This window comes from Nesoenas mayeri (genome assembly GCF_963082525.1).
Source record: "Nesoenas mayeri genome assembly, chromosome: 2".
In the NCBI taxonomy this organism is placed as follows: Eukaryota; Metazoa; Chordata; class Aves; order Columbiformes; family Columbidae; genus Nesoenas; species Nesoenas mayeri.
Window position 1 is genome coordinate 103343903 of NC_137543.1, and position 72089 is coordinate 103415991.

Consider the following 72089-nt stretch of genomic DNA (forward strand, 5'->3'; position numbering starts at 1 on the left):
CTTTTTCTTTTATAAAATTTCTTTTCCTTTTTCTTTTTTCCTTTTCCCCTCCCCATCATTTCCTCTTTTCATGCCATTATTTTCTTTGCACATGCAAAAATATGTGCACAAAATCAGATTACAGCAGCATTACTGAGATTACAAAGTTAGGCAATGTCAGACTTAGAAGTACTATACAAAACTGATTTGTGTGTTTGTGTATGTGTACTATGATACAGTCAATAAATATATCACTGAGTTCCACTGTTTATGTTGGGTATCTGCCATTACATGGACAGAAGTTGCTCACTCATAGAATAGTACTTTTCTGGCCACCTGGGGCCAAAATCTCTGCCTTATTTACTGCACATCAGTTCTTCAGAGCAGGGTTTGAAGTATTTCACTATCTCACTTTTTTTTTTTTTAAAGCACATCTTAAATTCAGAAATATCTTCTGTTACATACTTAGCCAACTGGTATTGAAATTAGTGACCACATCAGGTAAATTTGATTTATATGTCCTTGACTCCTTCCAGTTCCTTTGGTAGATGCTGAAGCAGAATATCATTTTTCAAAGAATCTAAAAAATTATATAATGTTCTTCTCTTCATACACTGCTCTAAATAATTATATTTATAACTTTGAAATTCCTATACTCAAGTCTTTGTCATTTTATAGCTGACTTGTGTTTAGCATTGTTCCAGCCCTCAATGGACAAAAAAATACCTGCTTATCTCAAGACTGGCATATTAACAATAGATAAGGAAATTCTTGACACTGTGACAAGCTGATAATATGCAAACTTCTTTTTGTTTTTCCTGTAAGGACTATAAAAGGCACATATAAATGGTTTTTGTTTGCTTGTCTCAAACAGGGCCACTCCTGGCTCTATAGAGAAGGTAGTTTTTAACAGGAGAAGAGCAATTAAATAGTCTGGACATGCATAAATTCACGGGTCCAGATGGGATGCATCCGCGGGTGCTGAGGGAGCTGGCTGAAGTAATTGCTGGACCACTCTCCATCATCTTTGCCAAGTCTTGGGAAATGGGAGAGGTGACTGAGGATTGGAGGAAAGCAAATGTCACTCCAGTCTTCAAAAAGGGCAGGAGGGAGGACCTGGGTAATTACAGACCAGTCAGCCTCACCTCTGTCCCTGGGAAAGTAATGGAACAGCCATGTGAATGGTGCCATCTCAAGGCATATCAAGGATAAGAGGGTTATTAGGGGCAGTCAGCATGTCTTTACCAAGGGTAAGTCATTCTTAACCAACCTCATAGCCTTTTATGAGAATGTAACAAGGTGGATGGATGATGGCAGAGTGGTGGATGTGGTCTACCTTGACTTCAGTAAAGCCTTTGACACAGTCTCCCACAGCATCCTCACAGCTAAGTTGAGGAGGTGTGGTCTGGACAATAGAGTAGTGAGGTGGGTTACAAACTGGCTTAAGGAGAGAACCCAGAGAGTGGTAGTCAATGGTGCAGAGTCTAGCTGGAGGCCAGTATCTAGTGGAGTGCCTCAGGGGTCAGTACTGGGGCCAATATTATTCAATATATTCATTAACGATTTAGACGAGGGAATAGAGTGTACTATCAGCAAGTTTGCTGATGACACTAAGCTGGGAGGAGTGGCTGACACGCCAGAAGGCTGTGCTACCATCCAGCGGGACCTGGACAGACTGGAGTGTTGGGTGGGGAATAACCTGATGAAATTTAACAAGGGAAAGTGTAGAGTCCGGCATCTGGGCAGGAACAACCCCAGGTTCCAGTATAGGTTGGGAAATTACATATTAGAGAGCAGTGTAGGGGAAAGGGACCTGGGGGTTGTGGTGGACAACAGGATGACCATGAGCCAGCACTGTGCCCTTGTGGCCAGGAAGGCCAATGGCATCCTGGGGTGTATTACAAGGGGGTTGGTTAGTAGATCAAGAGAGGTCCTTCTTCCCCTGTACTCTGCCCTGGTATTTACTATTTACCTACCTCTCACACCATGATTCAGTCCAATAGCAATATTTGAGTCTGGGGTCTTCTTGTTGCTCATTGGATACTTTTAATTGACCTCAGACAGCCCCTTGTTCCCAGTTCCCCCTGCTGAGGTCCCTTCCAATCCCAAACATACTGTGATACTGTGTAATACTGTGAAGAGTGTTTTTTTTCCCTCTTTAATTCTCAAAAATTGCAGAAAATTTTCAGGAAAGTTTAGTCTGAGGGGATATAAAATATAAAAATTATCATCCCAAAATTTCAAACCTCTGTAAAAATTAAAGGCAAGGTATAAATTGCAATTTGAAGTATCAGCAGTCTTGCCACTTAAGCCACGGTGTTAAACTACATCAGCATAATGAATGTACTATTTACGAGGGAGATGGTGATAGCTGTATCCTGACTAACACAGGATGAAAGAACTCTTTACTGTTAAGAGGTAATTATCTAAGTGTATTAACAAGTGTTTGTTTTGTTTTATATATATATATATAAAATGAAGTGTGTTCAAGATAAACTGGAAAAGTCTGAGAAGTAGGCTTAGCAATTGTACAACAGAGAAAGGAGTTGAAAGAAGTTGGCAAAGCCTGAAACAGAGAACAAAGTTTCTGAACACATATCACTCAGTAGTGTTATCAGACTAATTGCTATGTTTTCATGGATATAACCCATATGTTAAAATCAAACATTTTTTTCATCAATGGTAAGCAAGATTATAAATATGCATGATATATACACAAGGGAGTTCACTCAAGACTCTCTTGCACAGGAGCACTCCCATATGTCCTGATCTTTACTCCTCTAAATCCACCATTTGTCTTCAGCTGTCCTTTGCCTCCACTTCACCAGTCTGCTATGATTGCCAGCGAGGCATCTCCAATCACAGCTGCCTCCTCCAGGAGGCATACATGTCATATGGGTCATATATGTGTGATTATGTGTCTTCAAGAAATGAAAATCTTATAAGTCTTTCCAACCACCAGCAACATCTGGTACCTGACAGAGGATAAAAAATTATCCACTAATCCATTAGGCCATTTACTCAGTAGGACTTTGTAAGTGTGAAAAGAACTTAAATTGCGTGCAAAGTTAAGGAACTATAGTCACAGCAAAAGTAAATATTACATAGGTTTTTTGTGCAAATTAGTGCAATAACTTATGGATTTAAAGTAAGGGAGGCAGCCTTTTGTCATTATTTTTTGAAATAGATGTGTATGAAGTCTAGATCTGCTAGTGATTATCTTATGACAGTAATGTCTTTGTATGTGGTATGTAATATGAACAAAGAATATTTCTGTGCCAGTGACAAGCCAAGGTTTTTGGTTTTTTTTTTTTAATTAAACAACACACTCCAATATCATGTCTGTGCTTTAAATTACTGTAGTAATTAATATTAAATTAAAAATTCATTTACTGCAAATACAAGCTTTTGTAATCATGTTTCAGGACACAAAAAACCATGAGACAAATTAGAGAAGTCTTTTACTTTTTTTTTTTACTTAGCCTGTCCCAGTTCCTGATTTTCACTCATGTGGATGTGTCAGCACTAGTTACCTACAGTTGCAAGTGCCTCTTACTGAAAATGAAATAAGGGTTCCCCACGGGGTAACTCAGCACATCATTCTATATTCCTCTTCAAGTAAAGAGTAGTCAAATAATAAAATGGGAACAAGCAAAAAGAATTAATTTTTTAATAAAGGTACAAACTGGATTCTTCTTTAAATAATTTTAACTATTTATTGCTTAAGCTGACATAGCTGTAACATAACACCTGAATTAAAATATAAGTTGTATCAGGCGGGTCTTTTCTCCTTTTCAAAATATTTACATTCACATATTTACAGATATGGCCTGTGCAAAGATATTTTCATAGCTTGAGTAGCTGCAGCTGTTCATCTTGATTGTTTTCCTGCAACGTGTGAAAAGAGTGGTCACTGCAAAACCCAGTCTGCCACCCCTTACTGCTTAATACTCTAGGCTGTTCTCCTTGTTCTTTTGTTCTTTCAGCAGCATGCAGGACTGAGGCTAATGGCAACTCTCATCTTCTCAGATGGCAACAATCTTCTTTCACTGCTGTCTGGTTTCCACGTCTCATTAACAGATCCCAAGGGCACTGTAGTCTTGGCAGTGTTATGAAAGTGACTTTTTATGCCATGAATTATTTAAGCTATGACTTGCTTGTTATAATCCTGAATGTTGACACCCGTGTTCCTGCCCCGATAATTAAATCTACCTTGTTAGGGTTGCAGGGAAAACTGCCATTTAAACTGTAATGTGGTCAAAAAGTTAGATTTGTCCAGGCATGTGCGCATAGCTGAGATGTCCTCAGATGCTGATGCATGGCCCAGAATCCCCAAAGGGCGTAGCTGGAAAGGATGTGTCTCAAAGCATATGTATCTACAGAGGTGGTCAAGAAATTTGTTAGACCACACACCAAAGCCTTGTTTTCTTATGAATGGTGAAAGCACTTAGTAACTAACAGCTTTGACCACTCCAGGCACAGTTTGAAAGTTTGGCTGGACTAAATTAATCTTTTATTTTCTCTAGAGATGGTGCCTTACAATGAGATATATTTACAAGCGGCAGTGGTAAAAGCAAGTATTTCATTATCCTCAGTGCTTGTTTCGTAACCATATCCATATAGGATAGAGAATAAGTATTTGCTACTTAGAAATTTCCTATTTGTTTATTTCTTGATATAATACTCGTGAGTCCCAGTTGTGACATTAGAAAACATGCTTGGTAGCTGTAAGGGTGACAAAGTGTTAAAACAGGTTACCTAGAGCAGATGTTAAACTTTAATCAATTAAGCATTTCAAGAACTGCTTAGGTAATCATCTCTCCAAAATGACATTGGTGTAGTGATGAGTCATGATGTCTGGAGATAGACTAGGCAAATTCCTAAAGTCCCTTCCGACCCTGTTTCGAATGAATTTTCAGGTTGGTGTGCAGGACTCCCTGGAAAACAAAGGGATATTAAAGTACAATAACATCAGACCAATGGAAGAGGAAAGACTATGTTATGCTAGAGTCAGTGATGTTATAGAATCTGGCACACAGTATGGGTGTTGTTTGTTTGGGTTTTTTTTAGTAAAATGTTATTACATTGTTTCATTTGTGTTCAGGTTTTATAGTTTTTCAGCCAGTGTCCCTGAATGAAAGAGCGATGCATTGAGGAAAGTAGGTGAAAACTGACTATTGCAGGAATAATGATTACCAAGTAATATTTCCAAACAATACACCTTATACTTCTTCATTTTGTTTTAACTCCTCAAACAGCAGCGGCGCCTGCTTGCCCTTGAACAAGCACCTAGTGGCACACACTGTGACAGAGCCAGAATTACCCTAACAAAGACTGATAAGTCTGGTGGAGTCGATCTTATAAATCATGGACAGAACAAACCTGAGGATCCTTCTTTCTTTGCTCAGAGCTGATGCATTTTACTGTCTTTCAGTAAATAACTTTGACCATGCATCATCTCAGAACAACAGACTGCAGGGGCAAGAAGGCTTTTGCCATTACCTGATGATCACTTCATGCTTCAAAGAACAGAAGCTGACATAGCTCACAATTGTTTTCCCTTTGAAGTCTAATTTAAGTATAAATATTGTTTTCGTTCCTCCTTGATAAGGCATTTGCTTCAACAGAGCTGTATGCTCTCCTTATCTTCCTGCATTGCCTTCCCTACCTAGGAGCAAAGAGGTCTGACATCAGCAGAGTGGTTTGGATAGAAAATCAAAGCAGGGCATCTTCTGGGATGCTCACTGAGGTACAAGCATTCCTATTACTGTGCTGCAAAGCCCCTATTTGACATAATCTGACACCATCACTGTGCAATGTCAGAGCTATGGGAAGTGGTAGGCCTAGAGGGCAGTATCAAGAACTGAGGCAACTAAACGGAAACAGAGCAAGTGTTTTTACATTAATACCTGTGGAGGTAAAATTAATAGGCACACAGAGTACGCAACACAACAGTTTTCCCTGAAAAGCTTCAGGGGTTAATACAAGCACTGCTGCACTGGCAGTGGATTGTCCCCAGAATAACATACTTCCCTTTTCACTGACTGTTTGCTCTAAAAACCCAAACCTTGCTGGTTGCTCTGTGCCTCCAGAAAGGCCTTGCAAATTGCAGCATCAAGTGGAAGTAATAAAGCAGAATATTTTCTTTGTGAGAAGGTACCCTGAGTACACAGCCTATCATCACTACTCAGCTTTCGAAACAGGGGTGACATGGTGGGAGAGTGTCAGGAAAAGGTCTGGATGTTATCAATCATCATCTGTCCTGGTTCAGCAGTGGCAGGAGAAGAGCAGGACAGACGTTACCCTTGGGAGATACCCTGAGTGACTGTGTGGCAGTGAGGAAGCAGGGCTCTCCAGAGCAAAAAGGAGGCTCTAAAGGGAAGTACAAAGAGCAAGTTGATGCCTACTCAGAAACGTTCCCTCCCTTTAAAATATTTTGTAAAATATAGTAACTCTGTTTTATTTTATTGTAGCTTGTACTTTTCTGCATTGCAACTCCATTCCATTCAGTATTACAGACAGTGCTAAATTATCTCCAGGTCAATAAGTAAAATCAGGTACGATTCTGGACTGAATGGTGTAAAAAAGCAGGCTCTGCTTTGAAATAGTAATCCCTCTTTCTTACACTGCCAGCTACATGGCGTATTCACAGTTAGCAGCAAAAACATGTTACATGTGTTTTTACCTCTCAGTAGCACAAAACCACAGTGGTTGTGGCAGAGTTTGCTGGAGCCTCTTCCATGGCTATTGCATCTCATTTAGATGTGAGCAATTCTATTTTGAAACTCAAATATAAATAAGGGAAAAGCTGGTCCTGCAGAACTTATATTTCAAAAGCATTGCACAGTCTCACTTACGGGTAATGACAGGGCTGACAGTTAAAATAGGTCCTTTTTTTGTGGTTTGAGCATGTGCACTAAGGAATCATGAGAAAAAAGAGTGTGCAATGACAACCTGGTGTTCAAGCAAAGCTGAGCTCCTAAATTGCCTTGAAACTATGAAGTATACACAACATGAAGTTTGATCCATCTACTTTGGAATGTCACAGCATCACAATGAAGCATAGCATCTGTCTCATTTTTATGAGATAGATTCAGAATGTAAATTCACTAGTCCTCTTTTTCATCAGTATCACTGTCTGCATTTATAAATATATTTATAAATGCCACAGTAGACAGTGGAATTCATGCCTGACTGATTGTCGTGGGGGAGTTATTTAGGATTCTGCTGGGGGGGGCAGGGTAGGAACTGAGTGCATCTGCCACACTGGTGCACACAGTAGACCATTTAACAACCTCCCTTTGCTTTCCACATCCTTGATTATTACACGAGACCTGTGAGGCATAGTATTTGGAAGTGCTAGGCCTCAATTTAATAGGTATTCTTGTTTTGTTTCATTCTTTCCATAAACAGATGGCAATGAACATTAATAGAAAACAGCAGCTTGTCTAAAGTGCGTTGGATTAGAGTTATCCACAAAATTTACAGTATCTGGAATTTAGGATTCGATGATCTCAGTAGACACATATTGATAAATCTAGTACTTCGTCGGATCACCCTGGCAAAAAAAAGAAAGAAGCAGTTATTTATCTCCCTATTGAGAAGACTGAAGACAGAAATCTGCAAAACAAAGGCTCAAATTTGAATTCCAGGTCACCTACTAACTGCTATGGAATAGCAAAATTAGTCACCTCTCCAGCATTAATCTAAGAGGTATCATGGGACGGGCATGACATAAAGCATGTTATTTAGAAATCTGAATATAGTTTAAGTACTCAGTTTAAAAAACATAAATGTCAGCCCTCTCAAGGAGGAGGATGATTATAAAGATAGCCTTAAATGCACATCTTCTTGCATTTGCACTGGAAAAAAAATAACAATGACTGTGATTAAACTCTTAGAGCCTCCACATTCTGAACCTTTAAAAATAACCCAGTAGTACAGCTGTTTCCACAAGTGTTTGCTTCCTCCTTCCCTCCTCTTTTTTTTTTTTTTCCCCAGAAATGCTTCTTTCACATGGAGATGGACTGGGGGCACAGCAGACAAAATCTGTTTCCCTCCCAGTCCAGCTCAAGTGCAGGGTGAATTCACTGGAGCCAAAGTAACTTGAGAAGCTCTCGGGGCTGCTCACAGCAGACAGCAGCAGGAGGGAAAAAAGGCTATGCTCTTGGGGTCTGTTAATTATTAAAGTGCTTGCTTACAAGCTCAGCTCCTTCAATGACTGTTGCTATGAGCTGTTTGCACAAGCTGTGTAGGTTAGTCTCTGATGGAAATATGTAGAAGTTCAAATAAAGTTGCATATAAAATGACCACCTAAGTGCAAAATAATGGTTAACTGGCCCAGCTTCTGTCACATTTCACAGAAAACAGGGGGTGACACACTTTTAATGTCAAGGTCCCTATACTTTGCTGATCTTGTCATATCTGGTGAACTGAAGGTGCCCACGGAGCCTGGCAGTTTCATCTGTTTAATGACAGGGTCTGTTTTAGTTTAGTGTTTTAAGTTGTGATAAAGGGGGAAAAAAAAGGCGCATGACCCAAAGGCAAAGAACTTAAGATTTTGAAATCCTGACTCTGAAACTTTATTTTTCCTCTTTTCGTGAGCTACACATTTAACCAGCTATTATTATCCTTAAAATAAAACTAGTACAAACATAATGGGAAAGTGTTCTAGTATGTAAAACTTTATTTGTGTTATGAAAGGGATGTAAGAGTCAAGTTATGGACTTGGATCCCCTGAAATACATGTGTAGCTGATGCAGTTTCTCTCCAGTTAATAATGCAGCTGAGAATAATGTTTTGTTCTATGAAAGACCTGCTGTAAGAGTTGTTTCTGAAGGGTAATGAAGATAACGTCATGTACTGGTAACTATTTGCTTCCAGGTGAGGACACTGTACTGTAGATTGATCCAAGAAAAAAGGGTAAAACCAGTCCTGTAATGACTCAGCTACAACAGCTAGTTTGTTTTTCTGTTACTGAAAAATATTTTTTTCTTACTTTAATTGAATCAACCTTTTCAAAAAATAACAAAAATTGCTTATAACAATCTGCAATCTCATTCTGAGAGTAAGCTATTTCTGCAAACCCACAGGGGTTGTGACATAGTCAAGAGTAATGATTTTTCTACCTGTAGACCCTTTGCCTAGTCTCTTTAAGGAATATGTAATATTTTTATACTGTAATTGTCTTCTTCTGAATTTAGAAATAGCTAGCAATTAATATAAACTATGTGCTTGGAAGATGCACAGTGCTTCAGTAGGACTCATAAGCTTGAAATCAAGTATTTGTGTAAGTATTTCACAGGCTGAGCACATTAGATTATTTTTTTTCCCCCAATATGACAGGACACTTGAAATAACCTATTTTATTTTGCAGCAGCTTTTCTTTGAAACATATTTGACATCAGAAGGCAAAGGGAGGAGAGAAATTAGAGGACAGAGCTGTAGTAATTACTCATTTGAGATTCAGTGTGGATCAGCAGCTCCCTGAAGCAAGGACTGGCTTTGATGTGTTTATATAGTGCCTTAAACAAAGGAGCTCTGCTCTCTGAGGAGGCCTCAAAGATCCACTTTAATACAACCAGCAGAAAGTTACCATGGTTTCTTATTAGACTATACCATGGTATTATCCATTCTGAAGATGAGAAATATTTTAAATGGTGTGGAAGTTTGACTGAGCAGAACACCACCCACAGCTAATTTACTGGAGGAGAGTAGTGTGTTAAACAAATGGTGTGGGAACATAAGTTTTCGAGCCAAGATGCTTTTGGGTGCTGCATGGGGCAAAATGGTGCTGGTATCAGTGCACCATAAACACATTTGTCGAACTCTGGCTGTTCTCCAAATAGCTCACTGTTAAAGAATCATACTGCGTACATACCTTTATTTTTAGAGGTAAGTGGTTTTTGACTTCTAGCATTTTCTCTCCACAGTTTTCTTTGGTTTGCCAGGTTTTTTGATTACTTTCAGATCATACTGTCATAGTAACTTAATGCAGAAATGTCTGTTATGTTCTCCGCACACTGCATGGTATTTCGTATGCCACCACTTTTTGACACCACGTCAAGATGATCTTTACTTCATCATGGGGACTGAAGTAAAAGGGAGATTTTAAAGCTACACCTATTTAAATGGCCGCTGTGTCTTTCTTTGGGACTCCTGGCTTCCAGAAGATGCCTGGACACCCCCTTTTTCAGAATCAAAGCAATATTTTCTGACAACATTGAGCTGAAGGGCTGGAGTTAGTACACTTGCAGTTAGGCTCCTTCTATCTTCTGTGCCCTTCTCAGGCTTCCTGCACAATTCCTGTCTGTGGCACACACCAGTAAACAACCTAGGGCAATTTGAGATGTTTAAGCTTTTTGCTGTCCTCCTCCTTCAAGTGTCCAGGGGCAGTGCTTTCTGATTGAGGTTCTTGGCGCTGTACACTACAGTCTGCGGGGCCATACTTCAAAGGCCCCAAGCCAGGGGTGTGTGCCTTGCAGCACGTGGCCATGGTGAGGGCATGTGAATGGTTCACCTACTGAACGGTGTCCTGTAACATCAAAAAACTTCTCAAAATGTTCTGGTTCATCTGCACTATACCTTTGCTTGTTGTGATAAAAGTAGGTATTTTCATTACCTGAGTGAGTGGAAATCCACCACTTACCTACAAAGCAAAACAGGCAAGAGAAAGTGTAGGAGTCAGGAAACAATAGCACAGCTTGCAAATTCTTTATGTAGACACAGTGGGTCCCTTCCAACTCAGGACATTCTATGATTCTATGATGCACAAAGAAGCAAGGAGGATTTGGATAGAGGTGTGTCTGTAGCTAAAGTGGTAGCTTGGAGCAGAGCAGCAACTGAACTTGTGCTATGTTTGTGTTACAGCCTGGAAGCATCAACAACATCCAGGAGTAGTGTGTCCCCACTGCACCAGGGAGGGCAAGCCTCTGCAGACGTCATCCTAAATGAACAGTTGTTGGGCTTCTTGCTTTCAGAGAAAGGACGCATGAGAAAGAGTTAAGAACAATGTCTGCTTTTCTGTTTGCCTGTATTTAAGGTCAGATTTTAGAACTAGAGAACTTCTTACTGTAGATTTTTTTTTTCTTTTAGCTCAGTATTTTTAACAAGGAATGGCAAAAGTAATGTCAGAAATATTCAGTCTAGTATCAAGACTATTTACAACCACTTAATATATTTTAATGCACAAAGCCTGCATAAATTTTGTCATGAAATCAAACAGCATCATAGCAGTACAGCTATGCATATTCTTCAGTATTTTCATGATGACAGCCTAACAATCCATTGCATACAGCCAATCAAAATATTTTAACAGAAAGGATCTAACACAAAATCTGGCCACTTTCCAGGAAGGGAGTGGGGAATGTATACCAGCTGTTTCTGTATTAGTTTCTACTGCTCTGGATTTGGTTATAGTGTATAAATACTACTATACCTCTATTATCCTGATGTGCTAATTGTCTTAAATTATCAATTGGTATAATAATTATTAGTATACTAATAATACTAATAAGTATGCTAATTAACTGATTCTACATTTAGAGGCAGAATGACACAATCATACTTTGTCTGAAAGGTGGAGCAAATGACGCTCTGAGGTCTCCGCTTTGTTTCAGATTGTGTTTTGATAAGCAAGTGCTTTAGGCAGCTGGGTGACTCTCACCCCCTGGGCCTCCCAGCTGCCTTGTAGGAGAGATGGAGCTTTATTACACTGACTTGTTTCCTGTTTGTTTAGCAAATGGTGCAAGATCTGCTTTAAAGTGTGTGTACACTTATGTAATCTGTCTGTTTAGCAGGCTAAATCAGATCCGATACTTAATATATGCTTTCAAAATGTACAAAAGCATGTAGAGAAATATCTGTAGGTAGTCTCCATCCTGCCATCTATAGCCGAAAGTTTGGTGAAGTAAAATGGAATGCAGTTTGAAGTTAATGATATATGTTGTGTGTTGTATATGTTAACTACAAGTCATATTAATATTTATTTCTTCTTGTATTCTACATCTAGCTTGAGTCATCTTCACTCACCTGTACGGAAAAACATAATCTTGTGAGCAATTAACTAATGATGGCATAATCTTATAATAAACTCAGGGCTAATGTAGACTTGAACATATGATGAAAGAGGGATTAAGATTTTGCTGGTTTAGTCCTTTAACTAAATTACTTTTGCCTGAAATTGTCCTGCTGACTGGATTTTAAAAACACATCATCTGATATGATAAAGCTCCGGCTTTCCTTCCCTCACAGAATCACAGAATGGTTAGGGTCGGAAGGGACCTCTGGAGATCATCTAGTCCAATCCACCTGCTAAAGCAGGTACATCTAAAGCAGATTTGCACAGGTATGTGTCCAGGCGGATCTTGAAGGAGACTCCACAACCTCACTGGGCAGCCTGTTCCAGTGTTCTATTACCCTCAAAATAGTTTCTCCTCATATTCAGATGGAACCTCCTATGCTTCAGTCTGTGCCTGTTGCCCCTCATCCTATCGTTGGGCACCACTGAAAAGAGTCTGGTCCCATCCTCTTGACATCCACCCTTGAGATATTTATAAACATTGATAAGATCCCCTCTCAGTCTTCTCTTCTCCAGGCTGAATAGACCCAGCTTTCTCAGTCTCCTCTCATAAGGAAGGTGTTCCATACCCCTAATCACCAGTAGCCTGCCACTGGACTCCCTCCAGTAATTCCTTGTCCTTCTTAAACTGAGAAGCCCAGAACTGGATGCAATACTTCAGATGCACCCTCACCAGGGCAGAGGTGAAGGATAATCTCCCTTGACCTGCTGGTCACCCTTTTCCTAATGCATTCCAGGACACCCTTGGCTTTCTTGGCCATAAGGACACATTGTTGACTCAAGGTCAACCTGTTGTGGATGAGAACTCCCAAGTCCTTCCTTGCAATGCTACTTTCCAGAAGGTCAACCCCTAACCTGTACAGATACCTGGGATTATTCCTCCCCAAGTGCAGGACTCTACACTTGCCCTTGTTAAACTTCATCAGGTTCTTCTCTGCCCAGTCCTCCAGCCTGTCCAGGTCTCGCTGGATGGCAGCACAGCCTTCTGGTGTGTCAGCCCTTCCTCCCAGTTTGGTATCATCAGCAAACTTACTGAGGATGCACTCAGTCTCTTCATCCAGGTCATTTATGAATAGGTTGAACCGGACTGGGCACAACATTGACCCCTGGAGAACCCCACTAACTACAGGCCCCCAACCAGATTCTGCACCATTGATCACAACCCTCTGAGCTTTGCCATCCATCCAGTTCATGATCCATCTCACCATGCATTCATCCAGCCCACACTGCCTGAACTTGCCTATGAGGAGGTTGTGAGAGACCATGTCAAAAGCCTTGCTGAAGTCAAAGCAGACAACATCCACTGCTCTTCCCTCATCTACCCAGCCAGTCATACCATCATAGAAGGCTATCAGGTTAGTCAAACATTATTACCTTTTGGGGAACCCATGCTAACTACTCCTGATAACCTTATTTTCCTCCACATGCTTGGAGATGACATCCAGAATAAGTTGTTTCATCACCTTTCCAGGGGTGGAGGTAAAGCTGACTGGCCTGTAGTTTCCTTGGTCATCCTTCTTGCCCTTTTTGAAGACTGGAGTGACATTAGCTTTCTTCCAGTCCTCAGGCACCTCTCCTGTTGTCCAAGACCTTTCAAAGATGATGGAGAGTGGCTTAGCAATAACATCTGCCAACTCTCTCAGCACTCATGGTTGCATCCCATCAGGGCCCATGGATTTGTGGATGTCCAGTTTGTTTAAATGATCTCTAACCTGATCCTCCTCAACCAAAGGAAGGTCTTCCTTTTGCCAGATTTTCTCTCCTATCTCTAGGGTCTGAGATTCCTGAGGGCTGGTCTTAGCAGTAAAGATGGAAGCGAAGAAGGCATTCAGTAGCTCTGACTTCTTTGTATCATCTGTCACCAGGACACCCACCTCATTCAGCAGTGGACCTACATTTTCCCTAACCTTCCTTTTGCTGCTGCTGTACTTGAAGAAGCCCTTCTTCTTGTCCTTAACATCTCTGGCCAGATTTAATGCCAAGTGGAGCTTGGCCTTCCTCACAACATTCCTGCATACTCTAACAGCCACCTTATATTCCTTCCAGGTGGTCTGTCCCTTTTTCCACATTACATGAACACCCTTCTTCCACCTGAAATTTGACATGAGCTCTTTACTCATCCATGCTGTCCTCTTACTCCCTTTACTTGATTTCTTCCTCATAGGAATGCATTGGTCTTGAGCTTGGAGGAATCATAGAATGTCAGGGATTGGAAGGGACCTCATAAGATCATCTAGTCCAATCCCCCCGCCAGAGCAGGATCACCTAGATGAGTTTACACAGAAAGGCGTCCAGGCGGGTTTTGAATGTCTCCGGAGAAGGACACTCCACAACCTCCCTGGAAAAGTTTGAACATTAACCAACTCTCTTGGATGCCCCTACCTTCTAGAGCCCTATCCCATGGGATTCTTCCGAGCAGGACCTTGAAGAGGCCAAAGTTTGCCCTGCTGAAGTCCATGGTTTTAGTCCTACTTATTGTCCCACTTTCTCCATGCAGGATCCTGAACTCCATCTCATGGGTGACACAGCCAAAGTTGCCCCCAACCATGACATCTCCAACCAGTTCTTCTTTGTTTGTCAGGACAAGGTCCAGCAGCACACCTCTCCTTGTTGGCTCCTCCACCATCTGTGTCAAAAATTTGTCACCAATGATCTGTAGGAACCTCGTGGACTGTGCGTGCTTAGCTGTGTTGCCCACCCAGCAGATGTCAGGGTGATTGAAGTCTCCCGTGAGAACCAGGGTACATAATTGTGAGGCTACTTCCAGCTGTCTGTAGAAAGCTTCATCACCTTCCTCTTCCTGATCAGGTGGCCTGTAGTAAACACCCACAATAGTGCCCCCCTTGTTAGCTTGTCCCTTGATTTTTACCCACAAGGACTGTGGGGAACTATAGTGGGTCCTTGGATTCCCTGACAGAGGGTTTGGGAACAGAGATTGACCTTGAAAATAAGAAGGGAGTAAAAGAGTATCCAGAGATATTAAGGTGTACCCGTGAGAAAGAAGGGAGTAAAAGAGTACCATTGACGACAGCAAAATTAGCCAATGATACGTTACTATTGCATCCTATAACCAATAGCAAAAAGACACATGAGGTGGTAAAGACTATATAAAAAGGTGTTTGTGGCAATAAATGGAGACTGCTGTTGGTACATAAGAAGAACTTTGTCTATGTCATTTGTCTGTCTCAACTGTGACAAAGGACTCAACTCGTTCATCATCCCCCCCTAGGCAGAGTTCAAGACAGCTGGCCTGTATCTCCTAAAAAGTACATAGCCTTCCATTACTACATTCCAGTCATGTGAACTGTCCCACCACCTCTCCGTAACAGCAATGAGATCATGGCCCTGTGAATGCACATAGATCTCTAATTCTTCCTATTTATTCCTCATGCTATGTGCATTGGTGCATATACACTTCAGGGAAGTACTCAGGCATGCAGGTTTCTCACGAGTTTCTCATGTTCTGCAGCCTGAGAAACAGCATGATCATGTTATTGCAAAGATAAAGCTGGAGGAAGGCCATGGAAGATGAGTGCTAGGGTTAGGGTTAGTGTTAGGGTCTAGGTTTGGGTTAGATTTAGGGTTTGGGTTAGGTTTAGGGTTACAGTTAGGGTTAGATTTTGTGTTAGAGTTAGGGTCTTTTACCCTAACACTGCTCTCTAAATGTCTGTCTCATTGGTGATCCCCAAGAAGACTCTCTGAAATTACTGCATTACAAGTAACAGATTACAGTAAAAGAAGTATGCATTTTACATACATAAGCAAGCAAAATTCTCAGAATTAAGAATTGAAGCTGTTAGAAAACTGATAGTGTGTGATTGCTGCATAGAATCTTTCCTCATTTTGGCATTTTTGCACCAGCTGAATTTAGTATAAGACTTTGCATATTAGCTATGTACACAATTGTTGCTAGTGCTGGAAATTACTGCTTATATGGACAGACTTTTTATGTGGTTGTATGGGGGGATCTAAACTTAGCAGTCATTAAACACTTGTCAAGTACTAGAACAGTCTGCACAGAGAAGTGATTGAGTCACCATCCCCGAAGGTATTTAAAAGACGTGTAGATATGGTGCTTAGGGACATGGTTCAGTGTTGTACTTGGCAGTGGAGGTTAATGGTTGGACTTCATGATATTAAGGGTCTTTTCCAACCTAAATGATTCTATGAAACGGAAATGAGAATCACAGAAACAATACAGCATCTGTATGTTGATGCATATAGATAGGTGAAACAACCTGAATTTCAGTGAGAAAAAGAATTGTGGAAATAGGCAAGTTTGGAAAGGTAGAAAACTGCTAGGACATTGTTGAAAGTCTGCATCGAGAATCTTGGTCTATTCTCTAGATGTAAATAATCTTTCCTGCCCTCACCCCTCTGCCTCCAGGGAGCAGTACAGGTTCTTACAAATGCAGAACTTTTCCATGTCCTTACTTCACACAAAATAAGTAAGCAATTGTCTGACAGACCATTCATGCCAAATGGTTTGTGAAAAGGAGCAAGTTACATATCTAATGCAAAAAATATACATACTAAATAACTAATTATATAATACATAAACAATTTAATAACAATTAAATTAAAAAAAAAATTATGTAAAATTAAATGCTTAGTTGCACTTTGAAGACAAATTTAGAAAATACAAACCCATACATATGAGAGGTATTTAGAATTCACATTTATTATGGGTGTTCAAAATTTGCCTGCCAGTTTTTTCTGGGCTCACTTTGAATGTATGAGACTGAACAGAAACCATTGACTCCAACACATTTTCTTTTTGGAGTGTAAGTATTTGATTCTGAACCTGTCTCAAGTGTAAGGGCTTACTAGGTACTCAAACTTGCACAGAAAAATGAGGTGAAAAATGAGGTAAAAAATACCTCTGTGCTTTTGAAGAGTTACCAAACTATCCCTTTTCTGTTTTGACTACTTCTCATGTTTCTGTTCCAGCTTGTGGTCTGTCTTATGATTCCATGTCTGGCTGTGAATGAATTAAACCTGTCAATATCCTTTTGACTTCTTACTAATCAAGAGGCTCACTTTCCACAGCCATCTCTTTCCCCCACTGACTTTCCTGATGATCTTCAGACTCCTACAGGGGCATCTCTCAGGCTGACCACCATGAAGAGGTGAGCAGCTCCATAATTAGCTGCTCCTCCCAAAGTAATGTTCCCTGAGCCAGCAGCAAATGGCAATTTCTAGCAGGTGAATTGTTGCTGTTAGTTATTTTTCTCTCCTTCACATGTGCAAACACTTCCATTCCCACTTGAGTAGGAAAAAGTCCATTTTAACCCTCTCTTTTTTTTACTTTGGGAAATAAAGTTAGCTGTATTACAATCATAGAATCATTTTGGTTGGAAAAGACCTTTAAGATCATTGAGTCCAACCATTTAGCTGACACTGTCACTAAACCATGTCTCTAAGAACCATTTGCATCCATTTTTCACATACAGAATTGGGAAGAGAACTGTTTGCACTTGTTTGGAAGACATCAAGACATTATGTAGCAGGAGTTAACAAGGGGGTCCAATGTCGCTGCTGGTTTCAGAAGGTCATTTTTGGTTTCTTAATTCTGAAAAGGGTAAAGACTACTTTCATTATGGTATTGAGGGTGCTGTCTGTACCCATGTGTGTTTGATGTGATAGCCAGTATCCAAGCCAGGAATCTACATTGGAAACTCTGGTTACTGTCACTTTATCAAAGCTCTGTGTTCACTTTCAGGGCAAAACTTCACAGGAAAATAGCTTACTTTCCCCAGAAACAGAAAATATTTGCCAGTCTACACTGACATTCAGAATTTTCACATTTCAGCAGAACAGATGAATTAGGATATTATGAATGCCCACGGCATTGAGTGTGCAACTGCTTTTATGTTTTTGAGGGTTACAACCCAAATTTCCAGATGACCATATATACCAAGTATATACTCTCAAAACCAATCCTTTCTGTCTTCAATGATGGAAACAGCTCCTGCAGAGATGGGATTTATTCTCATCCACTTGAGTTACAATGGTGTCTTGGTTTTGTTCTTTCTCTCTCTCTTTCTTTCTCTTACTTTCATCTATCTATCTGTTTATTTTAAGGTAGCTTCTGCAAGGTAGTTTTCTTGTCTTAAATCTGTGTGTTCCTTATGGCACATTTTAACAAAGGGAAGCATTAAGCTTAAATGAACATCTCCAGGTCTCCAGGTAGCCTAGCAAAGGAATATGATTAGTAATATCTTTCACCTAACTGTATGCAGATAAATGTCTGAAGTGAAAGCAAATTCAGAATTGGTTGGACAGAGCCTGGCAGTGCAGTGAGAGAGAAAATGTAAAAAGATAATATCTTGTGAACTTTGTTTAAAAAATGAGATAAAGTAAAAGATATACTTAACAGGTTGGATCTACCTTATGGAGTAAAATACAGAGCATGCCAGAGGTGAAAGAAAGGGCTTTGTTACCCTCTGCAGAAGCTTTGCAGAGATGTAGAGAGCACCTAAGAGCAAAACGTGTTAAGGGAGATATTTTCTCTGAGACCCAAGGACTCTCTGCTTTTTTAACTCTTGAATAATGAATCTGATTTTTTTCACTGTCTTGCTTCAATGCTGTGAAAGTTGTCAAGATCAGCTGATATGATCCTTTCCACTGAGGGTGCATTAGTTTGGGGTCCCAGTCTCTGCGGAATGGCCTGTCTCCTGGTTTGAAGTTGTGAGCCAGTATTTCAAGTCAAGTTGGCCTCGAGGTCACAGCAAGCCACTGCAGATCCTGTAGAGTTTTAATCAAGGATATAAGGTAGAGGTTGAGGTCAAAACCCTCTTTTACATGCATGTCTCTTGGGACATATGGTATTTGCTAAGGTCGTCCATACAGCAGTTCATAGGGGTTATCTTGAATGTTGCCTCTAGGTTGGATTCTTATTCTAAGTATGGGTATTGGGAGGGCTTTGCACCCAGGTCAGAACTATCCTGAAAAAGGATCATCTAGGACAAGGAGGTATTTATACTCTTTTCTAGGCAATTCTTTGAAATCAGTCTGCCAGAGCTCTCCGGGTGTATTTTCAGATTTTATAGCTCCCATTACTACTTTGTTGACAGCATTTGGGTCATTGCTTTTACAAATGCTTCACTGTTGTTCTACTGTTTACACAATCAGTGCCATTTTAGGTCCTATGATGAACTTTTGTAAATGTTTTAACAGTTTTTCTGTACTCCAAGGAGTGGCCTCCTGCTCTCGTTTTATTATTTCCCATAGGATGGACTCAGGAACTACAACTTGCCCATCCTCTAGGTTCAAAATTTGCACCTAGTATTTCAATCAACTGACAGTCTTCAGCCCTATATTCTGGTTTTTCTTTTGGCAGAGCTATTTCTTGAAGGGGTACTAGGGCTAAGACTTTTTTCTCTAGGGTGCCTTTTTCTGCAGCTTCTTCAGCTACTTGGTCAGCTAAATGATTTCATAATTCAAGTTCAGTCTTAGATGCTTGGTGAGCTCTGCAATGCATAACAGTGACCTGTGGGTTTCTGGACTCCTCCAAGTAGTGCTAAAATTCGTTTGGTATGCTAGATTGCTGTCCCTCGAGCTATCAGTAATCCTTTCTTTCCAAATAGCTCCATGTGCATGAACTACTCCAAAGGCATATTTTGAGTCAGTCCAAATGTTCATGCATTTTCCTTCACTCAATTCCAGTGCTTGAGTGAGTACTATTAATTCTGCCTTTTGGGCTGATACATCTGAGGGCAGGGCACTCAATTAAATTACCTTATCCTGGGTGGTCACTGCATACCCTGGTAGATGTTTTTCATTTTGGACAAAGCTGCTTCCATCAGTATACAGCTCCCAGTCTGGATTTTCTAAGGGAATATCCCTTAAATCTGGTCTGCTAGAGTATACTTCTCCTATCGTTTGTAGACAACAATGTTCAGAAGCCCCTTCCACATAAACATAGCAGAGTTAACAATCAAGGTAGTTCTCAGTGTTGTGTTGTTCTGTTCTAACAGAACCACCTGGTATATGAGCATTCGACTTGGGGTCAGCCAGTGAACTCCTCTCTGTTCAAGAACAGTGAGTACCACATGTGGAACATAGACAACTATATTTTGTCCCAAAGTTAATTTGCGAGGTTCTTGAACCAAGAGGACAGTGGCTGACACTGCCCTCAGACAGCCAGGCCAGCCCTGGCTCACGTTGTCAAGTTGCTTGGAAAAGTAGTCCACAGCCCTTCTCTGGTCCCCTAAAAACTTTGCCAGTAGCCCCACTGCTATAGTTTGTTTTTCATATGTGAATAACTCAAAAGGATGAGAGGGATCTGGCAGTCCCAGTGCTGAAACTCACATAAGTGCTCACTTAAGCTGTCTAAATGTGGCTCGTGAGCCATCAATCCAGATTATAATATCTTTTGGGGCCACCTTTAAGAGTTTGTAGAGAGGTTTCAATAACAAGCCCTAGTTGCTTATCCATAAGCGACACCACCCGACCATTTCGAGAAACGCACATAGCTCTCTTACCGCCTATGGCTGCGGAAGTTGCATATCGTTTCCTTGCGTTTCTGTCCCAGCCTCCTTTGACCTTTAAGGATTTCAAATCCCAGGTAGGTAAGGGTGGTTTTGACTACTTGGGCCTTTTTCTTGGACACTGGATATCTGCTCTGTCCTGGAAAGTTCAATAGAGCTACAGTTTGATCCCAGAATTGTTTCTCCATCTCCATGGCAGTTAGGATATCATCTACATACTGCAGCAAGGCTCCAACAGGATTTTGGTTCCTCCATTCTTCTAGTTCCTTAGTTAACTGATTCCCCAAAATTGTGGGGCTATTCTTAAAGCCCCGCAGGAGGACTGTCCATGTCAATTGAGTTTTTCTGCCTGTATTCGGGTTTTCCCATTGGAAAGTAAACAATTCTTGGCTCTCACTGCTCAAGGGGATACAGAAAAAGGCATCTTTCAAATCTAATACTATGAACCATTGCAGGTTCTCACTTAAGGTGATTAGCAGAGTGTATGGATTCGCCACTACTGGGTGTATATCTGCTACTATTTTGTTAGTGGCTCTGAGATCCTTCACCAAGCTATAATCTTTCCTGTTTGCCTTTTTAACTGGTAAAATGGGAATATTAAATTTAGATTCACATTCCTTCAATAGGGCATATTTTATAAACTTTTCTATAATGGGGAGTAGCCCTCTTCGGCTCTCTAGCTTCAAAGGATGTTGGTTTTGTCTTACCAGTCCTGTGCCAGGCTTTAATCTGATTCTCACAGGTTCAGCTCTCTTTGATCATCCTGGTACTTTTCCAGCTCATACTATTGGAATGACTGCATTCTCAAGTGCTGTTGGCAGAGGATCCTTGTCTGGATGGAGAGACTGCAACATAAAAATAGAGGCTTCCACATATTTAGGTTCTGGAATAACAACTTGTATCTTTCAATTTTTAAGCTTAATTTCAGCATTTAATTTTTCTAATAAGTCCCTTCCAAGGAGGGTCTTGGGAGCATCAGGTAAACAGAGAAACTGATGGGTCATCCATTTTTTCCCTAGCTTGAATTCAATTAGGTTAAAGAAAGATCATGTTTCATGATTCCCTGTGGCACCAATAATTGTTGCAGAAACATTACTTATTTTTCCCTGCACAGTGTTTAACACAGAATAACTAGCTCCTGTGTCAACTAAGAATTCTGTTTCCCTGCTCAGAGAACACCTCAACTATAACTAGAGGTTCTACTTGGGAAGAGTCCTCCAGTTCCCTTCAGTCATTGTTTGAGATGGCCATAGCGGGGTTTGGAGGCCCTTTGGCTTTAGTTGAAGACAGTCCATCTTCCAGTGGCCCTCCTTTTTACAATAGGCACACTGGTTAAGACCTAGTTCCCCAGGAGGGTTGAAGGGAGGCTGTCCATGTCTTCAGCCCCTTCCTGGGGGCACCATTCCTTTAGAGATTCCTTCCATCACTGCAACGATGCTTTGCTTGGTTACTTCTCACTGGTGTTCTCTATTCCTATAAGGACTCCAAGCTACATCTAAGAACTTTCCAAGATCATATTGGTCTTGTCCTTTAAGTTTCTGTAATTTTCTCCTGATGTCTTAAAATTAGAGTAGGAAATAAAAAAAAAAAACCTTGATCCTTCCACCATCTGCCAGAAAGTAGAAAAGGCAGTGTGCTTTATTTCTGAAGTACCCCTGAAAATATTATCAACTGATTTTGTGCTTTTTCTTCTTTAAATGTAATTTATACAGAGAAGCAACTTGGATTCCCATTTCCTCTTTAGCACATTAAAAAGTCTTTACAGGTGTTTAGAGTTTAATAGTTTCAGTTCTCCTGTAGCTCAAGAACTAACGTAAAAATAATCTCTTTCTGGTCTGTTACACAATATACACACCATTAGGGGTACTGCAGCTTTGCCACATTAAATACTTTCAGAAAAAAAAAATCTTAAATTCAGCTCCACTGAAGCTAAATTTTTCTGTTGTTTTCTGGGGTTGATAGATTTTTTTTCCAGATACTGTAACACATCCTTATTTTCTTTTCTAAGAAACCAGAATGCATTAATTCTCTAAAAGTGTCCTAAACTGTCTGGCAGCACTAGTAGGTTTAATATTCCTTCACAGAGCAAGTTTCTCATCCTAAGCACTTAATTTTATATTGTGCTGCAACAGGAATTTTAAATAATAAGCAGAGTCATAAAAAACTTAGTATATTTAATTTAGAAGGATCAAATTCAAAAATAATAGTTTTTCAAAAGCTACACCATGCTGTTCTTGTATGTGACTTTCTGTCCAATTAAAAGTTAAAGGCTATTTTTCCCTGACTCTATTTTTATATATTTTGCCCAATCTCTTCTTTTTAATAGAAGGCACTTTTATCATAAGCTGATAACAAACTGGAGTCAGAAATTTAAAATGCGGGAAGTACAGATGCATACAAATACTAATCTAAGTATTTCTGCCTCATAAATAATGTCAGGCATGCTCTTTTCAGGAACAGAGTGCACACCAAGGCAAATTATTCTTTCTTAGATGATATGGTATGTTTTGCTTCCTGAATGAGCAACAGACTGTTCAGTACAAGGACATCACAGAACAGCAAGGACTCTTTGCACCAGGTGGCCAATATTCATAAAAATATTTGGATACTTATTGGGATTTAAACTAAAATACTAGACAGCAAACTCCAATGACTTCAGTTCACCTGAGTGCTTTAGACATGCTCAACTCAAATTCTGGCAGTTTGAAATGCAGCATCTAACTTTCCAAACCTAAGGATTCCTCCAGCTCACACCCATGGGAGTGAGATCACAATGCTCTTAGCATTTTCTCTAGGCAGACATTTTTGTCAAAGCAAATCTATTTAATAACAGTAATCCACTAGAGCATGAATAATGTTGATTACATGGGTAGCCTTAGACTGACCCCTTTGTCTGTGAGTGCTCTTAATGGAGTCATTTGATGCCAGCCTAACAAATACCACCTTCATGTTGCCTGGTGTTAATTTAAGGACTCACTCTACAGTGTTTCACTCATCCATCAAATTCATATACTAAGCACCACTAGAGCAGAGAATAGGAGTCTGAGTTTTATTATCAAGGCTACCTGGAAGCTAGGTCCTGTGAGGTGGGGCAACCAATACATCCTAAGAGGAACTTAGTAAATGTATGTGTATCTGTATCTGTCTTTGACCCTTTTATAAATGGCAGAGAAACACGTGCTATGGCATGCCCATAATTACATAAGATGTGCACTTCTCTGTGGAATTGGAACTAATATACTAGTGGTACTTTAAAATAAAGGGATACATATTTACTTTATTGATTCATTTATGAAAAATACACAAACTATGTCTTGTTTTCTTACAAATGAGGTCTCAGTCTCCTCTTAAACTGGACATTAAAGCAGTCCTTTTTACCAAAGAGCCTGAGGCAAGAGTTCCTCTGTGAAGTTCAGATAACTTTTCAAACCCCAAGTAATGGTAAATGGAGATCACATTAGCTATTCGTATCACTCTTTATAGTAGTTTTCACAGTGCAGTCTCTCATGCTCTGTGGGACTTTTATCATTCCTGTAGTCTGAAAATGGCAGTGGCATTTGTATAGTTCCTGGCAGGTTCTTTATTTGCAGTGGCATACCTATAACTGAAGCTAGGTAACCTCTGTTAAACTCATAGTAAGTTCAAGGATTTTCTGTGAGGCAATGAAGAACTGCTAGTCATAATGCTGCAACCTGCATTTCTCGAGGAAATCTGAAAGGTAGGAAAAGGTAAAGGAAAAAGTTTCACTGGTGCCATGATAGCCTCTTTTGAGAAGGGACTTTAATGTGGTGTTTATGCTGCTTGTGAGAAGGGACTTTACTGTGGCTTTTTTGCTGCTTTTGTCTATGCATGCACACCGTGCATCCTTCAGTGCTTTGCTGGAAAATGAAGCACTTCTGTATGCCATATCATGTGTACTTGAAACCCAGCACACACGAATCTAGCAGATGTTGCCTATGAAAACCACAAAAATTTGGCAAACTGTTTCAAAAAAACAAAGTATCTTTTTAAAATTTCCAGTCTGGAAAGCAAGCACAGATAACCATTCTCATTTTTTCAACGGTTTCTCAGAAAACAATGAGTACCTGTAGGCTTCTTGAAAGGTAATATCACCAGTGGAAAAGGAAATCTTAACTTTTAAGCCCACTTGCCTCATCTAAATAAACCCACAGAATAACACTGGGATGCCCAGGAGCTCAGGTGGACCCATGGATGGGGGCAAGCTGAATGCAACTGGCAAGGCATCTGCAGCAACAGCATTAATGGAATCTCTCTCCCCTGTGGCGCCCCTGGGGTCAGGGAGCTGACCAGTCCCTGGGCAGGGTGGATTACACTGGGTCGGCCAAGTGGGGCTGACAGCCCTTGGTTAGCACGGGGAAAGTGAGACCATTGCCCTGCACCACCCAGAATGGACTAGGACATTGCACTGGAAAGGTGGGCTTTCCTCCAGCTTCCAGCATCCCCCCCTGTGTGTGGGGTGCTCCCAGAGAGGATGTGAGGGGTTAGTTTTCCTTCCCGCTCCAGCTCTCTGCCTTTACTGGAATCACAGAATCACAGAATCACAGAACGTTAGGGAGTGGAAGGGACCTCCCACCCTGAAACAGGTACAGAGAAGAGTGTTCTCCACAGCTTGATAATGAGGGTTCTGATAGAGCCCAGCCATGTGTTTGTGATGGACTGTGGTTCCCACACGTTCACATCTCAGCATTTTCAAATGATGTTCAGTAATCCCTTTTCTCTTTCTCCTTTTACATCTTGCACAGTTCACTCTCAAATGTCTCCAGGGAGTGTTGTAGGGCTGCTGCTGTATTTAACAGCAGAGTAGATGCTGAATGAAAGATTTAACTCATTGTTTTGCTTGTGGGTGCGGAAGTATTTAGAAAGACAAAAGGTTGTGCAGAACAAGAAAGGGGTTCTGGTATGCTTTCAGCTAGTCACTTTTCTCAGAAGGCATTGTGGCTTGCTGATGGGATTTTATTGAGAGAATATACAATGGTATTCACAATGGTAATGTTTCAAAGGTGTGTGTCTTCTAGGAGTGCATAGTTGTACATATAAAGTATGAATGCATCTGAAGTATTCTGATTTTTTTTTTTTTAACAAATCTTTATATAATCATAGAATCATTTTGGTTGGAAAAGACCTTCAAGATCATCAAGTCCAACTGTTAAACTAACACTGTCACTAAACCATGTCCCTAGGAACCTCATCTACATGTCTTTCATACATCTCCAAGGGATGGTGACTCAACCATTTCCCTGGGTAGCCTGTTCCAATGCCTGACAACTCCTTCCATGAAGAAATGTTTACTAATATCCAATCTGAACCTTCCCTGGTGCAATCTGAGGGCATTTCCTCTCATCCTATGCAATACTTTGTGCAGTTTCTGCTCTGCAAGCCTGCCACCTACACTGCTGTTATAATCAATAATATTTGCTATAAAAAAATGACTCATTACAACAAAATACAGAATCCTATTTGATTATTTTTTGTTACTTTTTTTTTTTTTTTAAGGATAACTATTTCTGAAATGGAAATTCTGCATAAGCATCCATGTCTGCAAGTGAAGTTTGATTTTGTGCAGCAATCATAATGATTTTTGCTTGACTGCACCTTATGTTGGCATCTTCAAAGCAAAGTTCCTGGCATGAGTGGATTTATATAATCTATTGAATACTCCACTCAAAAAGTGCACCCTATCCTTAATTGAATGATTCATAACCTAAAGATGTCTCTGCCTGTTCTCACTTTGAGTGGTGATGAGACAATGTATTTCCATGAGCTGCACAAGTATTTCACTATCCAAATCCAGGCAATGCTTTGGAGCACCATACAGTATCACAGTATGTTTGGGATTGGAAGGGACCTCAAGAGATCATCTAGTCCAATCCCCCTGCTGGAGCAGGAACGCCTAGGTGAGGTCGCACAGGAACATGTCCAGGTGGGTTTTGAATGTCTCCAGAAAAGGAGACTCCACAACCCCCCTGGGCAGCCTGTTCCAGTGCTCTGTCACCCTCACTGAGAAGAAGTTTTTTCTCAAATTTAAGTGGAACCTCTTGTGTTCCAGCTTCTCCAAACTAAAGAGACCCAGCTCCCTCAGCCTTTCTTCACAAGGGAGGTGCTCCACTCCCTTAATCATCTTCGTTGCCCTACGCTGGACTCTTTCCAGCAGTTCCCTGTCCTTGAACTGAAGGGCCCAGAACTGGACACAATATTCCAGATGTGGTCTCACCAGGGCGGAGTAGAGGGGAAGGAGGACATCTCTTGACCTACTAACCACCCCTCTTGTAATACACCCCAGGATGCCATTGGCCTTCCTGGCCACAAGGGCACAGTGCTGGCTCATGGTCATCCTGTTGTCCACCACAACCCCCAGGTCCCTTTCCCCTACATTGCTCTCTAATATGTAATTTCCCAACCTATACTGGAACCTGGGGTTGTTCCTGCCCGGATGCAGGACTCTACACTTCCCCTTGTTAAATTTCATTTGGTTATTTCCCGCCCAACTCTCCAGCCTGTCCAGGTCCTGCTGGATGGCAGCACAGCCTTCTGGCGTGTCAGCCACTCCTCCTAGCTTAGTGTCATCAGCAAACTTGCTGATAGTACACTCTATTCCCTCATCTAAATCGTTAATGAATATATTGAATAATATTGGCCCCAGTCCTGACCCCTGAGGCACTCCACTAGATACTGGCTTCCAACTAGACTCCGCACCATTGATTACCACTCTCTGGCTTCTCTCCTTAAGCCAGTTTGTAACCCACCTCACTACTCTATTGTCTAGACCACACCTCCTCAACTTAGCTGTGAGGATGCTGTGGGAGACTGTGTCAAAGGCTTTACTGAAGTCAAGGTAGACCACATCCACCACTCTGCCATCATCCATCCACCTTGTTACATTCTCATAAAAGGCTATGAGGTTGGTCAAGAATGACTTACCCTTGGTAAAGACATGCTGACTGCCCCTAATAACCCTCTTATCCTTGATATGCCTTGAGATGGCACCATTCACATGGCTGTTCCATTACTTTCCCAGGGACAGGTGAGGCTGACTGGTCTGTAATTACCCAGGTCCTCCTTCTTGCCCTTTTTGAAGACTGGAGTGACATTTGCTTTCCTCCAATCCTCAGTCACCTCTCCCATTTCCCAAGACTTGGCAAAGATGATGGAGAGTGGTCCAGCAATGACTTCAGCCAACTCCCTCAGCACCCGTGGATGCATCCCATCTGGACCCATGGATTTATGGATGTCCAGACTATTTAATTGCTCCCTAACCCAGTCCTCATCGACTAAAGTTACCTGGGATTGTAACTCACAAATTTTCCCAACTTTCTTTTTCTGATCTTAAAATCACAAAAATAATGTGAGAGGGCTCTCATGTGCTGCAAGGATAAAATGCAGGTATATGCCAGACTTGTGAAATGAGCTCTTTGGAAACATTCTACAAAGTAACATACCATCTGAACAATGTTTCTGTGAATTACAACAGGTGTGGACTTAAGAAAAATCATGGTGTATTAAAAAAAAAAAAAAGCTGCATTTTTTCAGCTAACTTCATGTTTTGACTAATATGATGTTTGAATGTTTCTTCAATATTTTTCTCTCAGCCCTTTTAGCTCCTAATATAACAAGGTCTTCATCCAAGATAGTGACTCCTCTGCAGCACTACTAATTAAAATGATTTCACGCTAACGAAAAAAGGAATTGAAAGCTGTGGAATTAGAGGTGGCTTATGATATATCAACTTAGGCTTATTCTGAAAACAATTATCAGACACCCATGTTCCACAAAGTGTGTGATATACCTTAATTGATGCTGAAGCGCTCCTCTTGTTCAATCGGGTAGAAAACGTGTGAGTTAAAAGTGTGTATTCAAAGCTCCCAGTACAGCAAGTGGAAAGCAAATATATTTGTATCTCAAAAAGCCAATGTTAATAGTAACTTTTTTTTCTCCCCTTTTCTCCAGCTCATACCTTTAAAGGTCAGTAAAGTTCTGCCCTTGACCTGAACAGTTTTTCATTCTTGATGCTATTTTAGAAAGTAAAGTTATACATTCATCTGAGTTTGCTGATAAATTATGCTGCTAGTATCATATTCATGAAACATTTTGAAGGTCTAAACAGCAAATTTCACTGTTTCAAATGTAACTAGATAAAGGGTTTTCTTCTAAGGCCTTCTTACTAGCTATTAATTAAAAATTTTATTAGAAAGAAATATTACTATTTGGAAAAAAGTAGCAATGAAAGAATTAAATTTCAGATTTAGATGTTATTTATGGACTATATGAAGAATTCTCCTAGGTCTGTTATATTTATTCGTTCTCACTCATCCTGATAAGCCCTTCTAACATTGGGGCTTGAGATTTGTGAAAATAGGATGCTTCATTATTTCATTTAATAAAAGTTAAATTATCTTTTTGGTTTTCCGAGGGCTATTTTGTTAATGGAAACTCAAAATAGGTAGGAGAAACTGGTACAATGAAGATGCTTTTGGGGGCCATGATGCTACAGGAGACAAAAAATTCAGATTCAAAGGCATGTGGTCCCCTGAACGCATGGCTGTCTCCAGTTGAAGGCTGGCAAGGCATTATGGCCACATTCTGTGAGGAAATTCCTGTTTAGAAATGGCACCTCCTGACTTCCTGGGTCAAGACTCTTCATCCTAGCAACATTTTGTGGTAACTTCTTGACTACTTTAGTACTACTTGAGCTGTGCACTTAAGAAAACAGGACCTTGATATTCTCACTACAATTGCTGAGGCTAGTTACACATGTAAATCCAGTAACAGTAACTGAACTACAGCCTTGCTTTAGTGGGACATATTCTAAGAAAGAGAACTCTCTTTACTCAGTGATGCATGAGAATGAATGAACACAACTTTGACTCTTTGCTTCAGGCTGAATTTATAAAGCTTGGCACAGGGAAAGACAGTTCTTCAGCTACAAGCTGTGCATGTGCAGGATAAAATCACTGTTCCAGTCAGAAGCATGAAATTTATATTTACTTTTTGAATTTCGATGATGCTTCTAAGAAGGAGTCTCAAATTGCAGCATGTACCATACTGTCTCTGATGTAGCCTCCTGAGGCCTCTGTGCCCTTTTTAGGAAACTAGCATTATGTATTGATGCAGCTGTTATCATCTGAGTAGTTTATTTATCCACTGCTCAGCTTCCACTTAATTTTGAGACAAAGCAGGCGTTCTTAAAAATCATAACTGACATGTAGTAAAGTACATGTACTTACATGTAACATACTATTCTAAATGCATATATTTGATCTGGCACTCTGATTGCAGGTACCTACATAACTGTGTCATGTTGGGTTTTGTGATGAGGTTGATGTATTATCTGAAATTTAACAAGCTTTTTATGAACCAGGCTAATGGGGATAAATCTTATCTCACTGTGATGGCTTGTTAAAGCCATGAAGAGGGGTCAACAAGAGGCATGACTTATTTCAAACAAGCCATTCATAAAGCCATAAAATGGTAAGTCTTTAAAAATGCAGGTTTTCAAGCTGCAATTAAGGAGATTTTAACACTGGATTCCTCTTCAGGGCATATTTCCCTCTTTGCAAAAGTCCCTCTGTCTTTATAATAGGTCTCAAATACAACTTGAGTAACAAACTGCCTTGGCATGCTTTCTACAACAGAACTCAAATTTTCCTGTTTAATTGCAGCTGCTTGCCCATTAATACAAATAACATGATTATGAACAATAAAGCCATAATTGGGTACTGTTAAAGGTTCAAAAATTACAATTCTGTTACTAGCAAAGTAACTAACACTGTCAGCCATATAATATTTCAGATGGAAGCCCTGTTGCCTCTTAATATTTTTAATATTACATTACTGTAGATTATTGTAAATACAAATACTAATCCTTTCCCATCATTGTGCCTGTTGTTATCTAAAGTCTTTCTTGTCTCCTCTTATTCACAGTGCTTAAGTTATTAACAGAACTCAAGGTTTTTATGACCTTTTGACTGTGTTGATCCCATCATGTCAATACCACATTTGCTAGTGATTCTCTTAAATTCTTGGTAGGATTTGTGTGAACCTTTTGTTAAGTCTTAGAAAAAAATATATGTTTGTGTTCTGTAGTGCTGTAGGAAAAAATCCTGCGTAACTTGGAAAAAGCAGATAGAAAAAAACCCATCTTTTTTCATGTAACAATAAAGAAAGTGATGTTAGACTGATGCTTTCATACTTCGTGTGAGTTTTGTTGTTGTTGTTGTTTTGTTTTGTTTTGTTTTTCAACATTTAAGATGGGTAGTACTGTTTCCCTATATTGGTTACCCCTATTTTCAAAAACAGATCAGTGCTAAATCTCTTCCAGAATCTCCTTCTTCTGTTGTGTCTTGGCAATAAACTCCATCTTCCCCTTTGCTTAGTTAAAGCACAATAACAGGATGTTCTGCACTTCTCAGCATGGACGACACAGCAAGATTACGTGGGAATCACCAAGAAAACCAGAAACATGGGTGGCTATGAAACTGAACATCTGAAACAGTCCTTGATAATATCAGGATTGGTACAACACAGTGAATCAAACGGAAACTTTGGCCAAGTCTGAGGAGAAGCAAAGAACGACTGCAGGGTCATTCTTTTTTTACAAGAATATTTGCATTGCGGTCTTGCAAGTGGACAAGAACAATATGGGAGCATGGGTGCACTGGGAAGGCAGTTCAATGGAACCTGGATTTCAGCATTAGCAAGACTGCCGTTGTAGATATTCACTGTATTGCAATAAGTTTGTTTCGCGGGTGGATCTGAAATAAGTGGTCTTCAGAGGACCATCTTACATTAGTTACCAAGGGTCTCTGAAAAGCCAGTGAATCTCTTAAGGGCTGGAGAGTATTTATTTCTCACTGGATATTCTATGTACATTCAGCACCCAGTGCTACAGAAGACAAATGCTGGGGCAATTTCTCCCTGGGTGGAGAACTTCAGCCATTAATGATTTACAGAACAAAGTCAGTAGCAAGATAATCAAATAAAGTTATTTATGCCACTGACCCTGGCATATACTTAAACCTGAGAGTCATCCTGTTGGATGCCAATCTATTGTGTGACAATGGTAAAATCATGCATTCAGTATTCAGGCATAGATGTGCTGACATAGAAACTCCAGGGATGGTGACTCAACCACTTCCCTGGGGAGCCCATTCCAATATTTGATAACCCTTTCAGTGAAAAAATTTTTCCTAATATCCAGTCTAAATCTCCCCTTGTGCAACATGAGGCCATTTCCTCTCATCCTTTTGCTTGTTAACTGGGAAGTGACTGCAACCCACCTTGTTACAACCTCCTTTCACGTAGTTGTAGAAAGTGATAAGGTCTCCCCTCAGCCTCCTTTTTTCCAGGGTACACAACCCCAGTTGCCTTAGCAGCTCTTCATAAGACTTGTGCTCTACACCCTGCACCAGCTTTGTTGCTCTCCGTTGGATGCACCCCAAACCTCAATGTCTTTCTTGTTGTGAGGGGCTCAAAACTGAACACAGTATTCAAGGTGGGGCCTCACCAGCGATGAGTACAGTGGCACAATCACTTTCCTAGTCCTGCTGTCCACACTATTTCTGTGCTGTTTGGCTTCTTGGCCACCTGGGCACACTGCTGGCTCATATTCAGCTATCTGTCAATCAACATCCCCAGGTCCTTTTCTGCTGGGCAGCTTTCCAGCTGCTGTTCCCTGAGCCTGTAACACTGCCTGGGGTTGTTATCACCCAAGTGCAGGACCTGGTACTTGGCCTTGTTGAATTTCATGCAATTGGCCTTGGCCCATTGATCCAGCCTATCCATTTCCAAGGAGATCAAGACTCCCACCCAACTTGGTGTCATCTGCAAACTTAATGAGGGTGCACTTGATCCCCTTGTCCAGGTCACTGATAAAGATATTAAGCAGAATTGTGCCCAATACCGATCCCTGGGGAACACCACTTGTGACCAAACACCAGCTGGATTTGGCTCAGTTCACCACAAATCTTTGGGCCTGACCATCCAGCCAGATTTTTACCCAGTAAAGAGTATGCACATCCAAGCCATGAGCAACTAATTTCTGCGGGAAAATGGTGTGGGAAGCAGTGTCAAAGGCTTTACTGAAGTCCAGGTAAACAGCATCTACACCCTTTCCCTCACTCAGTAAGTGGGTCACTTTGTCATAAAAGGAGATCAGTTTAGTTAAGCAGGACCTGCCTTTCATAAACCCATGCTGACTGGGCCTGATCACCTGGTTGTCCTGTATGTGCCATATGATGGTACTCCAGATTACCTGCTCCATAACCTTCCCTGGCTTTTTATAGCCCTTCTTATAGATGGGTATCACCTTTGCTAATCTCCAGTCAACTTGGACCTTCCTGTTTATCCAGGGCTGCTGAAAAATTATGGAAAGTGGCTTGGTGAGCAACTCTTCCAGCTCCCTCAGGACCTTTGGGTGAATTCCACTCAGCCCCATAGACTTGTGTGTGTCTAAGCAGTGTAGCAGGTCACTAACAATTTCCCCTTGGATTATGGGGGCTTCATTTTGCTTCCTGTCTCTGTCTTCTATCTCAGGGGTCTGGGTACACCAACAACAATTGGTCTTACTATTAAAGACTGAGGCAAGGAAAGCATTAATACCTCAGCCTTTTCCTCATCCTTTGTCACTATGTTTCCCCCATATCAAATAAAGGGTAGCCTTCCTTTTTTTGTTAATGTATTTATAGAAACATTTTTCATTATCTTTTACCACAGTAGCCAAATTAAGTTTTAAGTTCTTATGACATCTTTGCAGTCCTCCTGAGTTGCCTGCCCCTTCTTCCATACGTCATAAAATCTGGTTTTTTTCCTTATTTCCAGATGAAGCTCTCTGTTCAGCCAGTCCAGTCTTCTTCTCTGTCAGCTCACCTTTCAGCACACAGGGACAGCCTGCTCCTGTGCCTTTAAGATTTCCTTCTTGAAGAATGACCAGTCTTCCTGGACTCATGGTCCTTCAAGACTGCCTCCCAAGAAACTCTGTTAACCAAGCCCCTACGTGGGCCGAAGTCTGCCCTTCAGAAGTCCAAGGTAGCAGTTCTGCTGACCCCCCTCCCTACGTGTCCAAGAACAGAAAACTCAATAATTTCAAGATCACTGTGCCCAAGGCAGCCTCTAGCCATCCACATTACCCATAAGTCCTTCTCTGTTTGCAAACAACAGGTCCGGTGGGTTGTTTTCACTAGTTGGCTCACTGACCAGCTGTGTCAGGAAGTTGTCTTTCATACACTCCAGGAGCCATCTGGTAAATTGTAATCCCCATGAGAACAAGGGCTAGCAATGGTGAGTCTTCTTCTAGCTGCTTATAAATGATTTCATTCATTTCTATTCATCCTGGTTGGGTGGTCTGTAACAGATTCCCACCATGATATCTGCCTTATTGGCCTTCCCCCGACTCTTACCCATAAATACTTGACCCTTCCATCACCCTCATCAAGCTCTAGACAGTCAAAACACTCCCTAACATACTGGGCTACCCCACCTACTCTCCTTCCTTGCCTATGTCTTTTGAAGAGTCTATAGCCATCCATTGCAGTACTCCAGTTCTGTGACTCATCCCACCATGTTTCCATGACTGCAATCATATCACAGTTTTCCAGCTGCACAATGGCTTCCATCTCCTGCTGTTTGTTGCCCATGCTGTGTACATTGGTGTAGATGCAGTATAGTTGAGCTATTTGCCTTGGCCACCTTTTTTGGGGGGAACAAGCCCTAATTCCTATGTGACTGTTCTCAGGTTGTTCCATGGTTTCTGAAGCATCAATAACCCTTGTGTCTTTGTTACCATGTGGATCTCTATGCCCTACCCCTCATGAGATGGCTAAGGAACATTAATTGCTGCTCTGGTTTGCTTGTTATTTCACCCTGTTGCATTCAGCTTTACACATGTGGACCACATCCTGCAGGCTTGTCAGTTTAAAGCTCACTTCACCAGATTTGCTAACCTGTTGGCAAAGATTCATTTGCCTTTCCTACTCAGGTGGATCCCATCTCTCCCTAGCATGTTATAGTCATCAAAGAATGTCTGATGATTATGAAAGCCAAACCCCTGGCAATAGCACCAACCACATAGCCAAGTGATGATTTGCATGATGCTTCTGTTCCTGCCTACATCCTTTCCTCTAACTAATAAAACAGGAAAGAATAACTTGAGCACCAGTCCCTTTCAGTTTCACACCCCAGAGCTTTGTAGTCTTGCTTGATTCTGCCCAGGATCTGACTTGCCGTGTCATTTGTGCCCACATGGAAGAGTAATAGTGGATAACAGTCCGTGTTTCTAACATGTTGTGGCATTCTCTCAGTAATATCCCAGACCTTAGCACATGGAAGGCTGAAAAGTTCACATGATATCTTGTTAGGCCAAAAATGGGTGCCTTGGTGCTCCTTAGCAGAGAGTCATCCGCTATGAGGACTCATGGTTTCTTCTTGTGATTTCTAGTGTGTGTTGCTGGTGTGGTTTCCTTCTGCAGAGCTTGCTCATAGGTGTTTTCAGGTGTTAAGACATAATATCTGTTCCTGGTTGTTATGCAGGAGGGTGGAAATTGAAGCGGAGTTCTGCTCTTTTTGGTCACCAAGGTCCACAGTGCCCCATTCTGAGTGACATCAATCATAACAAACCGACTGTGAAACCACTCATCTATCTCTACTTCAGCCCTTCTAATACCACACCGTCTTCTCACTGTCTCCTGCAACTCTGCACCTAGTGTGACAGATCCTAGATTTGTTTGCATCTTTTACAGGTACTTGCTTGTGATGCAGGGGTAAGGTCTGGACATTCATCACAACCTCAGGTCTGGACCACAATCTCCTTCCTTAGCAGTTCTGTCTGGGTGGAAGCATTGGACATCTCATGGGCTGTTGCTGCAGAAACCCACCTTTCACTCTGAGAGGAGTGTCCACTGTTCTACTAAGAAGGGCAGATGGAGCTGACCAGTAACAGGAAGAGGGTGTCCTACCTTGCACAAGCTGCTGCACCATGCCTTGGTTGTTAGCACTCCCTAGGGCTGCCTTTTATACTATGAGGTTTTGGCTGGTGTTACCCTGTCCTCGCCCAGGTCTTGTCAGAATTTCTTGCGAGATCTGGTGGCTCCTGGAAGCTCACTCCACTCCCCTGGCATTTCCCTGGCTGAATAAATCCTTCTGTACACCATTATCAGCTGATTGCCTCAGCGTCTCCTGCAATTTTCCTGCAATTGCCCAAGAAATCAATCATTCCTCACCCAAATTTGAAAGATCTCAGAGGATATTTAGGAGATCAAATGACCTGCGTGAAGGCTTTGGTTCTTTGCAAGGTCACTGCATCTCCTTAGCAGTGCACTAATAAAGCAGTTTCTCTTCTAGTCTGTCTATGCCACCTTCTCTGTAAGACAGAGGTGTTTATGTTTTGAACAGAAACAAAACCAATATCACACACCTCAGGCTTTTGGAAAGCAGAAATGACAAAAAGTGCAAAGAAAAGTCTCACTGCTTTTGCTTATGTGTTTTACTCTACAACATTATCTGGCATATCTAAATGTGGAATAATTGATCAACTGCTTTTTCACACAGAAGACCCACATGGTTAAAAAAAAAACCAAGAAAACAAACAAACAAAAAAACAAACGCTGCTAGTGAAATACTAGATAACGAAGCAGAGAAACTTAGTTTGTTCATTTTAGCCCAAGCTATTGTCTGTCCTAATCCCAAGGCTTGACTTTTCCCTTGTCATGATTAGTCTTTATACAGTCTCAAGGACATGGAGCTCTGCCCATATTCCCCTGCCCAAGAGGACATGTGAGATGCAGTAAAACTTGCAGACCTCGAAGGTCAAATTCCAGGGCACAGGAAAGCAAACTGTGGGCCTGCTAAACAATGCAATAACCTGGAGGAGATCTTAGTTATCCTTCTCCCCTCTCATTTCTCATTTCAATCCTCCACAGTGCCAGTTCATATCTTAATTGGGTTTTTTTGATGTAATAAAATAGTCTTGGAAGCTTCTCTGACAAGATTTTAGTTATAATATTTAATTCTAAATTGCTTTGCTTTGCCAGCAATTGTCTACGATCTTTTGAAATTTGTTTTCTGTTTAGAATGGCTTAAACAACTTTTTTTGACGAACTGGATTTATTTATTCATCTTTGCAGAGATCTATGTCAGGCACCTGTGTGTATTGAGATGTGTTCTAACATATCTTACAGACAAATTAATTTGTCAGCCAGAAACCTTCAGTGACTACATGGACATAGGAACTTCCCTCAGCCAGCTGGCATGAGAAAACATTCCAGAAGAGCTTCTTCCCTCCAAATGCCCTGTGCTCCCACCCCCACCTCATCAAAAAAATAGCTTTTGCAGCATGCCTGGAAGTACATCAAATTGAGGTTATTTTGAACCAAGGGAAGGGAATGCATTCCAAACTCCTAGGGCCTTGATAGAGAATATGTAGCTGCCAGTGCCCTTTCTCTTCATAAGGGAGGGATCCAGACCAAACTCTGCCACTGGCCACAGTTGTTTTGTTTGGCATTCACTATTCAGAGAGTGGTATTCAGGCTGAATTAACTGGTCCATTTTTGCTTTTCTATAATAAAGGTTAGGCTTTGGCTGCAGCTGTAGAGCCAGTGTTAGAGGGAACTGGGATGCATCCCACTGATGGTAGGAGTTACAAATTAGCTCAAGAAAATCTGAACTGGAGTGAGTGTTGGTGTTTATTTTTGTTTTCTTATTGTCTAGTAAAATTAAGGAAATCTGCCTGCATTCAATAATTCCATGCTTTGACTGGACTGCGAAGGCTGCCTCTAGACCTGTTTTCACTTAATCATACAGACTGTAACCTTGGTGAAAATCTGGCTCGCTCAGTTAACAGCAAACTTCCAACTGATTTTGAAAAGCTAACCAGAGAGTTTGACCAAAAGTCAAATTTAGTCTGGCAGGGAATGTAGGAGGCCTACTACTTTTGTAATTTTGCCTACCTGGTGGTGATATTGTGGCTGCATCTGACCAATACATTGCACCCCAAGGCTAGGGTTACATTTCAGGAAACACTCCACAACTACTAAATACATTGTGCATAGCCCTCTCTTCTGTATAAACACATCCAATGCATGGTTCCCCTTGATCTACATTTTCTATGGCTATTTGTTACAGTTATTCTTCCTAACCTTAAGTGATGTTTTTAATCACTGGAATACTATCTTTAGTTCTGTATATATATTGTCACTTCAGAAGCAGAATGTTGTTCTTTTACTTTAAATGGGTCTTCTTGAAGAGAAAGTCTAGGGGAAAAGGTAAATATCTTCATACAAATGATGGCCCTCTCGTCCTTCCTCAGTGCCTGTACTGAAGCATTTCTGTGCCGTGCATTATGGAACCAGTTTGTTCAGATGGGTGCGTTGAATTATAGGATGGCAGATTCCTTTGGTGATTACAGATGCCATCTATCTTTTCTAGTTCACATTTTCATCTTTCCTTTGGAGGACAATCAGATTCTAATTAATAAGGGCTAGAAAAAGCAGTGCTTCAAAAAACACAGGGTGTATGCTCAGGTGTTCTTTTCATTCAGAACACTGATGATCTACGTTTCAAGTACAGTTCAGTAATTCCTGCTCTTTTTGGCACTTTTAGCTCTGTAACCACTTTACTGTTAACATTTCTGCCAGTGGAGTGGTACTGCAAGCTCTAAGTCTTTCTGTAACATATGTAGTAGGATCTTGACAGTGTAAAGCTTTCAGAAAAATGACACTACTACACAATAACTACAACACCTTATATGAGAGACTAAGAAGTCAGATTTTCCAAAAGAATGGTGTACTTTCAGAGTTTGTACCCTGATGCCGCAATTCCAAATTTTGCCTTATTTTTACTTCACTTTTGGTTAGACTCTGCTCTTATTAGCCTGCACAAAATTTCATCCTTCCCAGGGTAAACTCTTGAAGCATCTACTTGATTCTGGCTACAGTATATGCAAAAGATTGTGAATTAAGCAACCATATAGATTTACCAAATGCTAACTATAGCTCCTGGTGACCTTATCTCATTGTAAACACATTGAAGCTTGGCTTGCTTTCATTGAGGGGAAAGTTGCTGTGCAGTCACCTTCAGGTAGAACAATCACATGGACAGTCACAGTGCAATAAACATTCTTCTGAGATATTCATACAGCACATTTTTAAGGTAGTCATACTCTTGGAGATCTACTGCAGAAAGCCCCTAAGGCAGTCACTCTGTCTAGTAAATGCATTCATTTAATAGAGGGCTTTAGGGAGCTTGCTGCCTCTTGAATGTCAACACCACCATAGCCAGAATACCTGCATCAATGCTGCAGGCTTAGGTGGCTGGGAAGGGTGAAAGGTACAGAGGTGAGGCTCAGGCTGGGAGTGAGGGAGCCACGTGTAGGGTTAGGAGAGGAAGAATGAGGAATCTAGTTTGTTCTAATAGTATTTTTTCAGTGATTATTGATATGTGGATGTTGCAGATATGAAGTTGCAAGCTTTTGAGATCAGATTCCAGTTGTACTGAATTCTCCTTTTATTGTTTGACTTCAGCTTTAGGCAATAATAGGGAAATTTGGATCTGCAGAATGAAACTCCATCACACAGAGTCCTACGATTAGCCCTCTCACTGCACAGAGTGAGAAGGAACTTTTAGCTCTTTTACTCCTGCATATCAATCTCTTCTAGCACTATGCATTCAGGTGGATAAGATGAAGACTGCCTTAGATTTTAAATTGATCTTTAACAACTTTTCAAGATTTAATAGTAGCAAGGTTGTAGTGTCTGCTCTTGCACCAGTTACATGGTCATTACAGGACATTTCTGCAGAGACAAAATAAGTTTTATGTAACAAACCCAGGAGCAATAATTGAATTACACTTATGGTCACCAGTAAAAGTGTCTATTTTTGAACATCTTTCCACACTCAGTCCCTTTGTTCCTGCAGCCTCACGTTCTATATTTCTGCTTTACTTGGAAGGTGTTTCTCCTTCCAGACTGTTCCTCACAGTGTTTTTATAGTTTAGCTTCTTGTTTCTGCCACTGTGATTCTCTGAATCGTATGTTTCTTTTTAATTAATATATCGTCATGCTTAAACTAGATAAATAGATGCTTTTTTCCCCCCCTTATGTGATGATCTTAAGCTCAGAATATGAATCTATTTTTGGTTGTTTCATTTTGGGCTGTGTCTCACACTTGGGCACTTTCCACTGAGGTGACATAAGGCTGTCACTGGAGATGCTCAGTACACTGCATTTGAATGTGCTTTGCATTTTCTGTATCACATGTCTGTTAAGTATCTGCCTTATGTGTGGCTTTCAACTGCTATGCATCTCTTTTTGTGACCTGAGCAGGGACTGGCACTTGGGAAGCCATCTGCCCCAGGTGAGTTGATGCCTATGGGACCCTACAGTAGAGCTCACATTATAGCACAAGTGCTAGGAGATTGCATGCTCACAAAGCTCCACACCCCATTAGCTGGCCTTTATTGTCTCTGCTGGGGTACTCAAGGCTCCTACCTGTGCTGATGTTTCCTGAGTCTTCTGCTTTAGGGATGCAAAGATGGCAGAAACTAAATTCATGGACTGTGCACGGTATTACCAAGAAAATGAGCTACCTCCTGTACTTCCTCATCCATGCTGGCAGCCCAGCTCTATTCCACATCCCTCTGATGTTATTCATAATTTCCTCTCTCTATCTTTTTCCAAAATTACCTGCATCATCCTTTTTCTTCTTCTTTTTTTCCTTTCCCAGAAGTTTTATACTATACACCAGGTTTCTGTGTGTAATTTTAAACAAGAGGGTTTACTGCCAGTCTGTAATCTCAGTTCTGTACTGCTAGGGCAAAATTCATGCTCTCCAGTTAAGACACCATTGATGTTAATATTTCTCATGTGTTTAACACCAATAAATCATGGTTATGCGTTGATGTCCCTTAAAAACTTCCATAAATTCTTCTCTAACTGATCCATATTTTCCAGTCATACTACAATGTTTAAAAACTTTGTTCTCAGTCACATCAGTTATAAATTTTTCTGTGATTTGTATTATTTTTCACTCTTTGTGATTAAGATGTTATTGAATCTAGCACAACAAAAGCAAAATGTAAATTAAGTTGGGTAATTTTCATTAAATTCATTTTTTTCCAGATGGATTCTGGGAAGTTTTGGAAGATCTTCATCCAGAACATAGGAACAAAGTCTACAGAATGTAATAGTGATAGGACCATTAGAGTTTCATAAACCTAAGGATAAAGACTGTGTCTTTTGTGCTGGGATTTTTTGAACCAGCCTATTGAATTTGAGAGCAGGGATCATTTTTTTATTACATTCTACACAACACATACTAAATAAAAATAAACAAAATGTTATAACTTTATGTTAAATTCTGAAGTTTTTATAGAAAGGAAAATGAGGAACCAGTTATCACAAGATTTATAATAAAAGCAAAGTGAAAGAAATGAAGTTAAAGTCTTAAGAAATATTTCTGTAGAAGGCAGAATATTTTTAACTTGATTTAATGTCTAAGTAACACATTTTTTTCTTATGGAATGAAACACCATTAATTATTCATTGTTTGGTGGCTGCTTGATTAAATATAATGCTGACACAATTTCTTTTCAATGTGACTGGTAGAAAATATCTGCAACATAGCAGAAATCAACTTCTGTCATCCATCTTATTCCATACCTGGCCTTTGAATAGTTTTCTTCTTTGTATCACTCACTATGTTGGATTTTTTAAAATCTTCTTAGACTGTACATTGCAAAGAGCAAGGTCTGCTTTTCAGTTGGTGGATAGACACTAATTCAATGGTTCCCTGGAAAATTTAATATGTTATTGCAATATTAATGTCATCTCCACTAAGAAGGGCTTAGAGGAGGATCCAGGAAATTATGGACCCATCAGTCTTACTTCAGTGCCTGGGAAAGTTATGGAATGAATCCTCCTGAGAACTACAACAAGCCAGTTGAAGCATGTGATTGGCAACAGCCAGCATGAATTCACCAGAGGCAATTTGTTCTTGACAAACCTGGCCACCTTCTACAACAAAGTAACCTGCTCAGTTGACATGGGGCGAGCAGTGGATGTTGTCTGCCTGGATTTCTCCAAGACTTTTGATACAGTTTCCCACAGCCTCCTCATGGGGAAACTGACACATTACAGTCACGGCAAATGGTCTCTGCGGTGGGTGGGGTTGACAGGCTGTACCAGAGGGTGGTGGTAAATGGCTCCTTTTCAGTCTGGCAATCTGTCATGAGTGGGGTTCTGCAGGATTGATATTGGGCCCAACACTGTTCAACATCTTCATAAGCCATCTGGATGATGGGATCAAGTGTACCCTGATGAGGTTTGCCAATGACACCAAATGGAGTGGGGAAGTGGACACATTGCAAGGGAGCCTCAGCCTGCAGATAGACCTGGATAGGCCGGAAGAATGAGCTAACAAGAACTCCATGAAGTTCAACAAGGACAAGTGTAATGTCTTGCACCTGGGAAAACATAATCCTGGAGTGCTGCCCAGGCTGGGACCAACTCGGCTGGGAAGCAGCTCTGTGAAAATGGATCTGGAGGTCCTGGTGAACAACAAGTTCAATATGAGTGAACAGTGTGCTGCTGCAACAAAGCTGGCAAACAGGGTGCTGGGCTGCACCAAGAAGGGCCTCACCAGAGAGACAAAGAAGTCATTATCCCGCTCTACTCAGTGCTTGTTAGGCCAAACCTGGGATACTGTGTTCAGCTTTGGTTCTCACTACACATAAAAGATGTGGTCCACAGAAGGGCCACACATGATCACAGGACTGGGAAGCTGCCTTATGAGTAAAGGCTGAGAGCACTGGGTTTGTTCAGCCTTGAGAAAAGAAGGCTTATGGCAGGACTCATTACCATGTTCCAGTATTTAAAGGGTGGCTACAAAGGAGATGGAGACTCCCTTTTTTACAGGGAATCACATGGAAAAGAGGAGGGGTAATGGGTACAAGTTACTCCTGGTGAGATTCTGATTTGACATAAGAGGGAAATTTTTCATTATGAAAACAATCAGCCATTGGAATAATGTCACCAGGGAAGCAGTAGATTCCCCAACATCAGCTGGACAGGGTGCTGGGCCATCTTGTCTAGACTGTGCTTTTACTAAGAAAGGTTGGATCGGATGATCCTTGAGGTCCCTTCCAACCTGGTATTCTATGATTCTGTGATCCCTTATTAACAGTTATTAGCTTTGCCAAATGATAAATTATCAGTGACATCTCACTGTCAGAAAAAATAAGAGCGTTTTTGCTAATGCCAGTCTTCATTGAGACATCTACCACCTGGGAAACAGGCTTTGCTCCTCCTCAGTGAGTCTGATATTGGTGGTGGCTCACAGCCTGTCTGAAAACACAGACAGCATCTTCACAACTAGCCAAACCTCACCTTTGTCTGCTCAAGTAATTACTCACATCATGATGAACCATCTCTTACAGTAGACTAGACTAAGTAGAATTACCATGCAACTTAGCAGTTGCATACACTAATTGTACATAAAGCCATCTCTCACATGCTGCTGATCCTAATGATACTATAGCTGAATGCAGGCAGAAAAGGGAGTTTGTAAAGATGAATATACAGTTTCTCATAGAAGCAAATTTTATTTATTTGGATTAAACTTTCTGAAAGAGAACTGTGAAGATGTTTGCCAGTAAAGAAACAAGGAACTCTGCCAAATACAAGGGTTGAAATGTGACTGAAAAGTAAAAGTCTACAGCAAACAACAGAAATCAGAATATGTAGGGAAGAGTGCAGAGAAAAGATCAAGGAACAAGATGAAGGGGATAAGGGGAAAGAGTGGGTTTGTTAGATGAAGAGTTATGTTTGAGCCATTTGACAACCCCACTTTGTAGAAGGTAAGTGGTATTTAATAAAATCAGAAATAAGAAAGGATTTAAGGGTGACATACAATAGAGAAAAAAGTCAATTGTTGACAAGTAACAACTGAACAGAAAACTGGCTCTGAAATACATTGAAATGTGTGCTGTTGCTGGGGTCTTTGTGAGCAGTGTCATACCATCTCTAACACTGGCAAGAGACTTTACTGCTCAACCAGAGCTGGCACTGGACCCCTCTGTTTGCAAATACAGCTTGACAGTATTGGCGGGACCACAATTAGCACTTCTGGTATCCCCCTGCCTGTGAAAGTACCATATGCCCAGCCCCTTAACTATTTTTCTTACTGGATAGTCAGGTTGTGTAATTATTCCTTGTTTAGAGCAGTGAAGAGCTCTTTTGCTACAATTACAGAAGCTATTAATAAGGTAATTGCATTCCAGGTATTCTAGGAAAGATAAGAAATTAATTTTTCCTTGATGAAAAACGTTTTAATACCTGTATTTTCTTAAACATGATATCACACAAATAAAAACCAAACCCACAAAACAAAACAAAACTCAAAAACATCAACAACAAAACAACAACAACAAACAAAAACCAAACTAAAACAAACAAAACAAACTAACAACAACAACAAAAAGGGCAAATTTGTACAAAAGCCTTTTCTCCACACCAAGTGTCAGGCTGTCATTGTTTACTGCAGGGCAACAATAAACCATGGCAGATGCTCTCTGTTAACCCTCACTGCCCTCCACACTAGGGAAGGTAATATGAGGAAAAGGGAGAGAGACTTACTAATTGGAAAAGTTAAAAATGCTTTACTAATGCTACTAATAAATAGAGAAAATAATCCAAAATATACAAAACCAATCTTGAATTTCCCGGGGTAGTGCAGCGTTGCCCACAGCGGAGCTGGCGTTGCTCCAATGGCTGCTGGGCAGGTACCCACAAGTCCTGGCCTAGACTCCACCGTAAACCAGAACTGGATTCAGGGATGCAGGGTCTGGAAACAGGCCTTGGATCACAGGCATGACAGGTAGGGTCCTCTTCAGATGCCGGCCATAGTTGAAGAGAGCAAGACCCTTGTGATCTTCTACTTTTATAGAGTGTATGACGTGTATAGGATGGAATACCTCGTTGGTCGATTTTAGTTACCTGTTCTGTCTGCCCCTCCTTGCAAATACACTCCTCTCACTTATGGGACATGCAAAATTTATCAATAACCTTGGTTGCCAAAGCAATAAGTCTAAACCTGCGCTTCCTCTGCATACCATTGCTACCATTATCAGCTCCGGAGGGAACAGTTCTGTAAAAACATGCAGCCAGATTCAGAAAAGTGCAGTTACTTAGAGGAACTTTGCTGAAAGGAAAATTCACTAGAAGAGAACTGGTCTTGTTTCAAACAAAACCAGGACACAGGCTCACAGGAAAAATGCTTCAGGGCCCTATCATGCAGAGCAGAAGATTGCCCTGGCTGGCCTCCTGCTGACAGACTGAGACTCCATGCATCAGTTTCCTGTTCTTCTGAGGAAGATCTAAAGCATATTGACAAATAATGATGATAAAACACTGCAGGGGATCATTTAGAGCAAGACACTGGAGCAGGTAATTATGGCAATGATTATACTATTCTGTGAGATAAAAAGGTAGCAACCAACAAGTGGCAAGACTAATAAAATGTGCTGGACTTGGAAAAGGGCAAGAAGGCACAGTGAGGCACAGGTCCATTAGGAAGAGCAAGATTTGGGAACAGAAGAAGACACGGCACTCTCTATTTGTGGTCCTGTCTTCCCAAATACAGCAATTTACATGCACATGGGAAGAGACTGGGGAAGCCTTCACTAGCACTGACAGTGAAAAGTGAAAGTCTGAAACCAACCTTATGCTTTATTTATCTTCCAGAACTGGGGAAGGACTTGAAACACTGACTAGCTACACCAATCAGAACAGTCAAGATTCATGAATCCTTTAATCAACTTTTCTTAATTCTGCAATGATTGTATAAAGGTAACCTGATTATTTCGTTTTGTAAAATACTTTATTTTCATTTTTGGTTCCAGACCTTTGACTGCTTTGCGAATACTCACTTCTTAGTCAATTTTATATCTTTCTGTATAAAAATCAAAATAGAGAAAGAAATGATGCATTTGCTCATGGCTAGTAAGCTTTGCTAATAGCAGTATATTGACTTTCTTTCATTAACTCTGTTTTAAAGCTGTGGTATTTTCTCTAGCCTTGTTGCTGAACAACTACAAGGTCTCACAGTAATAAGGCCAACCAACAGACTTTACAGATATTACCCTGTATATACCACCATTCTAAATGTCAGGGAAATCTGTGACTTCTTTTAGTCGTGTATTCATGTAATGCCCATGTAAGACCCCGTATAGTACCTCTTTCAGTAGATATTTAAATCACGGGAAGAAACTACAGCTTATATGTCTAATTTTTCCTGAGGTCATACTGAGTTCTGGACAAGACAGTCCTTCCTTGAAGGGAACTTGTACAGGTCCTTTAGATAACTGATTCAGTACTTGCTCTGTGAAGAGTTATTTAAACTGAGATGTCATTGAATTTAAATGAATTGCCTTAACACTGTTGTGTGCCTGGCTTGCACAATCAACTAAAAGACTTTTCAAACAAGCTCCAAAAGAGGTCTCTGGTAAGACAAAAACAAAACAAACACAGATTTGTAGTCCTGACTATCTGGAGCTGTGATGAACCTGTTAGGAAAATAAAAGCAAGTAGATCTTTCAATTTCCTCACAGATATGCATACAAAATACTTTATCGTGGATTATATGCCAAGGCAGAAGCATTTTTATCTTGGAAGGCAGCAGGTGCACAAGCGTGTGTGTGCATGTGTAGGGAAGGGGGGGATCCTGCTTCAAAATAGCTGAGAACGATAAAGCTACAACAGATCGTGGCACTCTGAAAAGATGTGTTCGGTCTCATGGAAGGATGCTGCTCACATGTTATGCAACAAAGCAAAAATGACATTCAGCTTACTCAGCTTAGAAATCAGCTTTTTTATGACGTGTTTTTCTTCCTCTAGTGCATTAGGATTTAACTTCTATTATTCTTTTCAGAATTATATTTTCCATGAAGTCCTATAATACAAGCTGAATCATCCATCTCTCACTGTATTCGCAGGATCTATAGTATCGCTATGTGTATGTATCGCTTCCTTGTATAATCAAAAGCTTAAACGAGCCTCAAGATCATGACTAAAGGCCTGCAAGGCTTTAAAGATGTTTGATTACTTCAAAGTCACCAAATTATCATCATGCTACTTCACATTGCCAGATCGCTTCTGGGTGTATTTTTTGGGGGTGGGAATTAGTTTTGGGGTGGTTTGCCTTTTTTTTTTTTTTTTTTAAGCTTCTGCCTGTGCTGCCTGATCTCCATAAAAGGAGACTCACGAGAAGCATTTAAATAGCTTTGCAGTGCCTCATGGCTGGGTAACATTTCCAGAACTCCAGACTTCCTGAAATGTAATACTTTCCAGGTTGCATAAGTGTTTGGTTTGTTTAAGCTCAATATAAAAGAAGCCCTGAAAAGGAAGCAATTAAACACAAAGTTCTCTCTTCCATCCTCACAGGTTTTCTACATAGCAATTGAGGAAGGATTTTTTAATGTATAAGCATTGAACTTATTTCCTGTATTTCTTTTATGTGATATAATAATAGCTAGCAAAAGCATCCAAACAACAAATTACTAATATCAGAAATGTATGTGTGATATTGCATAGTATATGGGGGTGGGAGGGAGCAGTTATATTGGTAATTGCAGCCACAGAGATTTCTCTGGCAAAATTTCCATCTAGAGTGACCCAGTCAGAGACTAACCTGGCCATGCAACAGCAAGTCCACTCTACAACATCAAGTCCTTGCAGTATTCAACAATATTTTCCTGAACTTGGTTTCTAAGCAAGGAAAATTAGATCAGTGCTTCTTCATGTAATAAAACCTGTATCTTCTTCTTTCATTGGAACAGGCAGAGGAAAAACAAATCTTGTTCTTTTAATCCATTCTCCTATTACAATGTAAACCATTTTTGCCTTATCCTCCATGTATCTGTCTCATTATCCATCATCAACTGCCCTTCCCTGTCCTGTCCAAATTCCTTTCACGGTAAATGAAAACAGAAGCATTTTTCAACCCTGAAAACCAGACCTATCCCTTAACTAAACAATCTCTTTATTAGTTGAGGCTTCTAATTTATGTCTTTGGGCCATTACATATGACCTTTGGGGAGCTCCAATACATAAACTATACCTCTTTATATTAGCATCAGCTGAAAAGCTGACATTCTCCCAATGTTTCTGCACACATTTACTGATCAAGTGTTTCCATGCATTGAAGTGTTCTTTTTCTATTTCCATCTATACTGATATTCTATAGGGTGTTCTTAGCAAATAAACTATTCCATGCCATGTTTGTTCATGTAAACAAGCATGTTTTTTCTACAAGTTGTAAGAGGTCTCTCACTGTTATATTTCCCTGTGTATCTTTTGCCATACAAACTAAAGCCTGCAGCAAGGATTTAAATACTTTTCTCTCCTGAGAAGGTACTAAAAATAAAAATATAAATATGGTGGAATTTTTGGGTGAAAGCATTCCTTTGCACTGTATGTACTCAAAGATACTATTTCGGTGTTGGGAAATGCACTTCTTCCACTGTTTTTTTCCCTTACCTTTGGAAATTTTAACACATAACTAAATTTGGAAAGAAAGAGCCCCATAGTGGAGCAATCACACAAAGAATTATTTTTGGAGTGAAGAAAAGTTTTTCTGTTTTTTTGACTCCTCTTTCCAATCTAATACCACTTTAATCATCCTGCACTGAAATTAAAATGCTGAATTCCTGAGATAAGCTGATTGAAGCCAGCTCGGTGGGTCCCCATTAAGTGAAATCTTCGGGGTACAGAGAAGCCTTTTCTTGATTTTTTTTTTCTCTCTGATTCAGGCACTTCTGTTCTTGTGCTTAAGACCCAGAAGCCCCTGGAAGCCCTTGTGAGAGCAGCTGACGTGGCGTGGGTGTTACCACGGTGAGGGTGATCACACCCCGGCCCCTCACCTTGAAAAAGCCTCCGGGAGCGCTGCGGCATCACTGCCCACCGGGCGCTGGAAGGGGCAACCAGTTTTTGACATGGGTGAGTAGCACCCACGCTGTGCTGCAGCAGCGGGAGTGCTAACTCATGCACTAGGGTGCAGAGGTTGTCACTTTTCGCTGGTTAGACCCATTCACCTATTGCCACTGTCTCATACTGCTGTCGACCATAGTCTCGTTCAGACACAGAGCTTGCCTCAAGAAGACTGCAGCAACTCAGACTGACTGCCTGCCCCAAACCATGTCTGTTCAGGTATCTGGCTGCAGGGAGTGCCAGAGGATGTTGCTGCTGGGGGAGGGAGGCGGCATCCCACCTGTGTGAGGTGTGAGCGGGTGCAAGATCTGCTCAGCATGGTCGCGAAACTTAAGGAGGAGGTTCAGACACTGAGGTCCATCAAGGAGTGTGAAAAGGAGATTGACTGCTGGAGTAACTCCCTGGCGTGCCACTCAGAGAGGCTCCAAGGGGATACCCCCCAAAAGTTGATGGACCCCCTGCCCTGTCAGGCAGAGGGGAAAGACCTTCTGCCCTGTTGCTGTCAGGCAGAGGTAGGGGACCGAAAAGATTATGAGAGTTGGAAGTGAGTTCCAGTTCGGTGACACGGGCAAACCCCCTCCCTACCTGCTTTGCTTCCCCAGGTGCCCCTCTGTAATAGGTTTGAGGCCCTGGATCTTGAAGAAGAGGTAGGTGAGGATGTGGTGCAAGGCCCGTCTACAAGGTCAAATAGAAAGAGGCAGTTGACTCCACATCTCAAGACTGCCTCAGATAAGAAAGAAAGAAGGGTAATTGTGGTAGGCAAGTCCCTTCTGAGAGGGACAGAGGGCCCAATATGCAGAGTTGACTGTCATTGTAAGGAAGAGTACAGTCTATCTGGAGCCCAGACCAGGGACATCACCAGGACACTCCGCAATCTGGTGCACCCAACAGACTATGACCTGCTACTGATCTTCCCGACAGGTGGGGAGGAAGCTGCATCCTGCAGTCTGAGGGGAATGAAGAAAGATTTCAAGGCCTTGGGACAGATGGTAAAAGAATCTGGGGCTCAAGTGATTTTTCTCTTCCCTCCTTCCAGTTTTGGGTGATGACATGGGATGGAATAGAAAAATTCAGCCCCTAAACAATTGGCTACAAGACTGGTGCTACAGGCAGGGCTTTGGGTTCTTTGATAATGGCTGGTTGTATAAGACACCAGTCCAGACAGTGATATGCGGGAAAGGTTTATCCCACAGGAGGAAAAGGATGCTGGGACAGGAATTAGCAGGGCTCATTTGGAGAGCTTTAAACTAGACTCGAAGGTGGATGAGGTTGTAGCTGGGCTTGCATCAGTGGGGCAGCACTCTAATATTGATGAAGGCTGGGAGGCCTCCCATCCCCCCACCCCCCTAGGGTGAAATCGGTGTGCTCAGCTCGCTCCCTGAAATGCCTGTACACCAATGCACACAGCATGGGGAATAAGCAGGAGGAGTTAGAAACCTGTGTTCAGGCAGGAGGCTGTGATCTGGTGGCAATTACAGAGACATGGTGGGACAGCTCACATGACGGGAATGTGGTCATGGATGGCTATGTCCTTTTCAGAAAAGACAGGCCAGCCAGGTGTGGTGGTGGAGTTGCTCTTTACGTGAGAGAGCAATTACAATGTATTGAGTATTGTCCAGGCAGGGATGAGGGGCGAGTTGAGAATCTATGGGTGAGAATTAAGGGGCAGGCTGGCAGGGGTGATAGTGTTGTGGGTGTCTATAACAGGCCACCAGATCAGGATGAGGAAGTTGATGAAGCCTTCTACAGTCAGTTGAGATCAGCTTCACAGTCACAGGCCCTGGTTGTCGTGGGGGATTTTAACTTCCCTGATGTTTGCTGGAAGGGCTACTCAGCCAGCCAGCCACAGTCTAGGACGTTCTTCCAGTGCATTGACAATAACTTTCTGTTGCAAATGGTGGAGGAGCCGACTAGGAGAGGTGCACTGCTGGACCTCCTCCTTACCAACAAGGAGAGTCTGGTTGAAGCAGTAAGGGTTGAGGGCTGCCTTGGTTGCAGCGACCATGAAACGGTGGAGTTCAGGATCTTGTGTGGCAGGAACAGAATAGCAAGCAGAATTGCAACACTGAACTTCAACAGGGCAAACCTCAGCCTTTTCAAGCAATTGCTAGGGGAAATTCCATGGGCAAGGCTGCTTGAAGGTAATGGGGAACAAGGTAGTTGGTTAGTGTTCAGGGACTGTTTCTACCGGGCACAAGATCTGAGCATCCTGACGCATAGGAAGTCAAGGAAGGAGCCAGGAGACCTGTGTGGTTATACAGGTTGCTGCTGGGTAAACTCAAGAGGAAGAGGAGAGTTTACAGATCATGGAAGGAGGGGCTGGCCACTTGGGGAGAATATAAGGCTGTTGTCAGAGGGTGTAGGGAGGCAACTAGGAAAGCTAAGGCCTCCTTAGAATTAAACCTGTTGAGAGGGGTCAAGGATAACAGAAAGAGCTTTTTCAAATAAATGGCAGATAAAACTAATACCAGAGGCAATGTAGGCCCACTGGTGAACAAGGCGGGTGCCCTGATGACAGAAGATACAGAGAAGGCAGAGTTACTGAACGCCTTCTTTGTCTCTGTCTACTCTGCTGGAGGCTGTCCTGAGGAGCCCTGTACCACTGAGGCCACAGAGGAAGTTAGGACAATGGAGGAGTTTGCCTTGGTTGATGAGGACAGGGTTAGGGAGCAATTAGGCAATCTGGACATCCATAAATCCATGGGTCCAGATAGGATGCACCCACGGGTGCTGAGGGAGCTGGCTGAGGTCATTGCTGGACCATTCTCCATCACCTTTGCCAAGTCTTGGGAAACAGGAGAGGTGCCTGAGGACTGCAGGAAAGCAAATGTCACTCCAGTCTTCAAAAAGGGCAAGAAGGAGAACCGGGTAACTATAGACTGGTCAGCCTCACCTCCATCGCTGGGAAACTGATGGAACAACTTATCCTTGGTGCCATCTCAAGGCATATAAAGGATAAGAGGGTCATTAGGGGCAGTCAACATGGCTTCACCAAGGGGAACTTGTACTTGATCAACCTCATTGACTTTTATGAGGACATAATGAGGTGGATAGATGATGGCAGGGCAGTGGATGTGGTCTACCTTGACTTCAGTAAGGCATTTGACACAGTCTTCCACAGCATCCTTACAGCTAAACTGAGGGAATGCAGTCTGGACGATCGGATAGTGAGGTGGACTGCGAACTGGCTGAAGGGAAGAAGCCAGAGAGTCATGGTCAATGGGGCAGAGTCTAGTTGGAAGCCTGGATCTAGTAGAGTGCCTCAAGGGTCAGTACTGGGGCCAGTATTATTCAATATATTTATCAATGACTTGGATGAGGGAATAGAGTGTACTATCAGCAAGTTTGCTGATGACACCAGGCTGGGAGGAGTGGCTGATACGCCAGAAGGCTGTGCTGCCATCCAGCAAGACCTGGACAGGCTGGAGAGTTGGGTGGGGAAAAAATTAATGAAATATAACAAAGGAAAGTGTAGAGTCTTGCATCTGGGTAGGAACAACCCCAGCTTCCACTATAAATTGGGGAATGACCTACTAGAGTGCAGTGTAGGGGAAAGGGACCTGGGGGTCTTGGTGGACAACAGGATGAACATGAGCCAGCACTATGCCCTTGTGGCCAGGAAGGCCAATGGCATCCTGGGGTGTATTACAAGGGGGGTGGTTAGTAAGTCAAGAGAGGTTCTCCTGCCCTTCTACTCTGCCCTGGTGAGACCACATCTGGAATATTGTGTCCAGTTCTGGGCCCCTCAGTTCAAGAAGGACAGGGAACTGCTGGAGAGAATCCAGCGCAGGGCTAAAGACGATTAAGGGAGTGGAGCACCTCCCTTATGAGGAAAGGCTGAGGGATCTGGGTCTCTTTAGTTTGGAGGAGACTGAGGGGTGACCTTATTAATGTTTACAAATATGTAAAGGGTGAGCGTCAGGAGGATGGAGTCAGGCTTTTCTCGGTGACAACCAATGATAGGACAAGGGGTAATGGGTTCAAATTGGAACACAAGAGGTTCCACTTAAATTTGAGAAGAAACTTCTCAGTGAGGATGACAGAACACTGGAACAGGCTGCCCAGGGAGGTTGTGGAGTCTCCTTCTCTGGAGATATTCAAGACCCAGCTGGACACATTCCTGCGTAACCTCATCTAAGTTTTCCTGCTCTGGCAGGGGGATTGGACTAGATGATCTCTTGAGGTCCCTTCCAATCCCTAACATTCTGTGATTCTGTGTAATCATAACACCGGCACTGTTCTTTTAATTCTTGGGCAACGTGTTCACTTAGGCTGTCTCAAGCACATTTTAATCTGAGAGAGGAAAATTTAGTCCTTTAGTGTGACTAGATCAATAGGAGGCATAGGTAAACAGTAAGATAGAAACTATGGTCAAACTCTAATTGTTAACTTAATTAGGGAAAGAAAAAAAAAAAAAAGGCAGCTCTCCCCTTGGAGGTGATTAATGCTTGATAGGCTTCATACTAAGAAAGCAAAGATAAATACTGCATCATGACCCCATCATGTTCTCTCTTCCCTCAATCCCCAGCACCTTCTCTGCAGAGCCCAAGGACAATAATGGAGATTTTTACACTATGGAGAGTGCACAGAAGGATATCAAAGAACATTGCCCTCTTGCTGTACTGTGAACCAGGGTGACAGAGGCAGCCACAGAACTGTTGGCCTGCATAGCTGTCTTGTTAACACTTCTAACGGCATTTTGCTAACTATCATTTTCAAAGACTAACACTGGAAGAAACCACTGCTTAAAAATGCTGCATCTGAGTCTGTCACATTCTGGCACGCCTACAGCCTGAGCCACCCCAGCCTGGCAGCATGGAGGGAATATCTTCACTGCCCACTGTTATTCATGGGCCAGTTTATTGTATAAGACTAAACATAGGGAGTAGTAAAATAGAACATACATACCAAAAGTAAAGTATCAAACATGTTGCATTCCTGAATTCCTTGAGGCAAGTTGCTTCATTTGCTTCAAATGCTACCTTATAGCATTTAGTAGTATATATAAATACTGCAGGGCATCATAGGACTGATACACCGTTTTCCTGGATTTTCATTGTTCATTTCCATTGGGCAGTGTAAGGCATAAGGAACAATGAGGTGTAGCTGTCTTTGGAAATTAATCCCATGCTTTTTCTTTTAAAATTTATTTCAAGCTTATTATATTGAACCAAGTATGGAGACCAAATTAGTGAGAATTACTACATCTTTCTAGACAGGACCGGCATTTGAGCCAAATATCAACAGCTTATATGGCTTGGGTTTTCTTGATTTATTTTCAGAGCAATCAATTTACTAATGCATTTTCTTTTCTATTTGGTGAAGATCATGTGTCAGGCACCTGACCAAGGAGTATTCACTATACTGCAGATGTTCTCTAAGAGAGAAAGGACAAGGAGGAAATCAAGTCTAGGCTGTAGAAGGAGGTGAGTTGTGGGAATACTTCAGCTTCTGCATCTAGAGCTACATTTGGAAAACTATTAAATGGGTGCCAAGAAGCCAAGAACTGTCTCCAAACATGAAGATTCCTTTTTTCCTTTTTCCTTATTTTTTCTTTTTTCTTTTTTCTTCTTTTTTATTTTTTCTTCTTTTTTCTTTTTTCTTTTTTCTTTTGTCTTTTTTTTTTCTTTCTTTTTTCTTTTTTCTTTTTTCTTTTTTCTTTTTTCTTTCTTTTTTCTTTTTTCTTTTTTCTTCTTTAAATTCCTGCTCACAAAGAGTCTAAAGTCAGGAATATGAAAAAGAAGGTTACAACACTGTTACCACAGCAGCCTCATAATTGTATATGCCCTTTGAGATGACACCCTGTTTGAGCCATGTCTTGTGTTTCAGTCTGGCTCTCTGTATCAGTTAAACCACTAGTCTGCAGCATGAACCTAATGTGTACTAAAACTTGTGGTAGTAACCCAAGCAAAGCAAAGAATAAGCATGTGTAAGCCTCTCCAATGTTATGTACTGCTGAAAATGTTTCCATTATAGGAAATGAACGTGAGATGCATATCCTATATGCATCCTATGCATCCTATATGCATAAGAGAAAAGTTTTCCTTCTTAGCTTTTCCTGTATAGAATTAGAAGCAGTTTCATGGATGAACATTCAGCTGCTCTAAGCAGCAATTTGACTTGGTGTAGGATGCTAGACAACTTGTTTCTGAGGAGCAGGAGCTCATGCACAGGCAGCAGTACCCTGGAGGATGTGTCTTGTGTCTCCAAACCCATTTTCCACAGTTGTGAGGAAAAGCATGCCAGCTGTTCTGGCTGCAGTTGAAGCCCACACAAGGATAACATGCTGTCATACACCTCTCAGTCAACAAAAACAATATATGTCTCAGTGACAGAGGAATAAACATAAAGACATCTATAATTTATGGAATATTTAACATGAGATACTGTCAGATAGTGCAATCCTATTATATTTACCTGGAGTAAAGTCCTGGCTCTGCTCAAGTCAACTGGGGTCTTTGTTACTGACTTCAGTGAAGTTATGACTCAATCTTCATAAGCCTTGTCCTTTCAAATCACTTGTGAAATTTACCCAGTGCAGAAAGCCAGTACTAGATGTAGACACCAGCTCATTTTTTAAAAGTATGGAAATGGGGTTTGAGCTTTTCCCAAAACTCCTTTTGAAGAGAACAGTAGTTCTTATGAAGAGTACTTGTGGATCAGGCAGCTGGTCGGAGATTTCTGGAAGAAATGCCACTAAACACCTTGAAAGATGTAAATTATTTCCTAACTTTAATACTTCAATATCTGAAGGAAATTAAGAAATCTTTTAAAAACAACTCACCCAAATAGATTTGTAGGGGGGAGCTATCGGGGTGGGGTGACGGTGGGAAACAACAACAACACAAACCAAACACAATCACAAACCCAAAAAACACCTTATAAGAAATTTAAAGAGGCAGAAAAAGCATAGTTTTGTTTGTTTGTTTGTTTGTTTCTCTTGATACATCCATATGTCTATCTTTCTGTGGTGTTAGTGCCTAATGAAAATGTCATTAACATATTTTCTTTGCTAAAAATTGCACTTCAAGTCTTGATACGTGTCACAAGAAAACTATTTGACAAAGCTGGCACTTTTTAAAAATTTAATTTGAACAAATTTCTTTCAGAGATAAGATAGCCTTTTCCCTCTTGTGAAAGTTTGTTAACTAGAGGGCCTTCCTGTGGGAAAAAATAAATGTTTTTCTGGTGAAAAATTAGTTATTTTGTTTACCATAGGCCTGAACCTGAGGAAGAGCTTTCTAGATGAAACATGGGCAGTTATATCATTCCAGTGCCTGCCATAAAAGTGTTCCGGAAAATAATAGAAACTCAAACCATGGTGTTGTATGTAGGTTTATGGCTTAGCTAGGACATATGGAATAGGAACAGCTGAAGTCTTGGGAGAAAAGATTCTTCAACAATGAAGAATGAGCCTGTTGTTCCAGTGCTGGGAATTATATGCTGCACGTTTGTTCCTTGGCTCTGCCATAGACTTTCTGTGTGTTCTTGGAGAAGGTTCCCATTCATGTTGGGATTTGATCAACTTCTGCAAAATGGGAATAGTGACTATTCTTCTCTGCATCCCTTCCTCTATTTAATCTAGTTATTTTCCAGTCCATGAAACTAATTTACTTCATGCACACCCACATTCACATCCACAATTCACATTCACAATCCTACTTGCTTCAATCCTTCTCTAATTTAAAGAGTAGTCTGCAGAGAAACTATGATGCTTTACATCTATTGACAGTCACAGACATGACTTAAGACTTCATATATTTTTTTTCTTTTCCTTAAAAAATACATTTTGATAAAACATGCATGATGAGATATGGTTATATTCCCTTATATTTCACTCCTGTTGGTTTTGGTTTAGAGCATACATGTCATAAACTCTTAATGAGATCTTTTACTTATTATTTAATGTGATTACTATTCCCATAGATCTACACTTTGGCAGGGTGGAAGATTGTGTTTGGCAGCCTTACAGAGGGTTGGGGCAGAAGTAAAGGGGAGTTCTTTTATGTGCTTCTGGAGAACATTTCTGAGATGGTTTAGTGAGAAGCAGTTGTCATTCATACTTTCTGCCAAGGTTGGCTAGGGGACCTTTTCTGAGCTTCCTTTCAGCATTGGAAATTTGTCTGGTCTCTCACCCAGGTCACCTCCTTCATACATTTGGCATTAAAATAATTTGCACTCTGCTGGGAAGGCAGTATTTGGTGGGCTGGCAGGTCATTTCAAGTGATTTTACTCACTACCCTAGGCAGGCTCTTTAAGTGAAGCTATTTTAGACAAAGGCCTTGCCAGCGTGTGAACTTCCAAACAGTGTAACTGCCTTTCCTAGCGCACAATTAGATTTTCTGAAACCAAGTCAGCATCTACAACCAACATACAAGAGAGAGTATTTGCTGAATGGCTGTGCTACTCAGACAGTGCCTACCTGAATTGAGAGCCTCTTTCATGCAAAAGCTCACATCAACAGAGGCAGCAGGGTGCCAGTGTAAGTGGGATTTCCAGACAAATGATTAGAGCTCCTAAAAATAAATAATCACCATGTTTGATGATAATGAGCACTAAAGGTCCAGCCCCAGCCATATGTACTTTGCTTAATGAACAGCTTCAGCTTCAAGATTTTGCTTTGAAGCAATAACACACTTCAACTTTCTATTTCATCTACACATGAGATGACCAGGAAGTGAATTTTTATTTTGGGTATCAATGTTTTGACTTTTCAAGTTGCTATTAAACATTTCCTGTTCTGTTCTCCTAAAGTATTTACAGACAGCTTTTGAACAGATCATTACAAGCATCATTTGGCTTATCTGTGAAGACAAAGGGGGCAGGTGTTTTTGGGAGGGCAATGGTAGGGGGACGTACTGGAGGTTTTTAAAAACAAAATGAAAAAAATCTAATGCCTTCCTCTTTTCAACATCCCTTAGGGCCAAAGACAAGATGATAAAAATATAAAATTTCACTTGAATCAAATCCCAGATTCAGTCAGAATTGTGCCTTTCAGTGGTTCCAACAGCAGTCTGTTTTATTTTTTCTGTTATAATGTTTTGATTTCAAGAGGTTTTTGCTACTTTTTTTTTTTTTTTTTTAAGAATGACTGAATAATAATAACCCTCCCTACACATTAGAAATATTTGGATTCAAACAGACTGGAATTTTTACAATTCCAAAACCCAAGCAAAATATTTATTTGTTTCAATATGCATGTGGTACAATAGCATACAATCCTTCCTTCTTACATGCATATAGAAGACAACAGCTCTCCAGAAGAGACCTGCCACATTTCATATGATGCTTTAAACTGCATACAGTATAGGATAAGACATTGTGCCATGCCCTCCTTTATGAAACATTTTTTAGTCATGAGTTCCTTTTATTCTTCTTAGTCATAAAATACACAGAAAAGGCCAAGGAATTAATCTGAACCTAGCTCTTTGACGTATTAGGCTGTTCTGCTGAGCATTCAGCCCTCTCTTTAGTGTACAAGTCTGACTGTCTCCAGTGGAATTTATAAACAGCTGTAACACTGGTCAAAAGATTTATTCTTCCAGTTCATTTCTCTTTAAGTGGACAGACATGAACTCCAGCAATGGTACCTTGTATGGCATACAACCCTCTCTCCAGATGAGTATTTGTCACTGATGACTAATATGAAATGGCATCTCACAGCCTGAAATAGCCATTATGCATTATGAGGATGATCTTATTTAATAAGTCACCAGGAACTTGTATACTGCTACTAATTCTACTAGATATAGAAAATATACTGTGCAAGGATACCAAATCATGAGAGCAGGCTGCTCAACAATCAGAGCAAGCCAAGGAACATTTAGAAAAGGTTGCAGAACATAATCTGTTTTGAAGTAAATTTGCTGAAATTTGTGCACACCAAAGGCTTTCCTTAGATATCTAATCTTGTACCCTGAGCCTGCTGAATGGCTAAAATACTTGTGAAAGCTGCTGAAGTCCCTTTAAGGATTTTAGCACTATTTCTGTTTTACTGTCTTGCCTTTGGTGTTTTTAAAGATACTTCCCGTTTTTTGATTTTTTCTGACTATATGTTTGCTAAATGCAAAGCAAAGTCACTTAGAATATAAAGAAACCAAGCACTGTTGGTACTGAGGGGATTATTCCAAGCAACTTCTCCACTTTCATCCACAGATGGTTCAATCTTTTTGCTGTGAGTCATGTGCTGTCTCCTTTGTCTGGAAAGTGGGAAGTAGATGGTTCAGTAGTGATATTCAAAAAGTATGTTTTTAGGCTAGAGGCGTATTTAACACACATGAAAGTTATGCTGCCTCATGAGGCCACTGAGAAGTGCTGGGCAAGTGGGATTGCTTACCGTTTTGACAAGATCCTACATGTTATATCACAGTGTGTCTTCATACAGAGGATCACAGTCTCAATAAGATCTTGAGTAGCTTGTGAAGCTCCAGCTGTTACACCCCTTATTCTTGTATTGTGGCTGGCTGTAGCCAGGATAACTTACCAGAGATTTCTTTCTGACTCTCTGTGTAGTCATTTTCCTTCTGAGCAGTAACTTGGAAAGAAAGAATACTGGTTTTAACTGGCATTGCAAGAAGAAAATAAAAACAGATGAAATGCTTGAAGCAAACTGGCCCATTCATAATATCCAATGCTTCCAACTCTTTCTAATATTTAGACACAGATTCTTTAAAGTTAATAGTTTATTTTGGTAACAGATGAGTGGTCAAATGTATTCACTGTTGGCATAACTCTGCAGTTGTGGAAATAAGTAGTAAAAACTCCTATTGACTTAATCTGGACCATAGGTAGAGCAGTACTAAATGACTGTGGAAAAACTGTCTTGAAACTATTGTTAATGAAACATAGATGAAAGCAGAGAAGTTTGAGTAAACATTTTTATTATAAGAACTTTATTGGCTTTGCTGCACTGTTAGGGAAGTTTCTTATCCCTAGGTTTCCTGCAGCAGAGACTCAGGCATGGATTCCAGAAATTCTTCTAAAATAAATATTCCCAAGGTACAGTGTAGAGCAGCTCGAGCTGGTTGCCTCTTGAAGAGGAACCCTCAGCAGAAAAGAACTTGGATAATTACCCTCACAATTCAAGCCCTTATTTGGTTTGATGTAGTATTGCACACAGGAATCTGAGATGCCTTCTTATGGGTAGACCCATTGATCATCCACATCCTACTTTAATTTCTTCTGTTGCTGTTCCCTGAAGTAAGGGAAATTTGCCATAAGCTTCATCTTTGTACCAGCTCTGCTCATTCTTTAGGTTTATTTTAGTTCCATGCGTGACCATGGTGCAAAGATTTAAATTTTCCCTACTAGTGTGTGTTCCCATACTCCCACATAGTTAACATGAGCTTGAGACCATGGCCACTCTAGGGTGCAAAGATTTAAATTTTCCCTACTAGTGTGTGTTCCCATACTCCCACATAGTTAACATGAGCTTGAGACCATGGCCACTCTAGGGTTCTCCTGTTCATGGAAACTATCCTTGCTTCAGTTTTGTTAATTATCCAGAATTGTCTTTGAGATGAGATGTATGCAGGATCTGTCCTTATAATACTTAGCCATGCTGCAGCAGTCATCAAAATCAACAGAATCAAGAGTGATGAGATGTCCCACTTCATTTTTTATCATTGCAGAATTTTCTCAGGAAGTGGTCATTCATTAGCTGCTGAGACACTGATTACTTGTTTGGCATGAGAATGATGGATACAGTTTTCTTTTCCTAGAGCTTTAACAGAAAAATGACAATAAGACAGTATATGGTCCTTCCCATTTAGGTCCTAATTTGGATTTCTGTGAAAATATCTTAATAAAAACTTCATCTCCAGGGTTTATAACATGCATCTGTATTTCTGGTGGTGCTGACTGATACCACTGAGCATATTTTCTGTCATTTTTGAACTCCTCTTGGATACACAATACATACTGGGTTAACCACTCATCTCTATCTAACAGGCTGGTCTTAGCTGTGATATAAGTTCCTGGTATAGCCAAATGTCTCCAAAAGAGAATTTCTGCTGGGATTAGTCCTATGGGACTTAGCTCCCATAGTGCTCCCATAGAGCTAAGTTCAATGCTTTTGGCTACTTTAATCCAGTGTGTGTGCACATTCCAGATCCTCCCGTTCATTCTTTCTACCTGTCCTGAAGACTGTGGGTGATTGGGAGTATGCATGATACTCTCTATTTCCAGTGATTTATACAGCTGTTTGATTATGCTTGCTGCAAAAATGGGTACCCCTGTCTGACTCCATTGACTCTGGAACCCCATACCTGAGTATAACTTCTTTCAGCAAGGCTTTTATACCTCCTTCTGTGTCTGCTTCTCTTGTTGGAAAGGCTTTACCCACCCTGATAGCTGATCTACTACCACTAACAAATGCATGTATCTGTTCATAGCTGGCTTATCTGCATCTCTCCTTGCAATCGCTGAAAAGAAAATAGGCCCATGGTCATCTTCCTGACTCTGAGCTTGTTTGGGATTTGAGAACTTTTGGCAGGCTTGGCAGCTACTGGTGATTCTTTTTGCAGCAGCATAAACCCATGGTGCTGTCTGTACTCTTCATACTTGATTAGCTACGACCTCTGTCCTTCCATGAGCTTTGTCATGAAACCACCTAGTCACAGCAATGAAATATTTCTTTGGTAGTATCGGTTTTCTTCCAATTGTCCATATTCCATCATCATCTTGTTTTGCTTCCTGCTTTTCCCATTGTCTCTTCCATTGAACAGTCTTTGTCATACATGATTTTGGGGTCCATTAAGCTTGGCCATTCACTCTAGTTCTCCAATGAAATTGTCATCATACACTGTCTCAGCGGTTGTCTAGCTGCAGCCTTTGCATGTGCATTGGCTAAGGTGTTTCCTTTATCGATTTCCATACTGTCTTTCATATGAGCAGTGCAGTGCAGAAATTTCTTTTGGCAATTGGACTGATTCCAGTAAGTTGTATATTTCTCCTCCATTTACTATCTTTTTCTACGATGATGTGAAAAAACCATGCTCTTTCTGTAACATACCTGCTGCATGGCATACCCTGAAAGTCTGCATAGATGTTGACTCATTTCCCTTTTCCCAGATGTGCTGCACATATTAAGGCCATCAGCTCTGCTTCTTGTGTGCTCAGTCCCATCAGGAGTGGTTCAGCTTCAATTACTTGTCCCTGGCTGACCACAGCATACCTGGACCATGCTGGTCCCTGTATGTAGTGGGATGAGCACCTAAAAGAGAGCTAAATCTGCGTTCTGCAAGGGAACATCAGTTAAATCAGTTCATTAGTTGCTGGAAGTGTGCATCACCTGATCACACTGATGGTGTTCCTCTCCATCATCAGGAAAAGGTATTGGAGTAGCTGGATTCAGGGTACTGCATCTCTTAAAGGTTACATTGTCTGCCATGAGGCGGATCAGTTCACATCAGTGTGCCCATTGTGGAGATGCCACTTGAGTTGCATATTGTTTTAGCAGGGTCTCTACTTTATGTGGGACGTACACTGTCAGAGGGTCCCAGAATGAGTGGACAGCTCTTTTCTAGTATTGCTTGTGCTGCCACTGATCTAATGCAGGCTGGTACTCCCACTGCAAACAGATCTAGTTCTGCAGAGTGCAACTGGTCTTTGATGGGGTCCTAATTTCTGTGTTGTCACTCTACTGGCTATCCCCTTCTTTAATGTACTTACAAACTAAAGGGTTTTGTATAATCTGCGAACCCTAGGGCAGGGGCAGAGGCTAAGGCTTCTTTTATTGCTTTAGATGCTCACTCCCTTTCTGGGCCCCATGTGGTAGACTCTACTTCCTCATCTCTTGCTGCTTCTTTTAGGGGTTTTGTTAGTTCTCGTAACACAGGGATCCACAGCTGACAGAATCCTACCACTCCAAGGAATTCCTGTGCCTGTCTCTTTGTGCCCAGATGTGGAAATTTAACTATAGTGTCTACCTTTTCTGGGTTTATTTGTGTCTGCCCTTCCCTCAAAATAAAAGCTAAGTATTTTACTTCTTTCTGATACAGCTGAAGTTCTGACCTTTCTCTGCTAAGGAAGTACATAAATGCACAGTATCCATTGTACAGGCTCTTTCATCTTTGCTCTCTACTAGGAAATCGTCGAAGTATTGCATAAGAACAGATTCACACAGCAGTTTTATAGCTCAAATAGTTTCCCAGTATTTGTGAAAAAAATGTAAGCGACCATGCAAACCCTTGTGGGAGACGCATCTAGGTCAGCCGCTGCCCTGTCCATGTGAAAGCAAACAAAAGTTGGCTAGTTTTGTCTAGCAGGATACTAGAAAAAAAAGCAGTGGTTATATCAATTAGAGTAAAACATTTTGCCTGACGTGGCATTTGCAGGAGTATAGTGGGGCAATCAGACATTACTGGGTGAGGAACTACTACGTACTGGTTAATTGTCCATAAATCCTGTACAAAGCAATATTCTGGGTCTCCATCTTTATCTAATCTATTTTTCTTTACCGGGAGTATAAAAGTATTGTAGAGTGACTCCCATACTTTTAAAAATTCTTGAGTTAGATCTCTGTCGATTTTTTTTTTTTAATTATTTTTCTGCTTCTTGGGAAACAGGATACAGTTTCACAGCAAAAGGAACTCTTTCCTGTCATCATACACAAACAGAGCCATGCTCAGAATTTTTTGCATGTTTTTCCCTTGCCAGCCAGGCATATGCTCTTTGAAATACTTCGTATATGAGGGGCTGCTTGATTGACAAACACACTGTTTGCAATGCCTCATTAAAATCTAATGTCTGCCTATATTCTTCTACTTTAGTCAATTAATCTCTAATTCACTACACTCTCTAATTGCTTCCACTAGATTTTGAAGTGCTGTTTGGCAAGTGGCTCTATCCCTGCTATTATTATAATCCCAATTTGTAAAATTAGCTGGCCTGGAATCCCTATTCCCTCCAACCTGCTGAGCTAGTTCTGCATCCTTATTAATTATTTTCTCTTGTCCAGCCAAAATAGTTCTTTAAATAGTATTGGAGGATCTGTCCAATTCAGGTTATATCTGGTACCTATATCAGAAAACAGCTGAGCACATGTTTCAGCCCCTTCTCTCAGCCTTGGCATTTTTCCTCTGCATGTGGCTATATCACTAGGATCCCCAAGCTGCTCTGTATATACATTTAACACAGGTGGAGCCCCCGTAGCTCCGCCTAGTTGCATAGCATCATGAGTAGGCAGCACATTAGAAACCACAGGACAGAGTCTGGCAGCAGGCAGAGTAGTATCAGAAGACACAGAATAATCAGCAAAAGGTGGGGCAGACACAGCCTGAACTCCATCATCTGGAGCAGCAGCTTCAGCTATGGCAAGCATTACCTCTTGTGTTCCGATTCCCTGACTCAGCTGCTTTCTCCTGCACTCTCAGCCATCTCAAACATACTAATAATCCATTTATCCCAGGAATCTGTTTTTTGGGTGACATCACAAGAAGGTACATTCCTGATGATCCTTGCAGTGGCCACGATTATGCTGGGCTTCTGTTTTTAATTATAAATCGCCAGTATTCTCGACATAAGGTCGTTGTGTGAGTTTTTTTGACAAATTCACTGTACCATGAATTTTTCTCCCATTTTTGCAACACATCAACTAAGGGTGTCCCCTTCTCTTTACCATGTGTAGTCCCCATTGCCTTTGATTATGTGCTACGTATGCTTTACATTGACCAGGATATGCGCTACCCACTTAATTTGTACGTTTTATGCTGCCATGCACCTGTGTTATGTACTCTTTACACTCATCAGGCCATGTAGTGCTCCTTTAATTTGTGTGCCTTACGCTGATCGGGCCAGGCACTCCCTCCTTTGAATGTGTGTGCGTTATGCTGCCACACACCTGTGAACAAGCTTGCGGCAGCACTTTCACTAAATCTGCTCTGGGAACTTTAAAATATGTACTTTTGTGTCTTCTGCTCTCCAAAGGTCCCAGGTGAACTCACCCCTTGCCAGCAGTTGAATGTTTGAAGGTGAGACGCTCTGAAGGTGGTAGCCTAGGTTCCCATCTGGGAGATCAGACTGTTAGAGAAGTTCCTTTTCCCTAGGTTTCCTGCAGCAGAGACTCAGGCATGGATTCCAGAAATTCTTCTAAAATAAACAACTCATTCCCAAGGTACAGTGTAGAGCAGCTTGAGCTGGGTGCCTCCTGAAGAGGGACCCTCAGTGGAAAAAAGCTTGGATAATTATGCCCCCAAAATCCAAGCTCCCACCCCTATGTGTCACTCCAGGTTACCTGCAAAATTAGAGTTTGAGCTCTCCCTTTTCTTCATTGGATCACTTCATTTTATTAGGTTTGTGCAAAAGCAATTGCAGTTTTGGACCATGAATTTTAAATCATTATAACTAGGCTCTAACACATCTGTATTAATCAAAATAGGAACCATTACAATGAACGCATTTTTGCCAATGAAAAATAAGTTTGTTTATTCCTGTAGCATAAAAAACTGTGCTTCAGGATTCAACAAACTCTTGCAAAGCATTTTCTCCATCCTGCCAGTTGTGGAAGCATTTTCCCTGCAAAAAGTTGTTGAGATGGTTGAAGAAGTGGTAGTCAGTTGGTGACAAGCCAGGTGAATATGGCGGACGAGGCAAAACTTCATAGCTCAATTTGTTCAACTTTTGAAGTGTTGGTTGTGTGACATATGGTTGGGCATTGTTGTGGAGAAGAATTGGGCTCTTTCTGTTGACCAACACTGGCTGCAGGCATTGCAGTTTTTGGTGCATCTCATCAATCTGCTGAGCACACTTCTCAGATGTAATGGATTTGCCAGAATTCAGAAAGCCATAGTGGATCAGACCAGCAGCACAGCATCAAACAGTGACCGTGACCTTTTTTTGGTGCAAGTTTGGCTTTGGGAAATGCTTTGGAGGTTCTTCTCAGTCCAACCACTGACCTAGTCATCGCTCGTTGTCATGTAAGTTCCATTTTTCATCATATGTCACAATTTGATCAAGAAATGGTTCGTTGTTGTTGTGTAGAATAAGAGAAGATGACAGTTCAAAATGACAATTTCTTTTTATTTTTGGCCAGCTCATGAGGCACCCACTTACTGAGCTTTTTCACCTTTCCACTTTGCTTCAAATGCTGAACAACCATAGAACAGTCAATATTGAGTTCTTCAGCAACTTCTGTAGTTGTAAGAGGATCAGCTTCAATAATTGCTCTCAATTGGTCATTGTCAGCTTCTGATAGCCAGCCACTACATTCTTCATCCTCAAGGCTCTTGTCTCCTTTGCAAAACTTCTTTAACCACCACTGCACTGTACGGTCATTAGCATTTCCTGGGCCAAATGTGTTGTTGATGTTGCGAGTTGTCTCCACTGCTTTATGACTCAGTTTGAACTTGAATAAGAAAATAGCTTGATTTTGCTTTTTTTGTCTAGCATAATTTCCATTGTGTAAAATAAATATAAAATAAACAGCAAGTAATAAGTCAGTAGTAAAAAAAACCCATAAAGCAAGAAAAGCACATTGAAGTGTTGTATAACACAACCACATTTATTTAAGAATGTATTCCAATATCAAACAGCAAATTTCAACAATGCAAAAATCACAATTACTTTTGCACCAACCTAGATGCAGGTGGGCTGTCAATTGAAGTTCTGAGCTTCAGTTGCTAGTTTGCATCTGCAGCTGGAGAAAATAAGTTCCTGGCAATAGCCAAAACCTTCTTTTGTTAGATGCTGGTTTTTTACTTATCTCCAAGGATGCAGCTCCCCTTATCTTCTAGCTTGAAGACTCTGAGGCCTTTTTCATTTTACAAAGCAGAAAGGTTCACAGCTTGCAGAAGTTATGCTAAGCAAACTTACTTATGCTAAGTGAATTCTATATAGGCAGTTTTATAAGAAGTAGTATATCCAGCAATTCAATAAGCTAAGGCAGTCTATTCCCTAACAGCACCATCAACTAGAGAAAATTTGAAAAAAAAAAAAAAAATTAGTTCACTGGTTTAAGGAGATAATATATTTATGATCTTGACTTCTCAGTTGGCTTTGTTGTATGTGTTTCCAACCACAAAATCTCAGTGCAGAATTTTGGACAAGACTGACTAGTTAGATGTGACCTTTGGTCGCAGAAAATCCCAAGCAGTAAAACTTGCTGGATGGGAGTTAACCTACTGCTAAATTCTTGCAGCTCATGGGAGATTATTACTGGACAGCAGTGCCCAGGCCAAGAGAGGACTGAAGCAGCGGGCATTTAAAACAAAATTCCTGCGTGCCAGCACATCACTGTAAGATAATGCAGTTTAAAAACAAAATAGCATAAAATAAAATAGTTGCTAAGCAGAAATATTTCACTTTAGGCCAAATCAGTCTAAAGGAAAATACTTTATTCCAAGCTACATAGCACTGGATAAAAGCAGCAAAGCTAAACCACACTTTTTCTATCAGGAAATAATCTGGTAGAAAATTTCTGACCTGCTCTTTCTCTTGTATCAGTGTTCCTACCGTACATAAAACCTGTTCTCAATATGTTAGGATACTGAGAATTTGTAACCACTTGGAATGGACTTGTGAAGTGTTTTAAAACTCAGCCCAGTGCTCTGAACAAGTTAAAGAAATTCTGTTTGCATCACACCTCTTGTCCAGTAGCAGTTATGTTAGAGCAAGTCAGTTGCCTCCAGCTCTAGTTTCCCAGCTGTGCAAAAGGTGACTATGAAAATCCTCAAAGCAGGGAAAACACACAGCGACTGAAGCACATTTTTGTCCAGTATGAGACAGATGGCACCAGTCCCGAGTTTACCCTGGCCATTGTTTGTTAAGTAAACATAGGAAACAGCATGTGAAAGATTAGATTCATCTGACTGCATACAGGTCAGCTAAGTCTTAACCTCTATGTGACATGTTCTTAACAAGTTTCTGAAACTTCCTAGTTTACCGCACAAGAAAAATAAAAATAAGGTAAACACCATGAAATATGTAACTGGAAGTGGACTTCATTTCTAATTAGCATGAAAGAAGGGAAGCAGGAGATTGAGAGCTCTGATCAGATTTCTGCAGTATCACTGGCATTAGTAGAAGTAATCAAATGGGAAAATTGTGCAAGATTTGGAGCATGATCCTGTTTTCAGTGCAGTCACTGTTGGTTTTATTACCCATTTCTTCGGATAAGATTCCTGGCCCCTAGCCATTTCAGTTTTGTTGTGTAGAAGCTTAGACCTGTTTTTAATCATTTAATTATCCTTTCTGAATTAGCTTTAATGTTCTTCCTATTTATTTGTACTAAAGAAACTACAACTATTCTTTCAAGTGTGTAAGTGCTGTCTGGCTGGGTGGTCTTATTCTTCTTAAAAGACAAAAATGTTGAAAAAACAATCAAGTCCTGACATTAATTAGCTCTTTATGGCTTCTTATTAAATGTCAGATTGCCATTTAATGTAGACCATATAGCTTAAAAAACTTTAGTTTGGGTTATAAAGTAGACCCGGGTTATATGTGACTTACCTCATTTCCCCTGAAACTGTTTCTTTCTGTAGACAACTGGATGAAAGACTTTTAGCTGTAACTTCTAGGCATTTTTTTCAGTATTTTCCCATTTTTTTAAGGAAAAGAAGCCAAATAATCCTAGGCAGAAAACTAAATTACTGAAAAGATCATGGCTTACTATATAGGTCTTCAGTGAACCAAGGAGTTACTCTCTTTCAAAAGGTCAATATAGTTTATTTGTTGAATTCATGTAATTAGTCACTAATTCAACAAATAAACATTTTTAAAGTAAATATAAACATTTTATGTCCAGAGTATTAAATATGAAAATGTAAGGGTGAGATTCTGTCAACATCAATAGCAATCCAGAAAGCACTAAAACTAGTGGAAATAGTTCAGCTTCCCACTTGCACAAAATCAGTATTATACCCAAAGACCCCACTGCAAATACATAAACTGGACAAATTTGTACCTATTAACATTTTTTTTTTCCTTAGATTTTAAAAGGACAGAGGTTCCAGTGAAAGATCAGTTCGGCATAAAGAAATTACAGTCCCTTCCCATAAACATTAGATTCTAAATATATATACACATACAAATATTTTAAATCTTTTAAACTAGTTTTTAATTTGGTACTTAAATTAAACAGATGCATTTACTAAGTAAATCAGAATGTGAAAAAGCTTCAGAATGGTGTACTATAACCTGCAGGAACTGCCTGCTTTGTGAAATTACATGGAAAATAGGGCTATAGTCCAACTCCACAGCAGGGCTTAAAGACTGACAAGGGACTGTGACAGCTGATAGGGAAGCAATTCATCTGCCTAAACACAGATGTCTAGTGCAGGTTAAGGTGCAGCCCTCCTACCCTAAAAAGCAAAATCAGACATTTCATTTGAAAATGAGATTGATGTGCCCCTTACCCCTTCCCTCCTTCAGGTAAAAAGAGAAGGGTTAGTTCACACCTCCAAGTTATGGAGAAGTAGTTCAGTTCCCTCAGTGGGGCACACTAATTCCAGGACCCACAGAATTAATAGCTGATGGAAGACTCCAGTGCAGATATATTTTATGCTCCTCTTCCAGGGTTCTTTGTAGGTGTCTGCCAGAATTTTTAATGGTGGCACCAAGACATAACATAAAATCCTATTCATATTCTTCTTGTATAAGTATTTGTATATATTTCCTGTTACAAACCTATCTTGATTGATCTGGTTCATCCTTTAATAGCTTCTGTCCAGTCATGTTAGCCATGGGTGAAAATAAAATTGGATCTTATAGTTATTTGGTTACTTGGCTGGTTCCCAAGTGTGGAGCTTGTCCTGAAGATTTCAGGAGCAATCTGTAAGAATTCCACATAAGAAACTCTAAGATGGGTTGTCTGGTAGCCTTTGTCATCCAGGTCAAGCCCATACTGCATTCTACACATATACATAGGACTGAGACATACAATTCCAATATGTTGGTTGAACCAAAGCATTGCCTTTCAGTTGAGCTGCATGCTTTTTGATCAATGACAAGTGCAAAATACATTAACCTAAGTCTCAGTGTCTAGAGGGCTAAAAGCTCAGACACAAGTGCAGACTTCTGCTAGTAGCAAATCATTAAGCTGGGATGTAACATTAAGAAATATTAAAAAAAACAAAGCATTTATTGAAAGCAAGAAACAGGCTGATTCATAAAATAATGAAGGTAAGGAAAATGTCTCTGTTTTTTAGATATGATTTCGGAGGGTAAAAAGCTGGCTAGATGGCCAGGCCCAAAGAGTTGTGGTGAATGGAGTTAAATCCAGTTGGTGCTGGTCACAAGTGGTATTCCCCAGGGCTCAGTATTTGGGCCAGTTCTGTTTAATATATTTATCAGTGATCTGGATGAGGGGATTGAGTGCACCCTCAGTATGTTTGCAGATGACACAAACCTGGGTGGGAGTGTTGATCTGCTGCAGGGATTCCTCTTCAGAGTGATCTGGACAGGCTGGATCAATGGGATGAGGCCAGTTGTATGTGCCTAGTAGTTTCCTCATCCAAGAGGACTAAATGTGAATCTCTTTTTAAATGCTGGCTTGTCTTGCCCCCTCTCTGCCTCCTCCTCTCCCCTCCAAAAAAAGGCATCCAGACAAAACTTCCAGATATACAAAAGTATGTTTTTTCAACTTGACAGGATTGGGTTTGCTGTGCCAAATTTTGATATCATCTTTTATTTTAAATGCTCTTCCAATAACATTTTGCAACAATTTTTGATGTATTGATTTAAGGATAAAAAATAAATGTGGATGGAGAAATGTAGTGGTTAATTAAGTTAGGTATAATAGTAGGAAAATGCATAGTTCCTTATGCATTCTGTTTGAACTTTAATCTACTAACTAAAACCATTTTAAATAACCACTAAAATGAAACAAAAGTTTGCTGCCATAATTATACATTTTTTATCCCATCCTTTACCCCATGTTTCCACTCTTTGTCAATTTGTGTTGCAAGCTTTTGTGGGCTAGGTACTTTGCAAGGTTTTTCCAGTGCCTAGTATTATCAGCCTTCATTCTGACTTGCTGCTTGGACATCATTTTAGTACACAGGATTAATAATGTTTAGTTATGAGAGAACTGCCTCCTGAACAAATTTTCCTATGTTTAGATTTATTATTCTGTTTTATGTTTAGGTACTTATATATGCCTTGCATGATCCATAACTTAACACTAATAAAGGGATGAATTCCACTTTCATGTTCTTTGTTGACCTGATAACATGACTTTTTTCAGGCATGAGAGTAAGATCATACAAACTGAGTCTCTTACAGCAAGCAGCTATACCACAGATAACTTCATCTTCCATTCATGTTAACATCATCTTTACTAGCAAAAGCATGGCAGGTACTTTCTGCTTCTGGTATTTCTTGTGGAAAAAGAAAGCATAAATTCCAATTTCATCTTCAGGGGAAAAATGTGCTTAACAAAAATCAAAGTAAAGCTGTTCGTGGTTGATGCTAAACATAGCTCTGCATAGTTGGTACACTAAATGAATGCTCAGGGAGGGGTTCTGGATATTGCCTTTCATAAGATATATAACCTGTGGAAACCTCATTTGTTTACTCCTTACCATATAGAAAAAAGCCTCTCATAGCCATTCCCTATGACCACAGCCCCTTGACTTTGATTCAAGACAGAGGATGCTCTGTTTTTCCATCTTTAACTTCTAAAGACGGAGAATTATGTCTTCTTTCCCCTTCCCTATTTTCTCCTATCTAACTTCCAGGCCTAATCACAGCTTGGGCTACAGGGGCTGCCCAGAAGGACATTCAGGTCTACCATTCAGGAGGCAATATGGCAGAGCTCAGTGATCTTGTTCCCCCTGCCAGAGAATCCCATGAAATTTTCACTTTGGATATAATAAAAAGTTTGATAGTTTCACTTAGAAAAAGTAATATATAAATGTGAGGAGAAAGGCAGGAACAGACATTGCTTTGAGTACTTAAACCCTCAGTACTTCTTTTGCTTAGGAGATTAAAAACTGCTTACAGCTTCTTGCAAATTAAGAACAGCTGCTTATAAGCAAAAGGGCCTGTCCTAGTCTTAACCGCCCCTTCCCAAATTATTTAAAAGGAAACAATGAATTTTTGCATAGTTTGATGACCATCATTCTTATACATTGTGTTTCTATTATGGTACATACTCTTTACTTGTTTCCTTTGTGATTTGACCTTGCAAAGCATTTATACAGATGAAGACAAGTATGTCATTTATTATTAAAACTTTCTATGGTTAAGACTTAGGCCTTTGGGATATCTGTGCTTTTATGTAATAAAAAGGCAAAAGTGACAGCTTTAGTTTTGCCTGAAAAATGCAACAAAATAACACTTGTTCTTTCATTGGGCTCCAAGGTATTCTTGCAAAAGTGCATCATTCTTTTGTTATAATCTCCTATATTTTTTCCTCTCTGAAATCATTGCCACATTTCACCACATAAATCTTTTATAACTTGTTTTTGCTCATTTTGGTTCTGGGAGCAAGGAGGGGTATCTCTCTGGTAGTACTGCGTCTGTGTGGTCTGGAGCATGTAGCCATACATCTTAGCTCTTTGTGAAGAACAAAAGGTCTGCAAGTAAATGGTGTTGATGATAGTATTGCAACATAGA